The sequence below is a fragment of the Heterodontus francisci genome, chromosome 25, assembly GCF_036365525.1.
Source record: "Heterodontus francisci isolate sHetFra1 chromosome 25, sHetFra1.hap1, whole genome shotgun sequence".
Taxonomy (NCBI): Eukaryota; Metazoa; Chordata; class Chondrichthyes; order Heterodontiformes; family Heterodontidae; genus Heterodontus; species Heterodontus francisci.
In genome coordinates this window covers 22,847,382-22,919,470 of record NC_090395.1, presented here as the reverse complement: position 1 = coordinate 22,919,470, position 72,089 = coordinate 22,847,382, and the positions used below count along the sequence as shown (strand labels likewise).

At 44.5% G+C, this 72,089-nt stretch overlaps 1 protein-coding gene across 1 annotated transcript; it reads right to left on the bottom strand.

The window, feature by feature from the left end:
- Positions 1–18,292: 18,292 nt before the first annotated feature.
- LOC137384059 (patatin-like phospholipase domain-containing protein 4) lies at positions 18,293–71,141 on the bottom strand. The gene is made up of 9 exons (XM_068057623.1): positions 70,741–71,141; positions 61,548–61,780; positions 57,868–57,933; positions 33,599–33,805; positions 32,960–33,020; positions 26,776–26,892; positions 24,814–24,910; positions 23,996–24,113; positions 18,293–20,328 (listed from the first exon to the last, which is right to left on the bottom strand). The coding sequence occupies exons 1-8, from the start codon at positions 71,126–71,128 to the stop codon at positions 24,032–24,034; spliced, it is 1,251 nt and encodes a 416-aa protein (XP_067913724.1). The 5' UTR covers positions 71,129–71,141; the 3' UTR covers positions 18,293–20,328; positions 23,996–24,031.
- Positions 71,142–72,089: the final 948 nt, after the last annotated feature.

Here is a 72,089-nt window from a genome sequence, read left to right as displayed (position 1 = left end):
TTTTGAGAGGCGGTGACTAGATGTGTAGATGAGGGTAAAGCAGTTGATGTCGTCTACATGGACTTCAGTAAGGCTTTTGATAAGGTCCCGCATGGGAGATTGGTTAAGGTGGTAAGAGCCCATGGGATCCAGGGAAATTTGGCAAATTGGATCCAATATTGGCTTAGTGGCAGGAGACAGAGGGTGATGGTCTAGGGTCGTTTTTGTGAGCGGAAGCCGGTGACCAGTGGTGTACCACAGGGATCGGTGCTGGGACCCTTGCTGTTTGCAGTGTACATTAATGATTTAGACGTGAATATAGGAGGTATGATCAGTAAGTTTGCAGATGACACGAAAATTGGTGGTGTTGTAAATAGTGAGGAGGAAAGCCTTGGATTACAGGACAAGATAGATGGGTTGGTAAGATGTGCAGAGCTGTGGCAAATGGAATTTAATCCTGAGAAGTGTGAGGTGATGCATTGGTGGAAGGGTCAAAAAACACAGGATAATGATTTAAGTTGAATGGTAAAAGAAGCAACACCAACTTGAGGAAAAACGTTTTACACAGAGTGGTTAGTGTCTGGAATGCATTGCCTGAGAGTGTGGTGGAGACATTTTCAATCAAGGCTTTCAAAAGAGAATTGGTTAAATGCCTAGAGAGAAAAAACTTGCAGGGCTACAGGGAAAGGGTGGGGGAGTGGAATTAGCACAGCTGCTCTTCGAGAGCCAGCACAGACACTATGGGCCGAATAGCCTCCTTCTGGGCTGTAAATTGGAGAGTTCTTAAGAAATAGGAGCAGAAGCATATGGGATTCTTAGTTTTATAAATCAAAGCAGAACAACAGCAAGGAAGTTGTGCTTCTACTTTCATATGAAGGGAAAGATTATAATGGGATGTCTAGTTTGGCAATCTAATCGATGGCCTCTTGAGATGCTGAGTGGAGAAATGAGTTGCCTCTCACAACAGATCTTAGCGAGAAGGTTGATGTGATGTTTTCCATGGCCTGGCACTTGTGGCTACAATTGCACTTCATGTCATCCCTCATTTTATGAAGAAGGTGGCAACATCATTCATGCCCTGTGTGGATTTGGTTGAGCGCTGTCCATTATCTTCGAGGTAGGTCGAAGCCAGGGACCTCTGATATTGGGTCAGTTCTGAGGTGTTCGTTTTTTATGCTGCATGCATCCCAGCTGCACGAATATTAGCTGCTGTTTTCCAGAGTGGCCGACATGACTTTAAGTGCTTTCTTGGTTAGGTTTTTCAAGTCTTCATGAATGAATGGGAAGGTCGGTGTTGTTCATGACTTTTTCCATCTCCGTGCAATAGCGCCATGGTGAATGGTAGGCAGGGCAGTATGGGGGAGCACTGGGAGCTGTTCAGTTGAAGTGGACTCGAGTATTCCTGACACTGTCCTCATGGTGGTGATTAGCTGCACATCCATGATGTTTATGGAGTGGTTGCAGGCCCATGAGGCAAGAGTAAACTAGGGCTACTGTTGCGCTGTGAAGTGTTCTCGCTGTGCTCCCCCATGACATTCCAGCGAAGTTGACCCTAGTTTTTAAACTTATTGGCCAGTATTGCTGAGATGTGGCCGATAGGTGAGAATCCTGACCTGGGTGACACCCAGGTATTTTGGGTGGGGTCACATGTAAGTTGTCTTCTCTAGAAGGAAACGTTGAGTTCTTTCCTGGTTGTGGTAGAATTCAGATGGACCACAGACACAATTGTCTTTGGATTGGGGCGGAGGAGCCATGTCTGAAATTAACATTCCAGTAGGTCCAGCTTGCAAGTAGGTGAATATCCTACTTGCTTCCTTTAGTGTTCATGTCTCTCCACTGGTTGGAGTCCTACCTAGCACAAAGGAAGATGGTCATGGTTGTTGGAGGTCAATCATCTCAGTCCCAGGACATCACTGCAGGATGTCCTCAGGGTAGTGTCCTAGGTCCAACCATCTTCAGCTGCTTCAATAATGACCTTCCCTTCATCATAAGGTCAGAAGTGGGGATGTTCATGGATGATTGCACAATGTTCAGCACCATCCACAACTTCAGATACTGAAGCAGTCCGTTCCCTCATGCAGCAAGATCTGGCTCAGCCATATAAATGCTGTAGTTACAACAGCTGGCCAGAGGCTGGGAATTCTGCAGCAAGTAACTCATCATCTGACTCCCCAAAGCCTGTCCACCATCTACAAGGCACAAATCAGGAGTGTGATGGAATACTCTCCACTTGCCCAGATGAGTGCAGCTCCAACAACACTCAAGAAGCTTGACACTATCCAGGACAAAGCAGCCCACTTGATCAGCACCCCATCCACCACCTTAAACATTCACTCCCTCCCGAGTGATGCACGGTGGTAGCAGTATGTACCATATACCAGATACACTGCAGCAACACACCATGTCTCATTTGACAGCACCTTCCAAACCTGCAACCTCTACCATCTAGAAGGACAAGGGCAGCAGACACATGGGAACACCACCCACATGCAAGTTCCCCTCCAAGTCTCACACCATCTTGACTTCGAAATACGACCATTCCTTCATGGTCAAAATCCTGGAACTCCTTCCCTAACAGCACTGTGGGTGCACCTACAACACATGGATGACAGCAGTTCAAGTAGATGGCTCACCACCACCTTCTCAAGGGCAATTAGAGTTGGGCTATAAATGCTGACCTTGCCAATGATGCCCACATCCCAGGAACGAATATAAAAAATTTTTGCTGCTTATGTATTGATAAGCTTAAGAGTTTTGCAGCATTGCATGATTGATGAAAGCTTCAGTAGCAGGACATCGCGCCAGACTGTATTGTATGCTGATGACAAGTTTGTGAAGGTAGCTTCAGTTTTCAGTTTCTTCTAGACCCCTGCCTTAATCTTGGTAGGGAATTCAAGGACCTGGTTAGAGCAGCTTCTTCTTTCTCTGAAGCTCGCCTGCACATTTGGGAGGGCGGCATCTAAAGTCAGTTTTGTTTAGTTAGACAAGTTGTTCAACCACCTTGTAAACAGAAGAATGATGGAAGGGTAGCTTTTGGGATTGTGGGCTGTTTTCCTGGCTTTAGGATGTCATTGACTTTGGAATGACTTTTGGGATTATCAGTGTTCAGGATGTTGGAGGTGAGTTTGGAAAGCCATCTCCATCCATTTTGACCCTGGTTCTTGAGGAATTCTAGATAAATGCTCATGATCCTAGCGGCCTTCCCAGACATGGCTGTCAGTGCTGTGTCCGCCTTGTCGGTGGTGGAGGGAGCCAAAAAGATGGTGTGCATAACAGCTTTTTGCAGAGAGCTTAAACAGCTTTTTCACTCTGCATTTGTGCATTTAAGTGGTAGGAAGCAGGCTTCAGTGGCATCTGCACTGACCTTTGACACCTTGTGTTGGGGCAGTGAGGCAGTGCCAAGCCGATAAAGCAAGTTCCAGGGTTTTCTGCTGGAACATGAAGCCCAAGCTTTCCAGTAGTTTCTCACCATTGCGGTAACCTGCCTTTGATTAGGGAATGCATGGGTACTGTTGTATACCTGGGTCTTGAGTGACATTAATCTCTGGCAGCAATCCCTCACTCTCTCTCCTGAGACCAGAATAGGATGTATACTTTCCTGTAGGCACACAGGATACTTCTGGCAATCCACCTTTCAGCTGTTAAGCAAAACAGTTAGCAGGCGGTGGTAATCTCCAGATTGTGTTCTCGGTGGTGCTTGTAAAGGAAGGTCATGAAGCCTTACAAAAGTTCCATCTTGGTTTTGGGAATGAGGTGACAATCGGTTAAACATTTATAAAATGCCAGTTAGGTCCCAGCTGGAGTACTGAATCCAATTCTGGAAGGAAGGACGCCAAGCCCTTGGACAGGATGCAGAGGAGATTTATTATAACGGTACCAGTGATTAGGGACTTCAGTTATGTGGAGTGACTGGAGAAGCTGGGGTTGTTCTTACAGTGGAGAGGTTTGAAAGAAGATTTAATAGTTTTTCAAAATTATGAAGTAAATGAGGAGGAAGCGTTTCCAATGGCTGAAATGTCAATAACATGAAGCTACAGATTGAAGATAATAAGCAAAAGAACCTGAGGTTGTTTTACAAGCAAATGATGATCTGGAATACTCTGGCGGAAAGGATGGCGGAAGCAGATTCAATAATAACTTTCAAGAGTGAATTGGATAAATGCAGGACTGTTAAGGGGGGAAAGAGAATGACTGACTAATTTAAAGCTCTTTCAAAACTCAATGGGCTGAATGGCCTCCTCCTGAGCTCTGATTCTCTGAAAATTCCCTGTAACAAAGGAATGCTGTTGCATTGTAGCACAGCCAGTTAGTGGCAGCATTGCATCACTAGACAATGCTGCCCTGCTCACAGAAAGGAAAGACCTACAGAGCAGCTCAGTTCCTTTTTTAAGCAATGGTACATGGATAGCAGTTATCTAGTCCTCTGGCTCCATGCCTGTAACTAGAGACAATTGGAAAATGATAGGCAGAGCCTCTCTTAGCTGCCTGGGATACATTTCATCTGGGTCTGGCAGTTTATCCATTTTCAAAGTTGCTAAACCACTTGATACTTCCTCTTTCACACTCTATTTATCCCATCCATTATTTCATACTTCTCCTTAACTATGTCTGCATTGTCCCCCTCATTTTTGTGAAGACAGCCACAAAGTAATTAAGAACCACGCTTTCGCTTCCACACACAAGTTACCGTTTTAGACCCTAATCAACCTTATTCTTTCCATAGTTATCCTCTTGCTCATTATGTATTTCAAAAAAAACTTTGGGTTTTCCTTGATTTTACTTGCCAATATTACGTCTTTTTTTTTTGTTTTCGTAATTTCCTTTTTAACTTCACCCCTGCACTTTTTATACTCCTGTAGGCTTTCTGCAGTATTAAACTCTCAGTATCTGACATAAGCTTCCCTTTTTTCCTTATCCTACTCTGTATGCTCCTTGTTATCTGAGGGGAGGGGGGTCTAGATTTGGGAATCTACTTTTTTTTTTTCTTTGCGGTAACATATTTGTTATAACATATTTGCCTCGCTATCTCCTCCTGCCCGACACTGATTTACCTTCAAGCAACTGTTTCGAGTCCACCTTTGCTAAATCACATCTCGGCTAAAGTAAAATTGACCGATTTCCCCAATTGAGAACTTTCACTCCTGGTCTACCTTCGGCCTGTTCCATAACTATGCTAAATTTAACTGAATTATCACCACTACCACTAAAATGCATTCCCACTGACACCCCTTCCACCTGCTCAGCTTCATTTCCTTAAACTAAGTCCAAAACTGCCACTTAACTTGTTGGGCTTGCTAGTTACTGGCTAAAAAACTCTCCTGAATACATTTTAAGAATTCTGCTACCTCCACTGATTGTATCCCAGTTAACTATTAGGGTGGTTGAAATCCCCCACTATTGCTGCCATATTATCTTTTGCATTTCTCAGATTTACCCATGTATTTACTCTTCTATCTCCCTCTGACCACTCCCAGTAGTGTGGTTACCCCTTTTATTGCTCATTTTAACCCTTATGGCCTCATTTGATGATCCTTCTACCATATTATCCCTCCTCACAGCTATAATTGTTTTTTAAAATCAATATTGTGACCCCCTCCTTTTTTTTAATCCACCTCTCTAGCTCGTCTGAAAACCCTATAACCAGGAATTTTGAGCTGCCATTCCTGCCCCTTTTTTTTTTAAAAAGCCATGTCTCAGTAATGGCTATGATATACTTGCAGGTGTCTCCCAGTGCCCTCAGCTCATCGTTATTCACTAGACTCCTTGCACTGAAATATGTACCCTTACACACTGCCAAACTCCCTTTTCTAGTTTCTAGATTTTGTTTCCACTGTCTTCAACACTCTTACTAATTTTCTGCCTTCCAATTTTAGCTTTTCTTCTCTCCATTCTGAATCTACTGATTCCCATCCCCTTCCTGTTATATGTTGGTTTGGTATGCTGCCACGTTATTTAATCTAGACCGAAAGATTTAGTCTGTAGTAGTTAAACATTAATCTTTATTGCATTCTAACTATTTACACTCCACACTAGCCTGTGTGAGTCCTCCTAAAGCCATGCTGCAACTGTCCTTCAGTGTCTCTTACATATGATCTCTTACATCATCATGGTACAGGTATTCTTTACACACACTCAAGATTAACCCTTTCAGACCCTTATACTACATTCCGCCCTAAGTCTTTATCCAAATATATATTTACATTCATTCACTGTTTTATTTATATACTATCTCCATCTCCCCCAAATCTGACTTCATAGATTCAATCTGTCAGGAGGCTTCACAACTCTCCCTGATCCGGTTCTCCAATGTGGAAGATTGGAAGTCTTTCCCTGATCTCGTGTCTTGACTTGGATAGCCTTCATTGAGGTTTGTCGTATTCAGTGTTTCTGAATTTCTGGTTCAACATCTGATTTGTCTAAATATATGACCAATTGACATCTTTGAATCTGATGAAAGGTCACAGGCCTGAAACATTAACTCTGCTTCTCTCTCGCCAGACCTGCTGAGTATTTCCAGCACTTTGTTTTTTATATTTCAGATTTTTTATTCCCTTTGGTTATGTTCTTCAGTGGACTCCCTGTGAATTAGAATGTCATTCATATGGCGGACTACACCTTCAAGGCCCTGTAGAATATTCAACATAGTTCTTTGGAATATTTCTGGTGCTGACGTGATACCAAATGGAAGACAGTTAAAGCTAAATCTTCCAAATGGAGTAATGAAGGTTGTCAATAACCTTGACTTCTTATCTAATGGAACTTGCCAAAAGTCACTATTCATGTCAAGTTTCATAAAGACAGTACTTCTGGATAACTTTGGTCCACTGAGGACATTGAGTGAACTTGTTGTGGCACAGCCTTATTGAGTTAATTCTACACAAAGGCAAAGATCACCGTTTGTCTTAAGAACTGGAACCATTCCTGATCACCAATCTGTCAGCTCAGTAACAGGAGAAATGACTCCTATCCTGGTTGTCTTCTAATTGTTGTTGAATTTGCTTCATTAGTGGGTGGGAATCTTCCCCGGCATTAAGAGACAAAGTAGTTTAGCACCATTTTGCAAAAAGTATTATATTCGGTCTTCGGTTTCCTGAGACCTGTGAACAATTCTGGGGATTCCTCTTGCAAGTGACTCCTCGATTCTTGTTGTTTAACATCTTCTACTTTCTCCTGCAAGGTGAAAGTCAATACAAGCTCTTTTGCTTAGGAATGAGAACTCCTGATTTCTTAGGACATTCAGTGCTTCTAATATCTGCTTTCCCTTGTACTGAAGTGTTGCCTGGAACATCCCCTTTACTTCAAATTCAATCTCTCCTGGGCCACGTAACTGAGTTTCTGTTGGTGTGGAAAGACATGGCTCATTGTTTGATAAAACTGTTACACTTGCTCTGGTGTCGAGTTTGAAATTAGTGATATGTTGACCTAGATCTGCAGCCCAAAATGCCTGATTCGGATCATTGATCTCGCCAGGAAAATGTTTCGATTGTTCTGCTGCAGGTTGTTCAACTTTGTTAACCACTCTATTCTTAAATGCTTTTTCTTTAGAATGTGAAGTAATCGAGATTTTATTTTGCCACATCTTACTGAAATGCCATATTTTTCTACAATAAAAGCCTTCTGCTCTATTTGCAGGACATTGTTCATGCCTGTGGGTACTTTTGGTGCCCCACAGCTGGCTGGGTTTAATGGGGTCTTTCGCTTCCCCGCCCCACCCCCCCCCCCCCCCCCCGTTTCACCTGGTTTCTGGACCCTTTTTGTTGAATCCTGCTCCTTCTAAAAATCTTATTACTCTACCAGTTGAAATAAAAATCAAAAGCTTTTAAAACTTCCTTGAATTTGGTAGATGCCTCATTTAAGGCCTTGTCTGGCAATGACATCATCTGCTATAGTCACTTGCTCTGCTTCAGACTGGCTGTCTAACTTAGATGCAATTCTGTATCTTTTGTCTCCATAATACCCAGTTTTGGGTCTAATGGATCCCTCTTGACTTTGGAAACTCTCCAGCATTCCCTATTTTTTATTTATTTAGAGATACAGCACTGAAACAGGCCCTTCGGCCCACCGAGTCTGCGCCGACCATCAACCATCCATTTATACTAATCCTACATTAATCCCATATTCCTATCACATCCCCACCTTCCCTCAATTCCCCTACCTACACTAGGGGCAATTTACAATGGCCAATTTACTTATCAACCTGCAAGTCTTTGGCTGTGGGAGGAAACCGGAGCACCCGGCGAAAACCCACACGGTCACAGGGAGAATGTGCAAACTCCACACAGGCAGTACCCAGAACTGAACCCGGGTCGATGGAGCTGTGAGGCTGCGGTGCGAACCACTGCGTCACTGTGATCTACGTTGCTTTATTTTATAGACCTTTTTTTTTTAAATAATGTTCCCCTTTAAGAAACTTTTTCTTTCCCCAAGCTGTCTTGCTTTAATGGAGTGTCGCAGTGCTGTGTTCCCTGCTGTTTTTAATAGGCTTTCTAGGGTTTTCCCCTTTGCTTCAGAGCTTCAGTTTATTTGTTCTTCTTCAGGCTTGGCTTTCTTAATGGAGTGTCCCTGCTGTGTTCGGGGGGTTTCCCGCGCTTTTTGGCAGTTCACACGTTTTTTTTTGGAGATTTCCTGTCTTCTTGTTCAGCCCAAGTGAAGGATTGGGTTTTCCTTTTTTTTTACTCTTGCACGATGCCTTCTGAAAATTACTTTAAGCTCTTCAAAGGCTTTTAATGTGATTCCTCAATCATCAGCACTGTAAATCACCTGATTGATGGAACTGATTTGCAGGCAACCACACATCCGTTCTGTGGTGCTTCTCTCAGCCTCTTCTCCAGATCTGCGGTTTTTTGGTGCTTTTCTCTAGGGCAGGCCTTTTCAGCTAGTTGCTCCAAATTTTTCTTAGGATGAACTTGTGTTTTCGATTCTACTGCTGATCACCATGTTATATGTTGGTTTTATACACTGCCACCTTATTTAATCTAGCCAAAGAGATTCTTAGTCTGTAGTAGTTAGACATTAATCTTTAAGGCAATATACTATTTACACTCCACACTAGCAAATGTGACTCCTCCAAAAGCCAGGCTACATCTCTTCTTGAGTGTGTCTCGCATGTGATCTCTTACATCATCCTGGTAGGTATTCTTTACACACACAAGATTAACCCTTTCAGACCCTTACACTTCCAAGCTAGTTTAAACCCTTCCCATCAGCAGTAGCAAAGCTCCCCAACACGGCCCTGTTGAGGTGCAACCCATCTGGCTTGTACAGGTCCTATCTCCCCCAGAATTGGTCCCAACGTCCCAGGAATCTAAAGCGCTCCCTCCTGCACTCTGTCCAGTTGGACATTGATCTGCTCTGTTGTATTTCTGTACTCGCTAGCTTGTGGCACCAGAAGTAATCCAGAGATGACTGCCTTTGAGATCCTGTCTATTAATTTCTTTCCTAGCTCTTTCAAATCAGCCTACAGGACCTCATCTCTCTTTCTACCAATGTCATTGGTGCCAATATAAACCATGATGTCTGTTCGCCCTCCCACTTCAATGTTCTGCAGTCGCTCAGTGACATCCTTGACTATAGCACCAGGGGGGCGACTTCTGGAGTTGCGGCTGCAGCCACAGAAATACCTGTCTGTTCTAATTATTGAATCCCTTATCACTATTGCTTTTTTGACCTTCCTGCTTCCTTTTTCCACAGCTGAGCCACACATTGTGCTATGGACCTGGCTCTGATTGCACTCCCCAGAGGAACCATCACCCTCACCAGTACTCAGAGTTGAATACTAGTTAGAGAATGAGTTGCACTCAGGGGAGTCCTGCAATAGCTGCCTGGTACTCCTTTACTGTCTGGGTGGTCACTATGGTAACCAAGGTGGGAGAAATGCACTGTCAATTCAATCCCATCACTCCACAGGTCGCAGCATATTAACGTTTTCCCACCCAACCAGACAAACAACCAAATTAAACAATCTAGTAACCCCCAGAATAAAACCGACCAAACCAGGTATCTTTAGACAACAAATTAACTATTTCTTAAAACTAAATCTTAAACACTAAAATAAATCTATGTCTAAAGACCGTAACCTTTTATTTTAACCCAACTCCCCATTCACACACCCACATTCAAAAATCAACCGTTACAAGTTTTTAAAAAAACTTGTTTTAAAAATTAGCTGTTTCTTAAGAATAAATAAATAATTGGGTTGTAAGTCGTTGTGGGTTATGTTCCTGCTGGATCGGGTATCCTAATGTAAAAAAAAATAATCAGATGCCACTTGCAGTCTCCACGTGGATTTGACGAACAGTCTTTACTTGATAGGCATTCAAAGTACTTCAGGTGCAGCAGGCATCAAACAGTTCTTTCAGCATGGGGTATAATGACAGGTCTATGTTTGGATTTTAAAATTGGTCGATTTTTGGTCAAAGCTTAACTGCAAATTCCAGAAAACACAATCACTCAAGACAGTCAATCTTGAAGCAAAGACTCTTAGATTGGAAGTAAAGAAAGGAATTTTTGCTACCTCCAGCAATATGAATGTTCTCTTAAAGGTTTTTTTCCCTTAGGCAGTTAACACAGCCTGTGGCTCATTGTAGAATTTCTGTTCAGAGAATTCTCTTCTTTCAAGGCAAGCACACTTTGGTGTGTCTCAAAACTAGTTTTAGCATACAGATAAAAGTTACAGTACACCATGTAACTTCTCCACACTCCTGCTGTTGCCTAGGTAACAGTACAGCTATGGCACACTGTGCCTCTTGGATTTTAAAAGCGTTCTAGTTTTTAAACAGAGTCTTAAAGGCACATTCTCTTTAATCAGAGGAGAAAAAAGAAACGGTTCTGTGATAGTCACCCTTCCCCTGTCTGGCTGCTCATTCTCAAGCTACGAGGTGCCCACCTCCAGAAATATCCTATCCATGTAGCTCTCAAACTCGAGGATGCACTGCACCAGCTGCTGCCCCAGCTGCAAAACCAGGAGCTTGGGCTCCTCCAGCTGACGCCACTTCCTGTACACTTAGTTGTTGTGTCCTGAAGTTCCCACCTGGAACAGGATGTGTATTCAACAAGACTGAGGTATTCTGCCGTACCTCTATTTATTAGACTATCTAAAACTTAAGACTTTTCCCTAATCTGGAAAAAGAATATTCATCAGCTACTCACCAATTAGCTCCTTCCCTTGTGCTGATATCACGTTAGGTGTTAACTCTTCCCCCTGATACTCTTACTCCTTCACCTCCGGCCTCTGATTCTTGAATAAATTAATCAATTGCTAAAAATACTAAACACACAAAAATTGGTATATAGATGCTTCACTATATACTTGCCTTAAATCCCTTGGCTTCTGATGCTCCTCCCTCCCACTGACATCACTTCATGATTTCTCCTGTTTGATTTGGTTGCCATTCCTTTAGCATAGCCTCTGGTCTCCTGACACTTTTTATCAATGGACTCTTTCAGATGAGTTGTTAAGCTGAGGTCCTGTCTTCCCTCGTGGATGAATGTAAAAGATCCCATGACACTATTTTGAAGAAGGAAAGGGGAGTTCTCCCCAATTTTCTGGCCAATATTTATCACTCAATCAACATCACTAAAACAGCTTACCTGATTATCTCATTGCTGTTTGTGGGACCACGGTAAGTGCAAATTGTCAGCTATATTTCATTCATTACAACAGTGATGACTGTCACGGTCCTGTGTTTTTGTTTCTCTCCTTGGAAATATTGCAGTGCACCTTTAAGACTGTAAAAGATCAGTGCATCTTTAAGGCAGTAAGTTCCGGAAGCTCAGTGAGCCAAAGTGCATTCTGGTTTGCCAAGCAACAGCCAGAGAGAGAGAGAAGACAGAGATTCAATGTCGCAATTTTGACTTTAAATAAAAACACAGGACTGTGACACTACACTTTAAACATACTTCATTGGCTGCGAAGTGCTTCAGGGTGTCCTGAGGTCATAAAAGGAGCTTTGCGGAACACCTGCAGTCAGTCCACATGACCCCGAGCTTCCAATTGCCTGCCATTTTAATTCTCTGCCTTGTTCTCACATTGACACTTCTGTCCTCGGCCTACCCCAGTGTTCCAATGAAGCACAACGGAAGCTCGAGGAACAGCACCTCATCTTCCGATTAGGCACTTTATAGTCTTCGGGACTCAACATTTGAGTTCAATTACTTCAGACTATAACCTTTGCCCCCATTTTGATTCCTTTTTTTTTTATAGCATGTTTCAGTTTTAATCTCATTTTCTCTTGTTTTGCTTTTGGGCGGCATTCTACCCTTCACACCTCCTCTGGAGGCACCTTTATGGAGAGTCATAGTTATACAGCACAGAAACAGGCCCTTCGGCCCATCGTGTCTGTGCCGGCCATCAAGCACCTAACTATTCTAATCCCATTTTCCAGCACTTGGCCTGTAGCCTTGTATGCTATGGCGTTTCAAGTGCTCACCTAAATACTACTTAAATGTTGTGAGGGTTCCTGCCTCTACCACCTCTTCAGGCAGTGTGTTCCAGAGTCCAACCACCCTCTGGGTGAAAATGTTTTTCTTCAAATCCCCTCTAAACCTCCTGCACTTAACCTTAAATCTATTGACCCCTCCGCTAAGGGAAAAAGTTTCTTCTATCTACCTTACCTATGCCCCTCGTAATTTTGTATACCTCAATCATATCTCCCCTCAGCCTTCTCTGCTCTAAGGAAAACAACCCAGCCTTTTCAGTCTCTCCTCATATCTGAAATGCTCCAGCCCAGGCAACATCCTGGTGAATCTTCTCTGCACCCTCTCCAGTGCAATCCCATCCTTCCTATAGAGTGGTACCCAGAACTGTACATAGTACTCCAGTTGTGGCCTAACTAGCATTTTATACAGCTCCATCATAACCTCCTTGCTCTTCTATTCTATGCCTTGGCTAATAAAGGCAAGTATCCCATATGCCTTCCTAACCACCTTATCTACCTGTGCTGCTGCCTTCAGTGATCTATGGACAAGTACACCAAGGTCCCTCTGACCCTCTGTACTTCCTAGGGTCCTACAATCCATTGTATATTCCCTTGCCTTGGTAATCCTCCCAAAATGCACCACCTCACACTTCTCAGGATTAAATTCCATTTGTCACAGCTCCGCACATCTTACCAGCCCGTCTATATCGTCCTGTAATCTAAGGCTTTCCTCCTCACTATTTACGACACCACCAATTTTCGTGTCATCTGCGAACTTACTGATCATACCTCATATATTCACGTCTAAATCATTAATGTACACTACAAACAGCAAGGGTCTCAGGACCGATCCCTGTGGTACACCACTGGTCACAGGCTTCTGCTCGCAAAAACAACCCTTGACCATCACCCTCTGCCTCCTGCCACTAAGCCAATTTTGGATCCAAATTGCCCTGGATCCCATGGGCTCTTACCACCTTAACCAATCTCCCATGCGGGTCCTTATCAAAAGCCTTACTGAAGTCCATGTGGACTAAATCAACTGCTTTACCCTCATCTATACATTTAGTCACTGCCCCTCAAAATTCAATCAAGTTAGTTAGACACGATCTCCCCCTGACAAAGCCATGCTGACTATCCCTGATTAATCCCTGCCTCTCCAAGTGGAGATTAATCCTGTCCCTCAGAATTTTTTCCAATAGTTTCCCAACCACTGATGTTAGACTCACCGGCCTGTAATTAACTGATTTATCCCTACTACCCTTCTTGAATAATGGTACCACATTTGCTGTCCTCCAATCCTCTGGTACCTCCCCTGTGGCCAGAAAGGATTTGAAAATTTATGTCAGAGCCTCTGCTATCTCCTCCCTTGCCTCACATAACAGCCTGGGATACATCTCATCTGGGCCTGGGGATCTTCCCACTTTTAAGCCTGCTAAAACATCTAATACTTCCTCCCTTTCAATGCTAATATGTTCAAGTATATCACAATCCCCCTCCCTGATCTCTAGACCTACATCGTCCTTCTCCATAGCGAACACAGATGAAAAGTAATCACTTAAAACTTAACCTATGTCCTCTGGCTCCATACTCAGATTGCCACTTTGGTCCCTAATGGGCCCTACTCTTTCCCTGGTTATCCTCTTGTGCTTAATATACTTATAATACGCCCCTTTGATCTTGCCCACCAGTGTTTTTTCATGTCCCCTCTTCGCTCTCCTAATTACTTTTTTTAAGTACCTCCTACACTTTCAATACTCCTCTAGTGCCTCCGCTGTTTTCAGCACTCTGAATCTGCCATAAGCCTCTTTTTTTTTTTTGCTGATGCAATCCTCTATATCCCTTGACATCCAGGGTTCCCTGGACTTCTTGTTCCTACCCTTCACTTTAATGGGTACACGTTGGCTCTGAACTCTATTTCCTCTTTGAATGACGCCCACTGATCTGATGTCGACTTTCCTACAAGTAGATGCTCCCAGTCCACTTTGGCCAGATCCTGTTTTATCATCTTAAAATCGGCCTTCTGTGTGTTCCCCAACATTTCTGGTACGATGTGTGTCCTTCTTTGTGAAGACAGAACCAAATATTGCATTTAGTTGGTCAGCCATTTCTTTCTTCCCCATAATAAATTCCCCTGTTTCTGACTGTAAGGGATATACATTTGTCTTCACTAATCTTTTTCTCTTCACATACCTATAGAAACTTTTACAATCAGTTTTTATGTTCCCCAGCTTGTTCTCGTACTTTATTTTCCCCTTCTTAATCAATCCCTTGGTCCTCCTTTGCTGAATTCGTAACTGCTCCCAATCCTCAGGTCTGTTGCTTTTTCCGGCGAATTTATAAGCCTCTACCTTGGATCTAATGCTATCTCTAATTTCCCTTGTAAGCCATGGTTTGGCTACCTTTCCCGTTTTACTTTTGCGCCAGACAGGGATAAACAATTGTTGCAGTTCATCCATGCGCTCTTTGAATGGAAAGACAATGGCAAACAATGTCACCACTTTAAGTAACGTTTCCCAATCCATCATAGCCAACTCTAGCCTCATACCATTGTAGTTTCCTTTACTAAGATTCAGGACCCCAGTCTCAGAATCAACTATGTCACTCTCCATCTTGATGAAGAATTCTATCATATTATGGTTGCTCATCCACCAGGGGTCTCACACAACTTGATTGTCAATTATTCCTCTCTCATTACACAATACTCAGTCTAGGATGGCCTGTTGTCTACTAGAGGGGAATTGAGGGGTAATTTTATTTCACCTAGAGGATGGTAGTGAACTCATTGCCTGAAAGGGCGAGAGGTAGAAAACATTTAAAAAAGCACTTGGATATGCACTTGAAGTGCCATAACCTACAAGGTGACAGACCAAGAGCTAGAAAATGAGATTCAGCTTGATAGTTACTTTTGGCTGGCAGACATTAGAAGCCAAAAGGCCTCCTTCTGTGACATAAATGTCTATGATTATATGACAGTACAGCACTCCTTCCACAATGCATTGGAGCGTCAGCCTTGACTATGCTCAAATCTCTTGCGTGGGGCTTGAACCCACGACCTTCAGCTATACAGGGCAATGGTGAGACCACATCTAGAGTACTGTGTACAGTAATGGTTTCCTTATTTAAGGAAGGATGTAAATGCATTGGAAGCAGTTCAGAGAAGGTTTATGAGACAGACACCTGGAATGGGTGGGCTGTCTTATGAGGTAAGGTTGGACAAGCTGGGCTTGTATTCACTGGAGTTTAGAAGAGTAAGAGGTGACTTGATTGAAACATACAAGATCCTGAGGGATCTTGACAGGGTGAATGTGGAAAAGATGTTTTGTCTTGTGGGAGAATCTAGAACTAGGGGATCACTGTTTAAAAATAAGGGGTCACCCATTTAGACAGAGATGAGGAGATTTCTTTTCTCTCCAGAGGGTAGTGAGTCTTTGGAATTCTCTTCCTCAAAATTTGGTGGAAGCAGAGTCTTTTAATATTTTTTAAGGCAGAGGTAGATAGATTCTTGATAAGCAAGGGGGTGAAAGGTTATTATGGGTCGGCAGGAATGTGGAGTTGAGGTGACAATCAGATCAGCCATGATCTTATTGAATGGCTTGAGGGGCCGAATGGCCTACTCCTGCTCCTAATTCATATGTTTACATGTTCTGACTGAGAAGCGAGCATGCCATCATTGTGCAACAGCTGACACTTGATGTATTCGGATGATGGGACACAAAAATCTAGTGCAAGTTACAAAATCCACTAGCTTCAGGATGCAGTCGCTCAAGATACAAATAGTCCCAAATCAGAGCCAAAGCCAGTGAGGATTTGGATTGGGCTTATGTGCAACAGCCTCTCCTCCTGGGACTGGGTACAGTGACTGGGACTGACAATCTCGGCCTAAGCTGACCCAATCAAGTTGAGACACAGAACAGCAGCAGAATCACAAGGCAACGGTTTAAAATTTCATTGGTGCTCAGATTCTACGTGTGACGAGAGAAAGGTGTGACAAAACCACACCTGCCAAAATGAGACATATTAATTTCATCATATGGAACATTTTTGAACTGTTACTGGACTTGAAATAACTTGTTTAAAAAGACAACAGTGGCTGAAAACATGGCTGCATATTTGCATTTTAAAAGACAGTTGCCTGAAGACGACAATGGAAGTGCCTCCCTGATTCAATTAGCCAGATAGGTTTGTCAATAGAGATAATCAAGAGACATTGAATGTGTAACCGCCAGCATTCCACCCCACCCCCTCCACAACCTCGAGTGTCTGCTAAGCTTGGGGGAAATCCACAGACCTCACGAGAGGTTGTCCCAAATAAAGAGCCAGTCACATGACTAACCTGCTGGCCAACTTAGAGTTAATTGAATTGTGCTCACAGAACACTTTGGAAAGAGACTGCAATTTGAAGACCAGAGAGAGGCAGGAACCCTCAACATTTAAGAAGTCTTTAGATGAGCACTTGAAACACCATAGCATACAAGGCTACAGGCCAAGTGCTGGAAAATGGAATTAGAATAGTTAGGCGCTTGATGGCCGGCACAGACACGATGGGCTGAAAGGCCTGTTTCTGTGCTGGATAACTCTGAGTCTAACTCTATGAGAAGGATGGTCTCCCCCTGTCTCTCTTCCTCTCTCACATGCAGAGTTCCAGGGGCCCACAGAAGTAACTCAAGCCTCAAAACAGAAGACCATCGAAACAAGTTTGAAAGTGTGCACTGGGCCCCAACGAGAACTGCAAGACTTCCCTGCAATCAAAGACTTTACATCAAACCCAAAGCCAGTAACTGAACTCCAGCTATTGCTTCAAACCTTTTCTCCTTTGATTCTTTCTGCTTTTCAGTCTCTATTTGCGTGTGTGTTTTTATTACATGGTCACGTTGCGTATTTCTAGTAGTTTTAACTGAATTAGAGGTTTAAGGTTAATAAACTTACATCTTTCTTTTTTAAATCTGAGAAAACCTGTCTGGTTGATTTTTTTGCCATTATAATTAGAGAGCAGTGAGCAAAGACTCAGAGAAGCTAAAACATGGTCTTTTAAAAATTAAACCCTGTTACGACCTCACCTGGTCCTAACAGAGGTAATAGTGGGGAGTGAGGGATTACACATAGCAGGAAGACAGCATCTGCTATAAGCAACAGTCTCGGGTATACCTGACAACAATGCTGCTGTTATTAAGGACGAAGGAAAATGTGGGGCAAATACTGGGAAGGAAAGGTGAATAACATCACAAAAAAGAAAACTACAGTTTGACAATGAGACTTGTCACAGAATCAGTGAACCAACCAGAGAGAGAGAACGAACGCTAAGGAACCGCTGAGGGAATTTGGGAAGATGGCCAAAGGAGACTAGGGTGAATTTCAGCATATCCCCCACACAGAACATTGAAATACAACCAGCCTTCACTAGGTTCAAGCTCCACACCAGGATTTCAGCACACAAAATTATTAAGCTAGCGCTCTAGTGCAGTACTGAGCGGGTGCTGCACTGTTGGAGGTGCCATCGTTCAGATGAGATGTTACACTGAGGCCCAGTTTGTCCCCCCAGGTGGATGCAAAAGATCCCATTGCACTGTTTCAAAGAGCAGCAGGTGAGTGCTCCCTGGTGTCCTGACCAATACTTATCCCTCAATAAACATCATGTTGCTGTTTGAGGGAGCTTGCTGTGCTTCCAACATTACAACAGTGACTACACTTCAAAAGCCCTTAACTGGCTGTAAAGTGCTTTGAGAGGTCCAGTGGTCATGAAAAGTGCTATACAAATGCAAGCCTTTCTTTCACTTCAACTTAGTGATGGCTCATTGGCAGGAAACAGGCTTAAACTGGAAAAATGATGATTTGAACTCTTACCAAACTGCAATCCACTGAACAGACCAAACACAATGCGGTGAACTTGCAGTGTTAGTAATTTTAATATACAGTCAGAATAAAAAAGTTAGAGTACAAAAGGATCAATTCGTTAAACTGTGATTGAAAAAGTTAACACTTCTAGCCCAGTCACCATGGTGACCAGATTGATCAAAAGGCTATAGGACTGGAAAATACCAATATATAGCAGCAATCCAATCATAGTTCAGACAAACTGCAAGACCAATAGTTTACATGGGTTCATCAGTTATTGGAACCAAGGTTGGACTAGTGCCTTTAATATATTAATCAACACTTACAATATTTCTACTTTATTTTGAAGGTTTTAATCACTGTTAATAATGAACACAGTGTGATGGAGTGAACAGCCATTAACCAATGGCACAGCACGCTCAAATGCCCTTGCATTGAGTCATGGTTCATTAGGACACAGCTTCACAAAACTCAGTTGGGGCATCAAGGGCCACTAACTACACCAGAGAATCTGCAGGTGACGTGCCAATCAAGCTTTTATTTCATATACCTAAATAATGTTTGCACCCAGAGTTATGAAAATACTGGACTGTAGATTCCATCCTCCCCTTTAAAAAAGGGTAATTTTTTTCCTGCCAAAGCAAATACAATTTCTGCTCCAGTTTTTCTGGCAATGACAGACATCTTTCTTCTGTCTTTATTAAACCCAGTAAGAAATTGTTATTCCTTACTACTTTTTTTTTAAAAAATCAACTACCACAACCTCAAACAAGAGCCAAGGGCCAGTGCAGGGAGGGTATCTGTAAAGTGTCTTTAGTTACTGAATGGTTCCTCCAGTCTGCAGACACAGAGTTAATCTCACTATGTTACAATTCATGGGTCCAAATTACAACATTCACTGCTGTATAAAATTTGTAGTTTGTGTTTAAAATAGAGGAATTGGAATTTGGTGCAAAACTATTATTGAGGTGGTTAAGGAGGTAACAGAAATGGGCTGGTGGGGAAATCAAACAGGTTGAAGTTTCTACAGTCAGCCTGAAAACCTACACAGACAATGCTAGAACAGTTCAGTTGCTAGTTGATTTTTAGCTAGACAGTACTAGCTAATAATGGAATTATCAGGAGCTTTTCCAACCATTCCGGGTGCTTGAAAACATCCTGAGTGGGAAGAGCCAAAGTTCATCACCAGGTAATTTGAGTTCATTGTGTTACTGCCACCTATCGTTTACTTCAGGGCAAATCACACCCAAAGGAACCAGAGCTATAAAGGTAGCATAAGTAAGTGCCACTGAACCGGTGCTATGAAAGTTAAGTTAGCTTCCTCTCAGCATTTTGGCTCAATTCAAACCTGCTAAATTCACACACACGGCCACTGGAATGCAGCGGTCAAATGCTGTTTGATCACATGCAAGAGAAAAGATGCTGCTCAGTTATTAGCAAGGATGCAGTCAAGTGTGGGCAGGAAGCAGTGGAACAAAAAAAGTAGAACAATGTAAAAAGTTCAATTCTTAGCAGCTATGAATAGTTTCTCCGCTTTTATCTTGCTTTAGAATCTGTTCTTGTGTAGTTTCTCCAGGGGCATTTTTTTCCTCCCAAAGTTATCAGTACAGATCAATAAATAATTGGTCGTCAAAAGTACATGGTCGAGTTCCAGAGGCTGCAGCAGGTGGTCAAAAGGAACAGTGACTGGGCCTGGATCACTGGAAAGTCTGAAGAGGCATCGATAACTCTAGAAAGGTGGACAACTGTCCAGGAAACAGCTGAGTGCGAAAGGCAGAAAACAGGATTGATCAAATTGACCAGACTCTTAAGCTGTGTGTGCCTACAGAAGTAATATCAGCAGAAACATGCAGACAAAGGCAAAGCCAGAAGCAGAACAAGAAAGCAGCCTTCCTTCCTGAGTCAGCCATCATGGTTCATGTACTCCCAGAGCAGTTTTATTCTTATGATGAGAAATCCTAGGCATATTCTTCAGTATCACACAAAAACCACGCATCAGAGACAGGATGGTAGGTCCGAACTTTCCAGAACCAAATCAGTGAACCCAGACACCCAGTGAAACTATAATCTTCCCAGATGACCAACATCAGAAGACCACCTAAGGAAAGATGATACAAACAAGAGTTACAGAATGTCAACTAGGAATGGACTAGTCTCATGGAGAAAGACTCAGACATCATGCCATCTTGGGATAGAATACCCAATACTGGCGAGTGACTAACTGTACTCCAGCACTGGTTTAACAGTCCATCCTGGGATAGAATACCAGAGACTGGCGAGTGACTAACTGTACTCCAGCACTGGTTTAGCAGTCCATCCTGGGATAGAATACCAGGGACTGGCGAGTGACTAACTGTACTCCAGCACTGGTTTAGCAGTCCATCTTGGGATAGAATACCAGGGACTGGCGAGTGACTAACTGTACTCCAGCACTGGTTTAGCAGTCCATCTTGGGATAGAATACCAGGGACTGGCGAGTGACTAACTGTACTCCAGCACTGGTTTAGCAGTCCATCTTGGGATAGAATACCAGGGACTGGCGAGTGACTAACTGTAATCCAGCACTGGTTTAGCAGTCCATCCTGGGATAGAATACCAGAGACTGGCGAGTGACTAACTGTAATCCAGCACTGGTTTAGCAGTCCATAGCATTTGAAAGTTTCTTTATAAAGCCATACTGATCAAGCACCCCACAACGTATGGAGTTCAGGGCCAGCTATTGGAAGGCTGTGTACTTTGAAACATTTATACTATTTATGACATACTGCATCACCACAGACCTGTTTCTAAATTGGGTGCATCAAACTGAAGGGGCAGGAACTCTGACAATTTAGTTTTCAGTTCTACCAGTAAAGACCCTCACTTCACACCAGCATAAATGCAGGACTGAGCACAAACACTGGCTCAAATTCAAAACCGATCTGTTACCCTACATTGTTAAATGGCTTTTTTGCTGTTTTTTGGGGGGCAGTGGGGATGGTGAAGAGAAAGGGAAGAGTGAGAGAAGAAATAATGGTTAATATGGAGGAAGAAATACACCAACTACCTTACAGGAAGTCGAGCTTGCACTTAAAACCAGAGGAGTGGACTTTAATTTCAGCTGTGAAAATTTACAGATGCTCGAACAACAGAGTTCTGAATTCTGCTGATGGGCAGAGTTCAAATCCCACCTTTGCCAAATAGAAACAAACAAACAGTCAATGGAAGTGTTTATTTGCTCATACCCAACCCAGTCAAGAATAAAGTTAGCAACAGGCCAAGCTGGGAAGCATATAAACTCATCAGCAAATTAAATATAATCTGTGACTTTTCTAATATTTGTCAGTTCCGAAGAAGGGTCACTGACCCGAAACGTTAACTCTGCTTCTCTTTCCACAGATGCTGCCAGACCTGCTGAGTGAATCCAGCATTTCTTGTTTTTGTTTCAGATTTCCAGCATCCACAGTATTTTGCTTTTATTATATAAATATAACTTGGGCCTGGTAAAACAAGAAACAAGTTTCTTTCCTTCTCCTCTGCCTCTCATCGTCCAAGAAAGCTCTTTGCCAATATACTGGAATCCTAATGGTCAATAGCTGGGACAGTCTGTAATGAACTTACTATAAAAGGACCAGCAGTTGCACCAACAGAAGTTGGCTGTTGATGCGTTGGTACCATTCCTCCGAGTTCCACCAAGAGGACAAGTCACGGCCCCAGCCGCTACCATTGGAGTCCTTTGCCACTACCAACTTTAAATCAGCTTCTAACAGTATTAACCACCATACTACCATTGCCTGTTATGTTGCTGGGCTGGTAATGCAGAGGCCTAGACTAATGATCCAGAGACATGAGTTCAAATCTCACTACAGCAGCTGAATTCAAATTCAGTAAACTAAACACATCTGGATTAAAAAGCTGGTGTCAGTAATAGTGACCGTGAAACTATCAATTGTTATTAAAAACCCATCTGGTTCACTACTGTCCTTCAGGGAGGGAAATCCCACCTCCTTACTCAGTCTGATCGACATGTGATCCAGACTCTCAGCATTGTGGCTGACTCTTGACCACCCTCTGAAGTGGCCTAGCTAGTTGTCAATAAGGCAGCTCACCACCACCTTCGAGAGCAATTAGGGATGGGCAATAAATACTGGCCTTACCAGTAACACATACACCCCATGAATAATAATAAAAAATTGCAAATGACAGTACCAAATGCAGCTTTTCTGACTGTATGTTAACGCTTGGGGACTTAAGTCACTTGGGTTTTTGTTTATTAAAAGGAACTACAGAACTTTGAAGCTGGGAACTATGATCGGAGGTGAAGCCAGGTTTGGCTCCCAATTAGCTTTTCCAGTGAAAACAAGGGAGATCTTTCTGCTCGATAGCAAGCTAGACCCCGGAGAAGGAATGGCATTACTCAAACCTACTGCGTCAAGAATCACAGGAAGATTCAGGCATCCTGACATTGATAAATAACATGCAGCTTGCCTTCAAAGCCCTGCCCTTTAAGGTGCCACACATTAAAAAAAAAAATCAGACAAGACCCAGTGAATAGATTGATCTTCAGCATAAACCCATACCATTGTCTCAGACAACATCACATCTCCACCTAATATACCTTGACCTCTCCTCCTCCATATCCACTCTGACCCCACCCCGAACCCAACTGGCATGGCAAGGCTTTTAATAAAACAAAATACGGTGCCCGAGTATTTTCTTAAGCTTAAAGCCCCACTCAGTGCAAAAAGAAAGAAGAGCAATGGGTCCCACCCACAGCAGTTATCCCTGAATATGAATACAATATGAAGCACATACTTGGAAATAATTATAGTTTACAGCACTGGGGTGGTTTACCTGTTTAACATTTTATTCTAGTCTCAACTTTGCAAAAACGTGTTTCGACTGGTGCAAAGCTCCTTCTTTCTCACCAAGTTCAAACTCTTTGCTTTCTGTTGTAACATGTTTTGTGCTTGCCCCAGGGTACCTCAGTTTGTTATTCAATAGCTTGGAATCTAGAACAGTTGTAAGGAAAAGACAGATGTGCATTTCTTTGGCATCTGAAAGTGCTTTACAGCCAATTAGGACCTTTTGAACTGTTGTAATGTCAGAGTCCGAGAGTCATTTACAGCACAGAGGGCAGCCATTCAGCCCATCGATTCCATGCCAGCTCTCCAGAGCTATGCAGTCAGTCCCACTCCCCAGCTCGATCCCCGTAGCCCGACAGAGTCACTGTAGGAAACAGCAGACAATTTGCACACAGCACAGTCTCACAAACTGCAAACATAAATGAATAGCGAATCTGTGAGGGATAAATATTGGCCGGAACATGGAGGAGAACGCCTCTGCCCTGCTTTGATATAGGGTCATGGGATTTTTACATCCACTTGAGAACACAAAACAGGCCTCTGTTTAATATCTCATCTGAATGATGGCACCTCTGACAGTGCAGCACTCTCTTAGTGCTATACTGAAGTGTCAGCTATATTTCTGTACTCACATCTCTGGAGTGGGACTTGAACCCACAATATTCTGATTCAGAGACAAGAGTGCTACCAACTGATCCACAGCTGAAATACATTCAGAAATTCTTCTCTCCTGCTCTCATTTGATCTGGTTCATTAACTCATTGTTGCTTGTGGGAGCTTGCTGTGCCCAAATTGGTTGCCATGTTTCTTACAATAGCAGCTACACTTCAAAAGTAAAGTGCTTTGGGACGTCCCGAAGTCATGAAAGACACTAAATAGATGCAAGTCTTTCCTTTATTTGGAAACGTGGGGAAACCTTACCTCGAGGTCAGGCCATTACAAACTGCCCATTTGAAGTTACCCAGAAATCCGACGAGACTCGGCATTCTTAGACATTAAACCAAAAGCCTTTGGGATATTAAGGAACCAGCTCTTTACTCTGGGGAAGAGGGAAAGACAGAAGTGAGAAAAAAGAACTTACAGATCACTGTAGCAGGAGCATGGTATTTTACAGCAATGATAATTTCTGAAGGTGTTCTGGAATGTAACAATCCAGCACAGCATATTCTCCATTTTTAAATATTCTGCAGGGAGACCATTTACTCTTTGTAGTGCATGGACCATCCTTAAATGGCAGCTGATTGCAGTATCTACCTAGAAGGGGCTGGTGGCAAAAAAGTCCCCCTTTTCCCATTGGGAACGGTTGGATGGAATGGAATCCTCGTCCCCTCCAGGGCACCAGCTGCAATCTCACTTGGCCGGGTATGTACAGTGCCACGGAGCTGGAAGGGCTGAGCAGCAATGGCACATGTCCAGCAGCAGGTCTGGAAGAGTTTGGCTCTGCACAAAGACAAGGCCTGCTCCTCCAGGAATCGCTCATGGGGCTAGGCCCAGGATGGGGCTACTTTAGAGATAAAAGATCAAATCAAAAGGCTACAACTCGAGCCAGATGGGATAGAAAAATAGATTAGTAAAACATCTTCAGCATTCCCACACCCCTCCCAGAACACGCTCGACATACCACCCAGTACACCCTCTGCATCACTGCAGAGCACGAGAAATAAGACATCAATAATGGAGAGAAATATCAAGCTCAAATGAAATGAAAGCGAACTGGTTGCAAAGAGGTCAACCCTTACCTCTGAGCCACAGACACCACAGAGTGAGCTGGGTATGTGGCCATTCTGGTGAAGGTGCCAGGAATGCCCATCTTCTGCCCTCTCACAGTTGGCAACACTAATAAAACAGGGGAAAAATAACAGTTGAACAAGAATTGAAAGGCCCTCTATCCCTCCACAGGTTCGGCTTGCTCGGGCAGGGAAGAAAAAGCAGTGCGGGTTGTTGGGGGGCCGGGGGGGAAGGGGGGAAGGGGGGGGGAGGAGGTGCATGGAAGGGAAAGAGAGAGGGGACAAAGGAAGAGTGGCAGGATGGCAGTCTCCCTCCAGTGGTCTCCCTAGTTTATCAGCTGAAAGCACAGGGACGCGACCGGCTTCCAGGCCTCTGCCAATGCAGTGCAACTCAACTCGGGCACCCCAAAGGATGTTTCACATTGAGCATCACTTTAGTACCAGTGTTTCAAACAGGTCATCACCATTCAATGGAAATATTCCCTCTAATCACCATTCAAATCCTATCCAATGTAACAGAAGATGGAGACCAGCATAAGGGCGATTCCAGTGTAAACTCACTCAACTGTGAGTCAGCTGTGGCTCAGTTGGTAGTGCTCCCAACTCTCAGTCAGAGAGTGTGGGTTCAAGACCCACTCCAGGACTTGAGCACAAAAGTCAAGGCTGACACTCCAGTGCAGTACCAAGGGAGTGCTGCACTGTCGGATGTGCCATGTTTCAGTTGAGACATTAAACCGAGAGCCTGCCTGCCTTCTCAGGTGGACATAAAAGATCCCATGGCACGATTTTGAACAGCAGCAGGGGAGTTCCCCCTGGTGTTCCGGCCAATATTTATCCTCAATCAAAATTACAAGAGAGAGATTATCTGGTCATTGTCACTTTGCTGTGTGTGGGAGCTTGCTATGTGAAAATTGGCTGCCACATTTCCGACAACAGTGACTTCACTTCAAAAGTACTTCATTGGCTGTAAAGCACTTTGAGATTTCCGGTGGTTGTGACAAGCTGTACATAAATGTAAGCCTTGCTTTTATTTTCAATTCATGTCTAGGCGCTCAGATAACAAGATATAAAAACCACTGCAATCTAATTCATGGGGAATAAATCAATAAAAAAAGTTGAAATTTTCCTGAACGGAACTGAAATACAAAGGGAGATGAAGCGTTGCTTCATTTGTACAACCGATTTATATTACAACTTTAATGCAGTCAAACATCCTCTTGCACTTCATAGGAGTGTCATGAAATGAAACTAGACACTGAGCCAAAGCAGCAGAGAGGTGGAAGCTCCAGTGCCTAGATCTGGTGGGGAAATCCAGATCAAGATGACATAACATTAAAATTAGAACTAGACGTGTTCGAGAGAAATCAGGAAGCACCTGTTTACACAAAGCAGAGTTAAAATCTGGAATCTCCTTCCCCCATAAGGGTATGGATGCAAGGAGGCAACATGACATGAATAGATTTTTGTAGGTAAGTGTATCAAGGGATATGGAGTAAAGATAGGTAAATGCAGTTGTGTACAGAGCAGGTATGATCCAATTGAGCGGCAGAACAGTTTCAAGAGGCTAAATGGCATTCTCCTGCTCCTATGCTTCCATTTAACTCTCAAACTAATTATTACTGGAGGTCCAATGTGGCATTTGAAACAAAAGGACTATTTTTCCAACCATCCCCTCAAAAGGGAGGCTGAGGCATTCTTTTCACAGCCCAAGGAATCTGTCCTGTTCAGAGTCAGGTACTTTGCTTTTCCTGGGATGTCCGCCTTTGAGCTTGGCCAGTTACTGGAGTTCAAAGTGGCCTAACTTGGCCTTCCTGTTATCCTTACACTACAGATGTTGTCTGTCAGCTGGGCCAGAAGATTCAGCAGCCCCTGTGGGCATGGAACTACAACAGTTCTGCTAACCAATGGTACTGCAATAAAAGAAACTGGTGATAGGGCCTTTAAATGATAGAAAAGAAAATAGAAGATTGGTACATTCAAAAATCCAGGCCTTATGTTGAGATACTCTCTGTGCAGAACCATCCTTGGAGCACTCCTCAGGTTCCAGATGCTGGGGGACGTGTTTACCCCTTGGAGAATGTGTACCACAGTCTAGAAACAAAAACAGGACTTATATCAAATGAATCGAAAGATTGGATGGCATTGACCCAAATAATAGAGAGCGAGCGAGCGAGCGGGGAGGAGAGAGAGAGCGAGCGGGGAGGAGAGGGAGAGAGAGAGAGCGAGCGGGGAGGAGAGGGAGAGAGAGAGAGCGAGCGGGGAGGAGAGGGAGAGAGAGAGAGCGAGCGGGGAGGAGAGGGAGAGAGAGAGAGCGAGCGGGGAGGAGAGGGAGAGAGAGAGCGCGAGCGGGGAGGAGAGGGAGAGAGAGAGAGCGAGCGGGGAGGAGAGGGAGAGAGAGAGAGCGAGCGGGGAGGAGAGGGAGAGAGAGAGCGAGCGGGGAGGAGAGGGAGAGGGAGAGAGCGAGCGGGGAGGAGAGGGAGGGAGAGAGAGCGAGCGGGGAGGAGAGGGAGGGAGAGAGAGCGAGCGGGGAGGAGAGGGAGAGAGAGAGAGCGAGCGGGGAGGAGAGGGAGAGAGAGAGAGCGAGCGGGGAGGAGAGGGAGAGAGAGAGAGCGCGGGGAGGAGAGGGAGAGAGGGAGAGAGGGAGAGAGTGCGGGGAGGAGAGGGAGAGAGAGAGAGAGTGCGGGGAGGAGAGGGAGAGAGAGAGAGAGAGTGGGGAGGAGAGGGAGAGAGAGAGAGAGAGTGGGGAGGAGAGGGAGAGAGAGAGAGAGTGGGGAGGAGAGGGAGAGAGAGAGAGTGGGGAGGAGAGGGAGAGGGGGGAGGAGAGGCGTTGACGTGGGGGAGGCCGGGGGTGGGAAGAGAGAGAGAATTTCCAGCCAACACAGTTGAACGGTGCTGAGACAAGTTGGAAGCTGCAACAGAGACAGGAGACTGCATTTGCAAAAGCGACTTTTCTACCAGGGAGAATTGACCCAAGACATCAGCAACGTCTTCAACCCAAAGCGAATGGCCCGGGGACTGCAACATCCCAACCATCAAACAGACCTGCAACTTTTAAAATTCACCTTCTGAAGGAAGTCGCCACAGGTTATTTCTGAAACAGACTTTTACAACTCAAACTCTAAAAACCTCTTCTCCCTTTCCCTCTTTACTTGTCACTTGTGTGTGCGCAGGAGTGAGTGGATGCCATTGAGACAATCTTTTGATAAGCCATATTGTTCAATAAATAATCTTGTTTTAAACCTAAAGAAAACCTGTCGCTGTTTATTTGACAAATAAAACACAAAGGGGTTAAACCCCGATTTAAAAAAAAACACTTGCCGAGGTCAGTGGGAATCAAACAGTGGGAACCACCCTCACCCCTCAGCACGTGGCAGTAACACTGCGCTCTCTTCGACTCCCACTGACTCTCCACTTTTACCTGTGGCTCTTTGGCACTGTTTTCCCTCAGGCTTGCTCTGAATGCTACTTGCCTCAACTACACCGTACGGTAACAACACTAACTACTCTCTGGTCTCGACCCAACTATTCTGGCTGGCTTCCCACATTCTACCCTCCATAAACTTGGGGTTATCGAAAACTCTGCTGCCCGTTTTCTCACTCAAGTCCAGTTCACTCACTGAGCTACATTGACTCCTGGTTAAGCAATGTCTCCATTTTAAAATTCTCATCCTCGTTTCCAAATCCCTCAATGGCCTCACCCCTCCCTATCTCTGGAACCGCACCCCTCCCTATCTCTGGAACCTGCTCCAGCCCCACAACCCTCCGAGATTTCTGCGCTCATCTAATTTTGGCCTCGAGCATCACAGATTTTAAATCGCTCCACCATTGGTCGCCATCCCTTCAGCTGCTGAGATCCTAAACTCAGCAATTCCCTCCCTACACCTCTCTGCCTCACTTTCCTCCATTAAAACTTGCCTCCGACCAAGCTTCTGATCATCTGCCCTAATATTACATTAAAGGCGTTATACTCCAAACAATGTTTCTCCTGAATTCCTTTTTGGATTTTTTTTTTTTTTTAATGACCATCTTCTATTCAAAGCCCCTCGTTTTAGACTCCCCAAGTGGAATATTCTAGTCGTCAAGTCAGCAAATAACATCAAGCCCTGGAAACAGAGCAGAGGGATCCAAGGCTGACCCCTAGTGTTAGAGGGCAGATTTACAAGCGGATCATTAATTAACTGATAACCTTATTATGAAATATAACAAATTATTGCTGAGAGAGTTCAGATGAAAGATCACAGATCCCAAAATGTTATTCGTCTCTTCACAGATGTCAGACCTGCTGTGTATTTCCAGCATTTTCTGTTTTTATTTTAGAAAAAAAAGCAGGTACAAATGCTGCAGCCCGTGAATGAGCGACAGCTTAGGAATTTGGTAAGCGTGGGAATTCTGTGCAGTGATGGAGGAGATGCTGCTCTAACCTTTTACAAAATAGGTGTGGTCTAAGAAAGGGAGCCAGAGACCAGCAGCGAGATGGGAGAGCCGAAGCCCAGCAGCATTAGTTAGGTGAGCAGGCAGGTGAGTAGTTGGTGAGTTTTAAGTTGTTTTTTTCTCTCTCTAAATGGGGCAATAGTTTACGTGGAACTGGGGAGACATGGGTATGGCATTAAATTTATAGCTTTACTAGTTAAAACAATTGATATAATTACAAATAATTGTTGAGCGATATTTCTAAACCTAATTTGTTAAATAAAACACAATAAGAATGGCAAAACAGGTGATGTACTGGAGCTGTAGCCCATGGGAGCTGGAAGACATCCGTGTGATCCACAGCAACCACATTCAGCAGTAAGTGTCTGCAGCTCAGGAACTTTGGCTCAGTTTGATGAGCCGCAGTCTGAGCTTCAGACACTATGATGCATCAGGGAGGGGGAAAAGTTACCTGGACACTTAGGTCCTGGAGGCACTTACACCTCTGAGGATAGGTTCTTCTTATTTGGACTGTGGTCAGGGATAGGAGGGTGTGACTGCAAGTGAGGCAGGTAGGGGATCCAGAAGGTAGGTGTGGAGGAGCCTCAGCCCTTGCATTTGTCCAACAGGTTTGATGTTGTTTTAGCTTGTGTGGATGACAGCAGGAGCTGCAGGGAGGATGAGCGATCTAACCTCACCACTGTGGTACAGAGGGCCATTCAAGTGAGCAGTGGTGGGAGTTAAAAGGAATGCAGTAGTAGTAAGGGACAGTATATAGTTCGGGGAATAGATACTGTTCTCCGCAGACCAGAGTGCGAGTCCCGAAGCCTGCCTGATGCTAGGGTTAAGGCATCTCCTCGGGGCTGGAGAGAAACTTGCAGTGGGAGGGGAAGGATCCAGTTGTCGTGGTCCTTGTGGGCACCAACAACATAGGTAGGACTAAGAAAGAGGTTCTGCTGAGGGATTATGAGCACCGAGCAGCTAAATTAAAAAGCAAAACAACAAAGGTAATAATCTGCGGATTACTACCTGAACCACGAGCAAACTGGCATTAGGTAAATAGGACTAGAGAGTTGAATGTGTGGCTCAAAGTAGTTGTGGGAGAAGTGGGTTTCGATTCATGCGGCATAGGCACCAGTACTGGGGAAAGAGGTAGCTGTACCACTGGGACCAATGTCCTGGCTAATCGTAAAACAAGTGCAGTAGAGGAGGCTTTAAACTAAATACTGGAGGGGTGGGGGGAAAGGGAGGGTTCACATGAGGGGAGAATTGGAAAGTTGAAGAGAAAGGACAAGGAAATAGTGCAGGGTAATGGTACTGGTAATGAGAACCAGAGTGCAACAGGAAGGAACAGAGCATACAAACAAAACAGCGCACCAACAAATAGTGTCCGAGTAGGCAAAAATGGTAAAAAGACAATTTAAGGCTCTTTATCTGAATGCTCACAACATTCATAACAAGATGGATTAATTGACAGCAGAAATATAAATCAATGCGTATGATAATGATAGCCATTACAGAGACATGGTTGCAAGGTGACCAAGGCTGGGTCCTGAATATTCAAGGGCATTTGACATTTCGGAAGGACAGGAAAAAAGGAAAAGGAGGTGGGGTAGCTCTGTTAATAAAGGCTGAGATCAGTGCAATAGTGAGAAATGATCTTGGTTCAGAAGATCAAGATGTAGAATCAGTTTGGGTGGAGGTAAAAAAATAGCAAAGGAAAGTCACCGGTGGGAGTAGTTGATAGGCCCACAAACGGCAGCTCCAAAGTAGGACAGAGTATACATCAAGAAATAATGGGAGCTTATAAGAATGGTATGGCAATAATTGTGGGTGATTTTAAGCTTCATATCAATTGGACAAATCAAATTAGCAAAGGTAGCCTGGAGGATGAGTTCATAAAGTGTATTAGGGACAGTTTCTTAGAACAATATGCTCAAGAACCTACCAGTGACCAGGCTATTTTGGACCTGTTAATGTGTAATGAGACCTGATTAATTCAAGGCCTCATTGTAAAGGATCCTCTAGGCAAGAGTGATCATAACATGTTGAATTTCACATTCAATTTGAGGGTGAGAAATGTGGGTCCAGAACTCGTGTCTTAAACTTGAATAAAGGTAATTACAAGGGTATGAAGACATAGGTGGCTAAAGTGGACTGGGAAAATAGTTAAAAGGTAAGATGGTAGAGAAGCAGTAGCAGACATTTAAGGAGCTATTTCATAATTCTCAACAAAGATATATTCCACTGAGGAAGAAAGACTACCAAAAGAATGCACTATCCATGGCAACTCAGGAAGTTAAGGGTGGTATCAAATTGAAAGAAAAAGGGGTTCAATGCTGCAAAGATTAGTGGTAGGTCAGGAGATTGTGAAAATCTTTAGAAACCAGCAAAGATGACAAAAAAAAAATTAGAGTACGAGAGAAAACTAGCAAGAAATATAAAAACAGACAGTAAAGGTTTCTCCAAGTAAATAAAGAGTAGCTAAAGTGAGCTAGGAGTGTTGATTCAGTGTAACCCCTCATTTCTAATTGCTATCGGTATTTTTATGGCCTGCTTTTCGGGTTCTACAATCACATAGTCTGTGAAGCACAACGGCATTCTTTGTTTAAAAGTTTGAACTTGTATAGGATATCAGTGGCCTTCTAGTTCATGCTGGGAACTTTGGTATCCATCTTTCTGCTGTTCTTTTGCTTAAAACTCACTTTACGATTTGTTCTATGACTCTGTGCTGTTTCCCCTTTAAGAAATTTTCAGTTATTTGGCTGCTTGAGACCACAGCACTGATCCCTGTGGCACTTCACTAGTTACAGTTTGCCAACCTGAAAAAGATCCATTTATCCCGATTCTCTGTTTCCTGGTAGCTAACCAATCCTCTATCCATGCTAATATATCACCCCCAACACCATGAGCTACAATCTTGTTCAGTAACTTTTTTGTGGCACCTTATCAAATGCCTTTTGGAAATCCAAATCTATTAGTTCTCCTTTATCTACCCTGTTTGTTACATCCTCAAAAAATTCTAATACATTTGTTAAACATGATTTCTCTTTCACAAAACCATGTTGACTCTGCCGGATTGTATTGGGATTTTCTAGATGTCCTGCTTTTACCGCTTCAATAATGGATTCTAGCATTTACCCAACAACAAACTTTAGGCTGACTGGCCTACAGTTTCCTGCTTCCTGTCTCCCTCCTTTCTTGAACAGAGGTGTTAAATTTTCAGTTTTCTAATCCACTGGGACCTTTCCGGATTCTAGGGAACTTTGGAATATTTCAACCAATGCATCCACTACCTCTGCAGCCACTTCCTTTAAGACCCTCGGATGCAGGCCATCAGGTCCAGGGGACTTGTCAGCCTTTAGTCCCATTAGTTTTCCTAGTACTTTTTTCTCTAGTGAGAGATTGTTTTAAGTTCTTCCCTCCCTTTTACCACCTGATTTTCTACTATTCTTTTCTGACGCTTTTTCTGTCTTCTATGGTGAAAACAGATAGAAAATACTCGTTAAAAGTCTCTGACATTTCCTTGTTTCCCCATTATTAATTCCCCAGTCTCATCCGCTAAGGGCCCAATGCTCATTTTAGCTATTTTTTTCCTTTTTATATACTTGTAAAGTATTTACTGTCTGTTTTTATATTTCTTGTTCCAGCTGAGAAAGAGACACAGGAAAACCAAATCTGCAGGATCACAAGTACGCAGACATTATATACACGTGCCGCTCAGGCTGTGCTATGAATCCAAACTCACTGTTTTGCAGCAGGTAGTGCAAAGCGTCACTATAACCATTCCAAACAAACCTCTGCAGAATCTGAAACACAATCATAAAGGTTCAGCTCAGTGTCACAGTTGCAGGCTTCTCTCTCAGTCTCCGGCACAATCAGGATACGGTCCCAGACACTGGCAGGTGGGGTACGGATTTGCCAACTAATTATCTGAATGGGAAAGAGCAAGAGAGAAAAACACTCAGGTTTTCCAGCTCTCAACAACCATTAGTCTAAAGGAAGGGAAGAAGCTGAAGCTAATTGGTACAGATACACTGTGTACGAATGTTGAGCTTGGCTGTGATGCCTTCAGTGGGCAAACAGCCTGACAACACAATGATCAGCCTCATGCATGAGCAATAACTACTTTGCAGCTACTGCTGACCCCCCTGCAAACCAAATCCTAGAACATGAGCATTCCAGGAAAGGAGAGCAAAGGGAAAAACAAATTAAACTCACTGTCATGGAGGAGCGATTAGGTCCTTTAACATGGGGTTAGACGTAGGAGAAAGAGATGGAAAGATGACACCCTCTGTGTACAGAGTGGGTCCACCGACTGTTTTCTGACAGACATGGGAAGGAAAGGAGCTTAGTGTGAAAGAGGGCTTTGTACAAGCCGGTTTACCTTGGAATGAGGTGGGAAGAGAGCTAAAACAACACGGTGCAGGTTTTCAGGGGATAACACGAAGCTGCAGTTGCTGAACCAGAGGAGGAAGTAGTCAGCGCTGTCCCTGGGACAAATATCAGTCTCTCCTGAGAACGGGGAAATGGTGATGGTGTTCGTCACGTCATACAAAGGCTGCATGTTGGTAAACCCTCCATCAATGTAATGCTGGCAAAGGAACCACAGGCATTAAACATTCACTTCCACCCACATGGTCAACCCAGGCCCACCATCTCCTCGTTTTGAGCACATTATGAGGATCAATGGCTTGTGGGAACTCCCTCAGTGAATCAGTACTGCACATAGAGCATTACTGAGGCAGCAGACCAAATTCCTGAGTTACTGATTCCCTGCTGGGTAGGTGGAAACAAAACCTGGTCTCTGTGTCCCTGGGCCTTTGGTTGAGGGCAAAGAAAGATGACAGGGTTCCCACTCCTTACTTGATTTAACACATTTTTATTCAGAGAACCATATCCGTCCATCAACGCTGTGAGGTCACGGAGTAACTAGCTTACAGTGCTTGTCAGAGGAAATAGTGTGTTTGGAGTTGCACACTAACAGGAATCAAGGTAACTCAGTAGCATTGCTTGGGCTTGGCTAGAGATGGAGTACTAAGGGACTTGCATCATAGGATTGCAGAATCATGCTTAGCAGGTTTGTTGCCCTATGTGGGGCTTTACAGGCTCAAACAAGATGAATGAAACTTGCTGCATTTTTCTGGATACAACTAAATATTGGGAAGACTGAAGACAATTGTCTTCAGCCCCTGCCACAAGCTGCTTCAGCCCGAAGCTCTGGAATTTAAAACCTACTTTGACCAGGCTTTTGGCCACCTATCCTTTCTCTTCATGTAGCTTGATTTTGTCTGATAATACTCCTGTGAAGTGCCTTCAGACGTTTAAACTATGTTAAAGGCACTATATAAATGCAAACTGTTGTCCACAGAATGATACGGCACAGGAGTTGTGCCAACTCTTCGAAAGAGCAATCCAATTAGTTCCAGTCTCTTGCTTTACCCCGTAGTCCTGCAAACCTTTCCCCTCAAAATACTTACCCAATTCTCTTTTGAATGTTATTATTGAATCTGCTTCCACCACCCGTTCAGGCAACACATTCCATATCACAACAACTGTGTGAAAAAAATTCTCATGCTGCCTCTGGTTCTTTGTACTCTACTCCTCGGTTTATAAAGCCAAGAATCTTGCACTTTAAAAAAAAATAAAACAGCCGCGTCAACTTGTCCTCAAAGATTTGCATTTGAACACCCACAGGTCTCTATTACTGCAGCCCATTAAAATTAGTTTATATTGCCTGTCCTCATTCTTCCTACCAAAATGAATCACTTCACACTTCTCAAAGTCAAATCTCACCTGCCACGTGTCTGTCTATTTCACAGTCTATGTCCTCTTGAAGTCGCTACCATTGTCCTCACTGTTTACTACCTTTCTGAGTTTTAGTGTCCTCTGTAAACTTTGAAACTATGCCCTGTATATCCAGGTCATTAATATATATTAAGAGCAGTGGTTCTAATACCAACCCCTGGGAAACACCACTGTAAACCCCCTCATCTAAAAAACAACCAATCACTACTACAGTGTTTTCGCTCTTAGTCAATTTCCTACCCACACTGCCACTACCCCTTTTAATCCTATGAACTTCAATTTGCGAACAAGTCTATTATGTGGTACTTTCTCAAAAGCTTTTGACAAGTCCATATGTGTAACATCAACCCTTTGTTACTTCAAAACAGGACTCTAATCAAATTAGTCAAACTTGAGTTGCTTTTAACAAATTCCTGCTGGATTTCAGTTATTAACCCATATTTTTCCAAGTAATAATTACATTTCTTCCGGATTATTGTCTCGAAAAGCTCTCCTACCACAGACGTTCCTCTGGCCAGCCTGTAATTGCTGGCTTTATCCCTCTGAACAGGGCAATCCTCCAGTCTTCCGGCACCACTCCCATATTTCAGCAGGACTGGAAGATGACTGCCAGAGTATCCTCTATCGCTATCCGCACTTCACTCAGCAACCGAGGAAACATCCCGTCCAGACCGGCAGACTTATTGTTTAAAACCTTGACAGCTACAAAGCTTTTCGTAAATCCTCTTTATTTAGGAACATAGGAGCAGGAGTAGGCCATTCAGCCCATCGAGCCGGCTTCAATATTCAATACGATCATGGCTGATCATCCACTTCAATGCCTTTTCCCTCCCACACTATCCCCATATCTCCTTATGCCATTGGTATTTAGAAAGCAGCCAATCTCTGCTTTGAACAAACTCAATGACTGAGCTTCCACAGCCCTCTGGGGTAGAGAATTCCAAAGATTCACAACCCTCTGAGTAAAGAAATTTCTCTTCATCATGGTCCTACGTGGCTTCCCCATTATTTTGAAATTGTGCTCCCTGGTTCTAGACTACCCAACCAGGGGAACATCTTATCTGCATCTACCCTGAGATCACTTCTACTTCTTCGAAACTTTAGAGAATACAGGCCCAGTTTCCCCAATCTCTCTTCACAGGACAGTCCTACCATCCCGGGAACAAGTCTGGTGAACCTTCATTACACTCCCTCTATGGCTATAATATTCTTCCTAAGGTAAGAGGACCAAAACTGCACACAGTACTCCAGGTGCTATCTAACCAAGGTTCCATACAACAGAACCAAGTCTTCACTACTCCTGTACTCAAATCCTCTTGCAATTAAGGCCACCATACCATTAGCCTTCTTAATTGCTTGCTGCACCTGCGTGTTAGCTTCCAGTGAGATATTGATGAGGACACCCAGATCCCTTTGTACATCTACACTTTCTAATCTCTTACCATTTAAGAAATACTCTGCACATATATTCCTGCAACCAAAGGGGATAACCTCACATTTTTCCACATTATGTTCCATCTGCCATATTCTTGCCCACTCACTAAGTCTGTCCAAATCCCCTTGAAGCCGCTTTGCATCTTCCTCATAACACCCATGTCCACCTAGTTTTGTGTCATCCATGATCTTATAAATACTACATTTGGTCCCCACATCCAAATCATTGATATATATTGTGGACAGCTGGGGCTTGAGTACTGATCTTTGTGGTATCTCACTAGTCACAGCCTGCCAACGCGAGAATGACCTGATTATTCCTACTCTGTTTTTTGCCTGTTAACCAATCCTTAATCCATGCCAGTATATTACCTCCCATCCCATGTGCTTTAATTTTTCTAACCAACCTCCTGTTGCGGACTTTATCAAAAGCCTTCTGAAAATCCAAGTATACAACATCCACCAACTCCCCTTCATCAATTCGGTCAGTAACATTCTCAAAAAACTCCAACCGGTTCGTCAAACATGATTTCCCATTCAGAAATCCATGTTGACTATGCCCAATCATTATTATCCAAGTGTTCTTTTTTTCCACAATCTAAAGAATAGATTCTAGCATTTTCCCAATGACTGATATAAGGCTAACAGGTCTGTAATTCCTTGTTTTCTCTCTCCCTCCCTTCTTAAATAGTGGGGTGACATTTGCGACCTTCCAATCTGCAGGAATAGTTCCAGAAACTATAGAATTTTGTAAGATGATCACCAATGCATCCATTATTTCCATAGCTACCTCTTTCAACACTCTGGGATGTAGAATATCAGGTCCTGGGGACTTATCAACCTTCAGCCCCATTAATTTCTCCAATACAGCCTTTTTACTAATACTAATTTCCTTCAATTTCTCATTCTCCCTAGTCCTAATTCTGGGAGATTTCTTGTATCTTCCTCAATGAAGACAGACACAAAGTAATCATTTAGCTTCTCTGCCATTTCTCTATTCTCCATTATAAATTCTCCTGACTCTACCTGTAATGGACCCACATTTGTCTTAGCCAAACGTTTCCTAACTACATACCTATAGAAGCTTTTACAGTCCATTTTTATGTTTTTTGCTAGTTTACATTCATATTCTATTTTCCCTTTCTTTATCAGTTTCTTGGTCCTCCTTTGCTGTGTTCTAAAATCCTCCCAATCCTCAGGTTTACTAACATTTCTGGCAACTTTATGGGCCTTTTCTTTTAATCTTATACAATCCTTAACTTCTTTGGTAATCACAGTTGACTAACTTTTATTTTTGGGGTATTTGTGCCTTAAAGGAATGTACAGTTGCTGTAAACTATGTAATATTTCTTTAAAGACTATCCATTGTCTATGCAGGGTCATACTTTCTAATGTATTTTCCCAACCCACCTCAGCCCTTCATAATTTCCTTTGTTCAAATTTAACACCCTGGCTACCTCACTTTCAAACATAATGCAAAATTCTATCATATTATGCTCATTTTTATCCTGTTCAATTTTTCTCCAATCACCTCCTTTACTGTCTTAATCAAAAAAATTACCACAAAAGGTTCCTTGACCAGAACATTCTTCACTGGTGATAAAGAGGTAGCATTCAGGACTGATCTCTGCAATAACTGATTGGTGGGACATAAATAGGCTGTATCCATCAGGTCCTGTGTAGAACTTGTTAGATGAAAGATGGAAAATTGCGGGGAGTAAAAGTGGGACTTGGTATGCCTAAGGCTCCATGGCCCTGATATGTAAAGGGAGCACAAGAACAAAAGTAGGCCATTTAGCCTTGCGACTGTTCTACCATTCAATGAGATCATCGATGATCTGTAACCTAATTCCATATACCCACCTTTGCCTCATAGCCCATAGATCTTTGTTAACCAAAAGTTATCAAACTCAGATTTAAAACAATTGACCTAGGATCAGATAATGGGCAGGTACTGAAATTGTCAAGATGTGACTAGTGGTGCCCCACAGGAATCTGCACTGGGGTCTCAACTATTCATTTATTAGTGATTTAGATGACTGGATTGTGATCTACATATCCAAGTTTGCTGATGACACAAAGATAGGTGGCATTGTCGATGGGAGCTTAAAATACAAAAATACATTCACGGAGAAGACTTGGAGGGCGGAGTTCCAGACCGGTAAGTATAAAAAAAACACTTACCTTGGGGATTCGCGGCCTACATTCACGGAGAAGACTCGGAGGGCGGACTTCCGGACCGGTAAGTATAAAAAAAAACTGGTAAAAAAAAACTGAAAAGTGACGTCACAGGAAAGCTGTGACCTGATTGGCTGGTAGGGAATTTGTACTGAATTTGAAAATAAAACATTGGTAAAAATTGATTAAAACCCTTAATTAACTAATTAATAAGTAGAGTAACTAAACCAGAGGGAGGAGATTACTGTATTTAGTTAGCATTTAATATTTATAGTAGAAATCTAGCACTAGGGACCATATAGTTAATTATAACAATTTAGTAAGGATTTAATAAGTATTTATTTATTTTATATTAATTAACTAATTAGTGCTAGAAATGACAGTTAGAGGGGTGAAGTGCTTCACCTGTGAGATGTGGGAAGTCCGTGACGCTTCCAGCGTTCCGGACGACTACATCTGCAGGAAGTGTACCCGGTTGCAGCTCCTCACAGACCGCATGGATCAGTTGGAGCGGCAACTGGATGCACTTAGGAGCATGCAGGTGGCAGAGAGCATCATAGACAGGAGTTTTAGAGAAGTAGTTACACCCAAGGTGCAGGCAGATAGATGGGTGACCACTAGAAGGGGCAGGCAGGCAGTGCAGGAATCCCCTGTGGCTATCCCCCTCTCTAACAAGTATACCGTTTTGGATACTGTTGCGGGGGATGGCCTATCAGGGGAAAACAGCAGCAGCCAGAGCAGTGGCACCACGGCTGGCATTGTTGTTCAGCAGGGAGGGACAAAGCGCAGAAGAGCAATAGTTATAGGGGACTCTATAGTCAGGGGCACAGATAGGCACTTCTGTGGACAGGAAAGAGACTCCAGGATGGTATGTTGCCTTCCTGGTGCCAGGGTCAAGGATGTCTCTGAACGGACAGGGGGCATTCTGAAGGGGGAGGGAGAACAGCCAGAGGCTGTGGTACACATCGGTACCAATGACATAGGCAGGAAGAGTGATGAGGTCCTGCAGGGGGAGTTTAGGGAGTTAGGTAGAAAGTTAAAAAACAGGACCTCTAGGGTTGTAATCTCGGGATTACTCCCTGTGCCACGTGCCAGTGAGGCTAGAAATAGGAAGATAGTGCAGCTAAACATGTGGCTGAACAGCTGGTGTATAAGGGAGGGTTTCAGATATCTGGACCATTGGGATCTCTTCAGGGACAGATGGGACCTGTACAAGAAGGACGGGTTGCATCTAAACTGGAGGGGCACAAATATCCTGGCTGTGAGGTTTGCTAGCGTCACTCGGGAGGGTTTAAACTAGTGTGGCAGGGGGGTGGGAACCAGAGCAGTAGGACAGCAAGTGAAATAAATGAAGGGGAACTAGTAAATAAACCCAGTAAGACTAAGAAGAAGAGCAGGCAGGGAGATGTTGCGGAGCACAGCGGGACTGGTGGTCTGAAGTGCATGTGTTTCAATGCGAGAGGTATAACAGGTAAGGCAGATGAACTTAGAGCTTGGATTAGTACTTGGAACTATGATGTTGTTGCTATTACAGAGACTTGGTTGAGGGAAGGACAGGATTGGCAGATAATTGTTCCAAGATTTAGAAGCTTCAGGCGGGATAGAGGGGGATGTAAAAGGGGTGGGGGAGTTGCAATACTGGTTAAGGAGAATATCACAGCTGTACTGTGGGAGGACACCTCAGGGAGGTCATGCAGCGAGGCAATATGGGTGGAGCTCAGGAATAGGAAGGGTGCAGTCACGATGTTGGGGGTTTACTACAGGCCTCCCAACAGCCAGCGGGAGGTAGAGGAGCAGATATGTAGACAGATTTTGGAAAGATGTAAAGGTAACAGGGTTGTAGTGGTGGGTGATTTTAACTTCCCCGATATTGACTGGGACTCACTTAGTGCTAGGGGCTTAGATGGGGCAGAATATGCAAGGAGCATCCAGGAGGGCTTCTTGAAACAATATGTAGATAGTCCAACTAGGGATGGGGCCGTACTGGACCTGGTCTTGGGGAATGAGCCCGGCCAGGTGGTCGAAGTTTCAGTAGGGGAGCATTTCGGGAACAGTGACCATAATTCCATAGGTTTTAAGGTACTTGTGGATAAGGATAAGAGTAGTCCTCGGGTGACGGTGCTAAATTGGGGGAAGGCCAATTATAACAATATTAGGCAAGAACTGAAGAATTTAGATTGGGGGGCGGCTGTAAATCAACATCTGACATGTGGAAGTCTTTCAAACGTCAGTTGATTAGAATCCAGGACCAGCATGTTCCTGTGAGGAAGAAGGATAAGTTTGGCAAGTTTCGGGAACCTTGGATAACGCGGGATATTGTGAGCCTCGTCAAAAAGAAAAGGGAAGCATTCGTAAGGGCTGGAAGACTAGGAACAGACGAATCCCTTGAGGAATATAAAGACAGTAGGAAGGGCTAAAAGGGGTTATGAGAAGTCATTGGCAAACAGGATTAAGGAAAATCCCAAGGCTTTTTATACATATATAAAGAGCAAGAGGATAACCAGGGAAAGGGTTGGCCCACTCAAGGACAGAGAAGGGAATCTATGTGTGGAGCCAGAGGAAATGGGTGAGGTACTAAATGAGTACTTTGCATCAGTATTCACCAAGGAGAAGGACTTGGTGGATGAGGAGCCTAGAGAAGGGAGTGCAGATAGTCTCAGTCATCTCATTATCAAAAAGGAGGTGGTGTTGGGTGTCTTGCAAAGCATTAAGGTAGATAAGTCCCCAGGGCCTGATGGGATCTACCCCAGAATACTGAGGGAGGCAAGGGAAGAAATTGCTGGGGCCTTGACAGAAATCTTTGCATCCTCATTGGCTACAGGTGAGGTCCCAGAGGACTGGAGACTAGCCAATGTTGTTCCTTCGTTTAAGAAGGGTAGCAAGGATAATCCAGGAAATTATAGGCCGGTGAGCGTTACGTCAGTGGTAGGGAAATTATTAGAGAGGATTCTTCGAGACAGGATTTACTCCCATTTGGAAACAAATGAACTTATTAGCGAGAAGCAGCATGGTTTTGTGAAGGGGAGGTCGTGTCTTACTAATTTGATTGAGTTTTTTGAGGAAATGACAAAGATGATTGATGAAGGAAGGGCAGTGGATGTTATCTATATGGACTTCAGTAAAGCCTTTGACAAGGTCCCTCATGGCAGACTGATACAAAAGGTGAAGTCACATGGGATCAGAGGTGAGCTGGCAAGATGGATACAGAAATGGCTCGGTCATAGAAGACAGAGGGTAGCAGTGGAAGGGTGCTTTTCTGAATGGAGGGATGTGACTAGTGGTGTTCCACAGGGATCAGTGCTGGGACCTTTGCTGTTTGTAGTATATAAATGATTTGGAGGAAAACGTAGCTGGTCTGATTAGTAAGTTTGCGGACGACACAAAGGTTGGTGGAGTTGCGGAGAGTGATGAGGATTGTCAGAGGATACAGCAGGATATAGATCGGTTGGAGACTTGGGCGGAGAAATGGCAGATGGAGTTTAATCCGGACAAATGTGAGGTAATGCATTTTGGAAGGTCTAATGCAGGTGGGAAGTACACAGTAAATGGCAGAACCCTTAGAAGTATTGACAGGCAGAGAGATCTGGGCGTACAGGTCCACAAGTCACTGAAAGTGGCAACGCAGGTGGATAAGGTAGTCAAGAAGGCATACGGCATGCTTGCCTTCATCGGTCGGGGCATAGAGTATAAAAATAGGCAAGTCGTGCTGCAGCTGTACAGAACCTTAGTTAGGCCACACTTAGAATATTGCGTGCAATTCTGGTCGCCACACTACCAGAAGGACGTGGAGGCTTTGGAGAGGGTACAGAGGAGGTTTACCAGGATGTTGCCTGGTCTGGAGGGCATTAGCTATGAGGAGGGGTTGGATAAACCCGGATTGTTTTCACTGGAATGACGGAGGTGGAGGGGCAACATGATAGAGGTTTACAAAGTTATAAGCGACATGGACAGAGTGGATAGTCAGAAGCTTTTTCCCAGGGTGGGAGAGTCAGTTACTAGGGGACATAGGTTTAAGGTAAGAGGGGCAAAGTTTAGAGGGGATGTGCGAGGCAAGTTCTTTACACAGAGGGTGGTGAGTGCCTGGAACTTGTTGCCGGGGGAGGTGGTGGAAGCAAGTACCATAGAGACGCTCAAGAGGCATCTTGACAAATACATGAATAGGATGGGAATAGAGGGATATGGGCCCCGGAAGTGCAGAAGGTTTTAGTTTAGGCAGGCATCAAGATCGGCACAAACTTGGAGGGCCAAATGGCCTGTTCCTGTGCTGTACTGCTCTTTGTTCTTATTAAGTGAATGGGCAACAATGGCAAATGGATCTTAATATAGGCAAATGTGAGACCATCCACTTTCGATCTAAAAAGGGTAGATCGGAGTACTTTCTCAATGGTGAAAAGCTAGAAGCTATGAAAGTCCAAAGAGACTCAGGAGTTCATGTACATAGATTTTTGAGACCCCAACACAGATCCCTGTCGGACACCACTAGTCACATCCTGCCAATTTGAGTAGCTGCTCATTATCTAATGTTAGGTCAATTGTTCATTTTAAACTTGAGATTGAAAGATTTTTGTTAACCAAAAGGGAATATGGGATATGATTGCCATTTGAAGAGAGTTCTGAATGTCTACCACCCTTAATATGTAGAAATGTTTCCTAACTTAACCTAAAAACTAAAGCCAGCTCTTTCAGGAGATATGTCCTCTAGTCCTGGATTCCCCAATCAGCACAAATAGTTTCTCCCAACCTACCCCCCATCTGTTCCCCTTAATATCTTGAAAACTTTGATCAAATCACCCTTTAATCTTCTAAATTTGAGGGAACACAACCTTAGTTTGCATAATCTCTCATAATTCAATCCATGAAGACCAGGTATCATTCTGGCAAATTTACAGTGCATGCTTTCCAAGGACATGATATCCTTCAGAAGGTGTGGTGCCCAGAACTGCTCACAGTACTCCATGTGTGGTCTAACCAGGACTTTTTATAGCTGAAGCACCACTTTTTATTCTTGTCCTCTAGATATAAAAAATCTCCCCCCACCCCCAAGACATTTTGGACCTCCACTGTTTCTAGTTTTTCTCCATTTAGAGTGTACCCGGTTCTATACTTTTTAAGTTCAATGTAGAGAACCTCAATTTGCCTGCATTGAAATACAATTCTCACAGGTTTTCCCATTCCCTTAATCTATCAATATCTCTGCAATTTTACACTTCCATCTACACTGCTTGTAAAGTCAGATATTTTTTATATTATGAGCAAATTTGGATATGCAGATCTCCATCTAGTCATCCAAGTCATTAATAAATGGATAGTTGAGATCCCAACACAAATCCTTGTGGCACACCACTATTCACATCCACCATCTAGAGCACCGGCCCATTATCCTTACTCTGCATCTCCAGCTGCTCAGGCAATCCTCTAACCAGCTCAATAATTTTCCTTCAATTCTGTGAACTTTAACTAACACAATCAAATTCCTTCTAGATGTCCATATAAATAATATCCACAGACTCCTCTCTTCACTACTTTAGTCACCTCTTCAAAAAATTCAACCCGGATCATCAGGTATGACCTGCCCTTTACAAGTCCATGCTGGCTCTCTCTGATCAGCTGAAAATTTTCAAGGTGTTCAGTCACCCATCCTTAATTCATGGACTCCAGTAATTTCCCAACAGGAGATGTTAGGCTAACTGGTCTATAAATCTCTGGTTTCTCTCACCTCATCTTGCTTAATGGAGGAGGGGAGGGAGCGTTCTTGCAGGAGGTGTTAAATTCAAACACAGCCTAGATATCAGGAATGGAGCCTTACTTACATATTAAAATTACAGATCCACTCCTCCAGAGCAAGTTACTCGGATGCCCTGAAACCCGTAGCAGTTAAAACGGAAACATGCCGTTTGCAACAGAGTGGAGGTCGGGTTTCGCCAACTTACCCATTTAACCCGACCCTCTCTGGTCCAATGTGAGAGTAACTGACATTTTTCAGGACACTTGTCTGACTGTTTGAAATGATTGACACAAAAAGCAGTGAACCCTTCAGATATGTGTCACCCAGACTGGTCGATTGAATGGAGAAAGGTTCCGAGATGAATTTTGATATCTGGGATTGTGTTCAGTACACCTCTCAGCAGAGTCTCTGTCTTTGTTGGAAATAGATGCTGTTGGACAGCTAGAAGACTCTTTAATCTTGCATTAGGTAAAGATCACCACAGAAGATGTAGACAGGGGCCCATATCAGGACAGAGAGTAATGTTTAAATCAGATTGTGCAGCTATACCAGCCAATTAGAGGCAGAGTTAAATGCATAGCTTGGCTGTACAAATTCCCTAAAAGCAAGGCTACAGTTTAGATAGCAAGCTCAGCTGATCATGCATACATATGAGGATGCAAGTGCAACAGATGATCCCGCCGCCACGGGGCTCATCAACTTGACCTCCCAGAAGCTATTGCCACCATCTAGGAGAGGAAGATGATCAAATCGACCACACTGCTCATAAGGACATGGTCGCAGAAGCTCTGAAAGCATTGCTAACCACTAGCACATAGATTTTAATCTACCCAACTGATTGGCTATGCAATACTGTTAACTGGTCAGCTATCCAAGGAGTATAATATACAATTCTTATTAATCCGGCGATTAACCTCACCATTTACTTCATTCTCTGACACAGATCTCAATAGTAATTTGATCAGCAGCAATCTAAATGTAGCATTACAGTGACACTGCTGAACTGTCTTTAAAACCTATCAATTTTATTCACTATTAACTGCGATCCAAATTTCTATATCACCCAATTATTATACAACTATTCATATCCCCATATTCAGGACCACTCCCTGACCTTGCCATTGATATGGCCTAGCTCCTCCAATCATGTCAATCACAGAGAAGACCATCTATGATCACTTCTTTGCATTGCTCTCCACCTACAATTCCCTCCGCCCTCTCAACTCTATTCTTTGTGTCCATCCTGGAAAAAACTCAGGCCTAATTCCTTTACAGTGGCACTTACAAAATCCCAACTGTTTAGACTTTGGCCCTCCATTCTTCTGTGCAGCAACTGATCTGCTCAATCACACCTCCATCTTTGATGACTCAGTTCCCATTAAAACCATTTCTCTCTCTCTCACACAGTCTGGTCTTTCCCCTTGGTATGGTCCACACCTCCACTCTCTCTAGTGCAAAAAAGAGACGGCCTTGAACAGATTATGGCAAACAACCGGTTTAGCCATTTACCACCAGATCCGGCTGGACCACATAGCTCTCATCTGCGGAAACTGCCCAGTATTCCAAGATCGTCCTGGATTGCAAAGATAACCCCGGCTTCTTTTCTCGGCAGCTTTCTCCACTTCTCAATTGCCTCTCTCCCGTCTCCTCCACCTTCACCTCCAACAAGTGCAAGGAGCTCACGGACTTCATCAGAAGATTGAGACCATCCGATTGGTTGCCTCTGCTTCTTTCCTCCCTTCCCCTCGCTCACAAGGACAAATTTTCCCACTGCCCTAGCCCTGAACTTGCACCTTTCTCTGGTTTCTCTCCTATGTACCCTCATTCTCTCTTCAAACTCACCTTTTCAATGAAACGTACTTCCTGCTCCCTCGGCCCTATTTCCACTAAATTACTGACCGCCAAACTTCCCTTCCTGGTTCCCATGTTATCCGATATTGTTAAGATACTTCCTCTCTCCTATAAATCTGCCATCAACAGCCCTCAAAAAAAAAAAACTCCCTGACCCCCTCCATCCTTGCAAACGCCTTTCCTCTCCAAAGTCCTCGAATATGGCGTCACCTCCCAAATCCGTGCCCAGCTTTCACGGAACTCCATGTCTGAATCCCTCCAATCAGGTTTCCGCACCATCACAGAACCAAAACGGCTCTCATCAAAAGCACAAATTACATTCTATGTGACTGCGACAAAGGTAAACTATCCCTCCTCATCCTTCTTGACCTGTCTGCAGCCTTTGACATAGCTGACCACACCATCCTCCTCCAAAGCCTCTCGTTCATTTTTCAGCTAGATGCAACTGCACTCACCTGGTTCCGTTCTTACCTATCCAGTCATTGTAACAGAATCACCTACACTGGCTTCTCTCCCAACTTCTACACAGTTACCTTAAAAATCTATCCTATGCACCCCCTTTCCCCACATTTCTCATCTACATGCTGCCCCTTGGTGACAAAATCCAAAAACACAGCATTGGTTTTCATACATCTGCTGACAACACGCTGCTCTCCCTCACCACCGCCTTTCTCGACTCTCCACCATCTCTACATTATCATACTGCTTATCTGACATCCAGCACTGGATGAGCAGAAATTTCTTCTAATCAAATATTGGGAAGAACGAAGCAATTATCTTTAGCTCCCACTGTAAACTCCATTCCCTAGCTACTGACTCAATCCTTCTCCCTGGCACCTGTCTGAGGCTGCACCAGACTGTTCGAAACACTGATGTCATATCTGATGAGCTTCTGACAACATATCTGTGCCATCACTAGGACCATTTACCTCCAGTTCCACAACATTGCCCTGTCTCAGCTCATCTGCTGCTGAAACCCTTATCCATGATTTTGGTACCTCTAGACTTGACTATTCCAACACACTCCTGGCTGGTCTTCCACATTCTACCCTCCATAAACTTGAGGTAATCCAAAGCTCTGCTGCCTGTGTCCTAACTCCCACTAAATCCCATTCACCCATCACTCCTGTGCTTGCTGATCTACACTGGCCTCCGGTTAAGTAACATCTTCATTTTAAAATTCTCATCCTGGTTTTCAAATCCCTCCATGTACTTGCCCCTCCCTAACTCTAATCTCCTCAACCCTCCAAGATCAATACGCTCTTCCAATTCTGGCTTCGTGAGCAACCCTGATTCTAAAAAAACAACTTGTATTTATATAGCATCCTTGACTTAATAAAATGGCCCAAGGCACTTCATAGGAGCAGTAAAAAAAAAAACAGGATTTGACACCCCACCACGTATGATGATATTAAGTCAAATGGCCAAAAGCTTGGTCAAATAGGTAGGTTTTAAGGATCATCTTAAAAGGTGAAAAGAGAGGTAGAGAGGCAGAGAGGCAGAGAGGCAGAGAGGCAGAGACATTTAGGGAAAGATTTCCAGAGCTCGGGGCCCAGGCAACTGAAGGCACAGCCACCAATGGTGCAGTGATTAAAATCGGGGTTGCTCAAGAGGCCAGAATTAGATGCAGATATTTGAGGCTTGTAAAGCTGGAGGAGATAACATGAGATAGGGAGAGGTGAGTCCAAGAGGGACTTGAAAACAAGGATGAGGATTTTTTTTTTTTTTTTTAAATGGAGGCGTTGCTTAACCAGGAGTCAATATAGGTCGCAAGCACAACGGTGATAGGTGAACAGAACTTAGTGCAAGTAAGAACACAGGCAGCAGAGTTTGATAGTCTCGAGATTACAGATGACAATCCTGTCTGGTCCTTATGTGGCTCAGTGTCAAATTCTGTGACAACATTCCTATGAAACACTTTTGGAGGTTTTATTACTTTAAAATTACTATATAAATATAGGTTGCTATTTATTTTTTGCATACTTAATGATTCGATTTGATTAGTGATAAGTGTGGTTTGCAGTCAATATTATGTGTGTATGACATGTTGTTCAACTTCTTTGTGGTTTAGGTGGAAAGGGTTACATCATTCTCTCAGTAGTTTGTGGGTATCCTATTTGAGGGCTGGTGAGAAAAATGCAAGACAGTTTGGCAGGTCAAAGCCAGACATCATTAACTCAAACACAAGCAGGATTGTAAACCTCAAATAGTTCCTGAGTGAAGAGTTAAAGTGAGGGGGTTAAGAATTCATCTGGTTCCTGATAAGGAAAAGGTCCAGATTACCCCCTCGGTCCCTGTGCTCCAGGCAGAACCTCTACAATACCCATTTGTGACTCGACGTCACCCCACGGGTATTGCACAAATATGCAGCAAAGGAAAGGTGTGTGTGGGGAGGGAAAGAACTATTGGGGAGGGGGTACAGTTCAAAGGGGGGGGGGGAAACCCATGGAATTTCTTCCGCAATGTGGCCAGGAATCAGCTGAAGCATTTTGTAATTTTAATGGAACCCAAAGTAGGTGTGTCTGAGACCAGTAGGCTCTGTTCTACCTTCAGCAACACATAAGCCTTTTCTGCAAAGGACAAGCTGTGTAAAGGCTGGGAGGCACTAGACACTCTCATTGTGTTTGCGAGTCGGCTAGTTTCCAAGTTGTAATTCCTGCTCGTTATCTCTATCCAACCATAGAAGCATTTAGCAGCTCCTGCTAGAAGGATATGTCTTTGTTGGTAACCCGCACCTCCTCACACACCCCACCAATAGGAACCTTGTTTCCCCTCTCCAGACTCACAGTCACTCTGGCTGAGATAGACCAGAAGCTTGTGGTCTGCTTAGCTGAGTATCACACCAGACATAGCAATTAGCCATTGAAAGGCCTCACAGTCAGAGGAATCTGGCCACCGCAGTACAGATGGGGAAACCTAGTCAAACTGCATAATTCAAAGCGATTTGGTTATTTATCAGTGAAGGGAATTCATGTAACAGCATATACTGGGAGCGGAGAACAGGAAGGGGTTTTACACACAGGAATAGCATGTACACTTAGTTTACATTCTGACTCTTAAAAAGGAGATAGGATAGGATAGAGAGCAGTTGATCAATCCAACAGCACATCACTCGAGTTTCTCATATGGTCATTTTAACGGACATCTGGTATGTGTAGATTGGGAATGTTTACCTCATTGAGATTTTCTATTCTTCTCCATTCACTGAAAAGGTCAGAGAGATCAACCTGTGTGAAAAATTCAAGGATATCCAAAACACCACAAATCCCCAAAAAACACATTTAAGAGTGGCATGGGCCAATTTAATATGGTCTACTGTCCCAATTTCATGCACCAGTTAATAAAAGGGTATATTGTGATCACAAGGAGCCCATATGACCATGACACCATAAGCAAGAAGTATGAAAAAATAAGATTAACATTTAGAAACTAAACCCTCTTTTTTGTAAAGCATGGCGATCAGATATTTCTCATCACACGATCTTCAAAAGGAAACCACACAGACTAGAAATAGACTCTAAGCCGCAGCATACAGCAGGGCAGAGTATCGACTGGGAACGAATGAGCCGTGCAAGTTTGCCACTTGTAACAGAATCAAAAGGATCAAAAGGAACACCCAGGAAGAGTCAGCACTTTCGTGAGAACAGTGGAGAAAATTACAAGGGAGGAAAAATAAAAATCCCAAGCTCACAAAGAACAATCCTGGGTGGAAAGTACTCCTGGATATTCAGTCACCTCAATGTCCTTCGACTTTGAAAAACGCCAGTGTTTAAAATAGATATATTGTATTACATTTGGTTATATGATCTAACTATTAGCTGCACCTCCTTTCCCCCACCCGCTCCCCCCTCCCAGCTCACCCCCTTCCCAGCTCCCCCCTCGCACCCCCTTCCCAGCTCCCCCTCGCACCCCCTTCCCCTGCACCCCTGAAGCCGCCTTCCCAGCTCCCCCTCGCACCCCCTTCCCCCCCACCTCCCCCCACCGGCATCCACCTACCCGAGCAGGGACCCTAAAAACCCCACTGCCTTGTGGGTGTCTCGGGAGAGACCAAGGCTAAGGGAGTAAACCTGAACAGAAAATCCGGAGCGGAACCCCGAAGGCGGTCATATGTCACCTTCGGCATGTTTCCGGCAGTTCCTGCAGCCATACCGGTGCCAAACGTCGTGCTCTGCACTCCTTTGGACCCCACCAGGAAAGCCGAGAGGGGGGTTTTGATGCTTGGGCAACTCACAACCTCCATACATCCACCCAGGCATGCGCCATGGAGAGGTCACTCCATAGTCGCCTCACAGCAACCAAAACAACACGGAAGGCAGCAGTTACGGGTTATAAGCCCAGCTCAACTGGCGTAGAGATTGGGCGCCACGGGTTGCCTTTGTCGGTGGGAGAGGTCATCGCATCTCACTGGACAGCTACCGCCCTCCTCAAACCGGGCAGCCCCCGGTCAGTAAGGTTCTGTCGCACCACAGTCCACCTGCTGCAATGGGTGCTTGGAACTCAGGGTCATTGCCTGACAAGTGGACTGTAACACCGCACCAAACAGCACGACAAAAAAAGGAAAGAAGGTACCAGCCCTTCATTTTGCAAGCTGGAACGTCAGAACTATGTGTCCTGGCCTGTCGGAAGACCTTACACAAATCAACGATTCTTGGAAGACCGCCATCATTAACAATGAGCTCAGTAGACTCAATGTAGACATTGCAGCACTTCAGGAGACACGCCTCCCCGCGAGCAGATCTCGAAGAGAGCAAGACTACACCTTCTTCTGGCAGGGTAGGGATCCTGAAGAACCAAGACAGCATGGAGTGGGCTTCGCCATCAGAAATTCTTTGCTCAGCATGATAGAGCCACCCTCAAATGGCTCGGAACGCATACTGTCCATCCGACTGCTCACCACCTCTGGTCCAGTACACCTACTCAGCATCTATGCTCCAACACTCTGCTCCCAACCTGAAGCTAAAGACCAGTTCTACAAGGAACTCCATAACATCATTAGTAGCATCCCCAATACCGAACACTTGTTCCTGCTGTGGGACTTTAATGCCAGGGTTGGAGCCGACCATGACTCATGGCCCTCCTGCCTTGGGCGCTATGGCATTGGAAGGATGAATGAGAACGGGCAGAGACTGCTTGAGTTGTGTACCTATCACAACCTCTGCATCACCAACTCGTTCTTTCATACTAAACCCTGTCACCAGGTTTCTTGGAGGCACCCAAGATCACGCCGTTGGCACCAGCTGGACCTCATTGTCACAAGGCGAGCCTCTTAAAACAGTTTCCACAGTGCGGACTGCGACACCGACCACTCCCTGGTGTGCAGCAAGGTTTGACTCAAACCAAAGAAGCTGCATCATTCCAAGCAGAAGGGCCACCCGCGCATCAACACGAGCAGAATTTCTCATCCACAGCTGTTACATAAGTTTCTAAATTCACTTGAAAAAGCCCTTCAAAACACTCCTACAGGGGATGCAGAGACCAAGTGGGCCCACATCAGAGATGCCATGTATGACTCAGCAATGACCACCTATGGCAAATGTGTGAAGCGGAATGCAGACTGGTTTCAATCTCAGTTGAACAGCAATGCACTGCGCTTAGCAGCTATGGCAGGTTCCAGATCTTCAAAGTGAGATTGAAACCAGTCATAGCCGCTAAGCGCATTGCACTGTTGAACTACAAGAAAGCCCCCAGCGAGTCAACATCCATAGCACTTAAAGCAGCCAGAAGCATTGCACAAAGAACAGCCAGGCACTGCGCAAATGACTACTGACAACACCTATGCAGTCATTTTTAGCTGGCCTCTGACACCGGAAACATCAGAGGAATGTATGATGGCATTAAGAGAGCTTTTGGGCCAACCATCAAGAAGATCGCCCCCCTCAAATCTAAATCAGGGAACACAATCACGGACCAACACAAGCAAATGGACCGCTGGGTGGAACACTACCTAGAACTGTACTCCAGGGAAAATGTAGTCACTGATACCGCCCTCAATGCAGCCCAGTCTCTGCCAGTCATGGATGAGCTGGACGAATAGCCAACAAAATCGGAACTCAGTGATGCCATTGATTCTCTAGCCAGCGGAAAAGCCCCTTGGAAGGACGACATTACCCCTGAAATAATAAAGAGTGCTAAGCCTGCTATACTCTCAGCACTACATGAACTGCTTTGCCTGTGCTGGGACGAGGGAGCAGTACCCCAGGACATGCGCGATGCCAATATCATCACCCTCTACAAGAACAAGGGTGACCGTGGTGACTACAACAACTACTGTGGAATCTCCCTGCTCAGCATAGTGGGGAAAGTCTTCGCTCGAATTGCTTTAAACAGGCTCCAGAAGCTGGCTGAGACTGTCTACCCTGAGGCACAGTGTGGCTTTCGAGCAGAGAGATCCACTATTGACATGCTGTTCTCCCTTCGCCAGCTACAGGAGAAATGTCGCGAACAACAGATGCCCCTCTACGTTGCTTTCATTGATCTCACCAAAGCCTTTGACCTCGTCAGCAGACGTGGTCTCTTCAGACTACTAGAAAAGATCGGATGTCCACCAAAGCTACTAAGTATCATCACCTCATTCCATGACAATATGAAAGGCACAATTCAGCATAGTGGCGCCTCATCAGACCCCTGTCCTAACCTGAGTGGAGTGAAACAGGGCTGTGTTCTCGCACCTACACTGTTGGGATCATCTTCTCCCTGCTGCTCTCACATGCATTCAAGTCTTCAGAAGAAGGAATTTTCCTCCACACAAGATCAGGTGGCAGGTTGTTCAAACTTACCCGTCTCAGAGCGAAGACCAAAGTACGGAAAGTCCTCATCAGGGAACTTCTCTTTGCTGACGATGCTGCATTAACATCCCACACTGAAGAGTGTCTGCAGAGACTCATCGACAGGATTGCGTCTGCCTGCAACGAATTTGGTCTAACCATCAGCCTCAAGAAAACGAACATCATGGGACAGGACGTCAGAAATGCTCCATCCATCAATATCGGCGACCACGCTCTGGAAGTGGTTCAAGAGTTGACCTACCTAGGCTCAACTATCACCAGTAACCTGTCTCTCGATGCAGAAATCAACAAGCGCATGGGAAAGGCTTCCACTGCTACGTCCAAACTGGCCAAGAAAGTGTGGGAAAATGGCGCACTGACATGGAACACAAAAGTCTAAGTGTATCAAGCCTGTGTCCTCAGTAACTTGCTCTGCGGCATTGAGGCCTGGACAACATATGTCACCAAGAGCGACGTCTCAATTGATTCCATCTTCGTTACCTCCGGAGAATCTTTGGCATCAGGTGGCAGGACCATATCTCCAACACAGAAGTCCTCGAGGCGGTCAACATCCCCAGCATATACACCCTACTGAGCCAGCAGCGCTTGAGATGGCTTGACCATGTGAGCCACATGGAAGATGGCAGGATCCCCAAGGACGCATTGTACAGCGAGCTCGTCACTGGTATCAGACCCACCGGCCGTCCATGTCTCTGCTTTAAAGACGTCTGCAAACATGACATGAAGTCCTGTGACATTGATCACAAGTCGTGGGAGTCAGTTGCCAGCGACCGCCAGAGCTGGCGCGCAGCCACAAAGGCGGGGCTAAAGTGTGGCGAGTCGAAGAGACTTAGCATTTGGCAGGAAAAAAGACAGAAGTGCAAGGGGAAAGCCAACTGTGTAACAGCCCCAACCACCAATCTTATCTGTAGCACCTGTGGAAGAGTCTGTCACTCTAGAATTGTCCTTTATAGCCACTCCAGGCGCTGCTTCACAAACCACTGACCACCTCTAGGTGCTTACCCATTGTCTCCCGAGGCAAGGAGGCCAAAGAAAAAAAGAAAGATATGATCTAACTGTACAAGTTAGTTGAAAGCCTGGGAAGAATTCATTTCTGATCCAAAAAGAAGGCCCCTGTACCTTTTTTAAAATCTATATTTAAAATATTTTATGGGTGCATGCATTGCCTGTCTACAATACCTTATTTCCTCTTCTCAAGTACTGTCATATATTTGTCACCTTTTTTTCTATTCTAAATGTCTACATCCACATTTAAAATGGAAACTCTCCATGTAAAGTTGTCACATAGTAATTAGACCTGCTCCTCACAGTCAGTGGTGGTGCTGCAGCCCCTCTGTTTTCTATTTCCCTCAACTCCTCTACTTGTACTACAATGAAACCCCAACTAATTCTACTTTTGTGCTTCCCAAATATGTGCAAGTTTTACTGTCTATATATAAACATTACTATGAAATCGAAGTATTATATAAAAATAGCAGAATACATGAATTTATGGGGCCTGTCCGCATGCCCTGGTCCCACTGTCACCTTAAGACTACTCTATCTTGACACTATGTAATGGGAGAACATCTAGTCTCAATTATAAGCACCAAGAACTGTGGTACTAATGAGTTTGTGGACAAGATTAGACACAGAAAAGAATCAATCTTTTAATTTGCTATCTGAAAACCCATGTAGCCCAAAGGAATTTATTCTTTGATGTGTTGAGAAGAGCTGGCATTGCACTCAGATTAACCAGCAAATCTTCTATAGGGCAAGTTAGCAAGACATTGTGGATATTAGGGTGCCCATTTCCAGTGTGTATAACACATTAGAACAGTTTGCATTTGCACTCCAAATTTCACAGTAACAATGCACTGCTAGTAATCTGCTGGATAATTGCTTCATTTTTGCACTGGTATATAGGAACAGGAGGAGATCATTTAATTTTTCGAGCCCATTAGCCATTCACTGAGATCATGGCTGATATGCGACCCAACTCCAGGAGCCCACCTTTGCCCCACATCCCTTAGATTTTTGATAGTTTTAAAATTAAGCTTGTTATAGTTTAGCTAACAGCTGATCTAGCATCAACTGCCATTTGTGGAACAGAGTACCAACCTTCTACCACCCTTTGGGTGTTGATGTGTTTCCAAATTTTACTCCTGAAAGGTTTGGTTCTAACTTTTAGACATGGCCCCTAGTCCTGGACTCCCCAATCAGCAGAAAGAGTTTTGCTCTACCTTATCGGTTTCCCTTAATATCTTGAAAATTTAATCAAATTACCCCTTAACTCTCTCGAGTCCAGGGAATACAACCCTAGTTTGTGTAACCTCTCCTTGTAATTTAACCCTTGGAGTCCATGCGACATACTGATAAACCTACGCTGCACTCCTTCCAAGGCCAATATGTCCCTCATAAGGATGGTGCCCAGAGCTGCTCACAGTACTCCAGGCATGGTCAAAAGGATGTAGATGGGCTGGTGGGATGGGTGGACACATGACAGATGAAATTTAACGCAGAAAAACTAGGTGATACAAGTAGGAAAAATGAGGAGAGACAATAATCACAAATGGCTCAGTTCTAAAGGGGTGCATGAAGAGACATACCTGGGAGTGCGTGGTGAACAAAGCAGTTAATAAAGCATATGGGATTTATAAATTGAGGCCTAGCATACAAAAGCCAGAAAGTCACCACGGAGGAAGATACAGAAAATCTCGCAGAAATATTAGGAAACCAAGAGACTTCTGAAAATGAGGAACTGAAAGAAATTAGTATTAATAAAGAAGTAGTAATCGAAAAATTAACTGGATTGAAAGTTGATAAATCCCCTGGACCAAATGAGCTGCATCCCAGAGTTTTGACTGGAGGTGGCTATAGAGATCGTGGGCGCATTGGTGGTTATCTTTCAAAATTCTACAGATTCTAGAAGGGTTCCTGCAGACTGAAAAACAAATGTAACCCCACTATTTAAAAAAGGGGGGAAGAGAGAAAACGGGGAACCACAGTTTGACGTCATTAGTAGGGAAAATGTTGGAATCTATTGGAAAGGATGAGATAACTGGACACTCAGAAAATAATCTGATTGGGCAGAGTCAACATGGATTTATGAAAAGGAAATCATGTTCGATAATCCTGTTGAAGTATTTTTGAGGATGTTACTTGTCGTATAGATAAAGGAGAACCAGCGGATGTGGTGTATTTGGATTTTCAGAAAGCTTTTGATAAAGTCCGACACAGGTGATTAGTAAACAAAATTAGAGCGCATGGGATTGGGGATAATGTACTGGTATGGACTGAGAATTGGTTTCCAGACAGAAAACAGAGTAGGAACAAAGGGGTCATTCTCAGGATGGCAGGCTGTTACTAGTGGGGTACTACAAGGATCAGTGCTGGGGCCACAGCTGTTCACAATACATATAAATGACTTAGATGTGGGGACCAAATGTAATATTTCCAAATTTGCTGATGACACAAAATTGGATGGGAATGTGAGTTGTGAGGAGGAAGCAAAGAGGCTTCAAGGGGACTTGGATAGGTTAAGTAAATGGGCAAGAATATAACACACGGAACATAATGTGGATTAGTGTGACATTATCCACTTTGGGAGAAAAAAACTGAAAAATAGAGTCTTTCTTAAATGGTGAGAAGTTGGGAAGCATTGATGACCAAAAAGACCTGGGTGTCCTTGTTCATGAGTCACTCAAGTGCAGCAAGCAATTAGGAAGACAAATGGTATGTTGGCCTTCATTGCAAGGGGATTTGAGTACAGGAGTAAAGATGTCTTCCTGCAATTGTATAGAGCCTTGGTGAAACCACACCTGCAGTATTGTGTACAGTTTTGGTCTCCTCATCTAAGGAAGGATATACATGCCATAGAGGGAGTACAATGGAGGTTCACAAGACTGATCCCTGCGATGGCGGGATTGTTTTATGAGGAAAGATTGAAGAGACTGGCCTTATATTTTCTACAGTTTAGAAGAATGAAGGTGATCGCATTGTCGCATACAAAATTCTTACAGGGCGTGACAGGTAGGACGTAGATAGGATGTTTCCCCTGGCTGGTGATTCTAGAACCAGGGGACATAGGCTCAGAATAAGGGGTAGACCATTTAAGATTGAGATGAGGAGGAATTCCTTTACTCAGAGGGTGGTGAATCTTTGGAATTCTCTACCCAGAGGCTGTGGAAGCTCGATCATTGAGCATGTTCAAGACAGAAGTCGATAGATATCTGGATACAAATGACATCAAGGGATACGGAGATATGGTGATAGCGCGGGAATTTGCTGCTGAGGTAGATAATCAGTCATCATCTAACTGAATGGCGGAGCAGCCTCGATGGGCTGAATGGCCTACTCTTGTTCTTAAGTTATTCTATACCTATATAAAACAGAATGGAGAAATTGGATTGTTCCCCTCAGAGCAGATAAGGTTAAGAGGTTTAATAGATACGTTTAAAATGGGTTTAGGGAGAGTAAATATTGAAAAATTGTTCCCAATAGCTAAACGGACAATAACCAGACGGAACAGATTTAAGTTAATTGGCAAAAGAAGTAGAGGTGACATGAGTAAAAACTTGATTTTTTTTTTAAAACACAAGTGTTTAGAATCTGGAATGCACCGCCTGGTGGGATGGTGGGTACAGATTCAATCGTAGCTTTCAAAAGTGAATTGGATAAACACTAGGAGAAAAAAATTGCAGGGGTATAAAGAAAGATTGGAGGAGTGGGACTAACAGGATTGCTCCTTGAAAGCAGACAGAGACCTGATGGACTGAATGGCCTCCCTGTGTGCTGCACTATTCTATGATTCTATAAGACAAAAAGGGCATGAAAATTATTTCTATATACAGAAACTTGCAGCACAATCGAGAAAGTGGGTCAGTGACTACGTACCACACCACGGAAAGTTGGAGGGACCAGCCCACAGTAAACAGGAACAAAACAGCTGCAAACCAAGGCCTGTAGGGAAGGACAGAAAAGAACAGTTCAAACTCAAGTGGTACTGCAAACATTTTTGCTTCAAGTCTTCAGCACCATCTTAAACAATTTAACTGAGAAGACAGCTGGAGAAGTGGAGACGAAAATATTCCATTTAAGGAACAGAAATAAGTCAGGTAAAGATGACCCTAACAATGCTAATAACTTCATTAAACTTTTCTCAATATTAAAGCCACTTACACATATTAAAACTAAGAAACTGCAGCATAAGGAAGTTCTGAGAAGTCACATACAGGACAAGATTAGAACCTGAGGAACAAACATTACTGAACAATAATCTGTAAGAACAGGGATGGTATGTTCTAGGCACCAAGCCAGTGAATCAGGAGACTGCATAAAGAAGCCTTTCACGTTAAACACTGCCTCAGCAACTCCAGGCAGCCTGGGGGGTGAAGAAGAAAATGGGGGGTGGGGTAAGAGAGCACTCGAGAGGAGGGCGAGGGAAGAGTAAAACAGGCAGTGAGAGTGGGGGCGGGGAAGAGCAAAAGATGGAGCAAGAGCAGGAAGGTGAGAGCAAATTTTACATTTTAGATTTGTTGAATTTTACATCCAGTTTGAGGGAGAAAGAAATTGGTCCAAGACTAGTATTTTAAACTTAAATAATGGCAATTATGAGGGTATGAAAGCAGAGCTAGCTAAAGTGAACTGGCAAAATAGGTTAAGGGATAGTTCAATAGAGATGCAGTGGCAGACATTTCAGGGGATATTGCTGAATACACAGAATTGATACATTCCAACGAGGAAGAAAAATTCCAAGGGAAGGACCCACCATCCGCAGTTAACTAAAAAAGTTAAAGATAGTATCAAACTTAAAGAAAAAGCATACAATTGCACAAAGATGCGTAGCTGGTCAGAAGATTGGACAAAATATAACAGTAAAGAATGACTAAAAGATTGATAAGGAGGGAAAAATTAGAGTACGAGAGAAAGCCAACTAGAAATAAAAAGACAGATAGTCAGAGTTTCTATAGGTATTTTTTAAAAATGCCAAAGTGAGTACTGGTCCTAAAGAAAATGAGTCTGGGGAATTAATAAGGGAAAAAAGGAGATGGCAGATGAATTGAACGTGTATTTTGCATCAGTTTTCACTATAGAGGATACAAGTAACATCCCTGAAATAGCTGTAAATCAGGAAATGGAAGGAAGGGAAGAGGAGAAGAAAATTACAAATCATCAGGGAAGTGGTACTGAACAAATTGTTGGAGCTGCGGGCTGACAAGTCCTCGGGTCCTGATGGACTTCATCTTAGGGTCCTAGAACAACTAGCTAGTGAGATAATTGATGCGTTGGTTTTGATTTTCCAAACTTTCCTAGATTCGGGAAAGGTTCCATTAGATTGGAAAACAGTGAATGTAGCTCCTTTATTAAAAAAGGGAGGGAGACAGAAAGCAGGAAACTACAGGCCAGTTAGCTTGGCATCTGTCTTAGGGAAAATGTTACAAGCTTTGATTAAAGACATTATAGCAGGGCATTTAGAAAAATTCAAGGTAATCAGGCAGAGTCAACATGGCTTCGTGAAAGAGAAATCATGTTGAACCAATTTATTGGAGTTCTTTGAGGGAGTAACGTGCTGTGGATAAAGGGGAACCAGTGGATGTGCTGTACTTAGATTTCCAGAAGGCATTTGATAAGGTGCCACATCAAAGGTTATTGCAGAAAATAAAAGCTCATGGTGTAGGGGGTAACATATCGGCATGGACAGAAGATTGGCTAGCTAACAGGAAACAGAAAGTAGATATAACTGGGTCATTTTCTGGTTGGCAAGATGTAACGAGTGGTGTGCCACAGAGATCAGTGCTGGGGCCTCAACTTTTTACAATTTATAAAAATGATTTAGATGAGGGGGCCAAGGGTATGGTTGCTAAATGTGCTTATGACACGAAGATAGATAGGAAAGGAAGTTGTGAAGAGGACAGAAGGAGGCTACAAAGGGATATAGATAGGTTAAGTGAGTGGGCAAAGACCTGGCAAATGGAGCATAATGTGGGAAAATGTGAAATTGTCCAGTTTGTCAGGAAGAATAAAAAGCACATTATCTAAATGGTGAGAGATTGCAGAGCTGAGCTGCAAAGTGGTCCAGGTGTCCTAGTGTATGAAACATAAAAGGTTTGTATGCAGGTACAGCACGTAATTAGGAAAGCTAATAGAATGCTATCATTTATTGCGAGGGGAATTGAATACAAAATTAGGGAGGTTATGCTTCAGCTATACAGGGCATTGGTGAGACCACATCTGGAGTACAGTGTACAGTATTGGTCTCCTTATTTAAGGAAGGATGTAAATGTGTTGGAGGCAGTACAGAGAAGGTTTACTAAACTAATACCTGAAATGGGCGGGTTGTCTTATGAGGAAAGGTTGGACAGGCTAGGCTTGCATCCGCTGAAGTTTAGAAGAGTAAGAGGCAACTTGACTGAAACATATAAGATCCTGAGAGGTCTTGACAGGGTGGATGCGGAAAGGATGTTTCCCCTTGTGGGAGAATCTAGAAACGGAGTGGATGTTTAAAAATAAGGGGTCACCCATTTCAGACAGAGATGAGGAGAAATGTTTTCTCTCAGAGGGTTGAGAGTCTTTGGAATTCTCTTCCTCAAAAGGCAGTGGAAGCAGAGTCTTTGAATATTTTTAAGGCAGAGGTAGATCGATTCTTGATGAGCAAAGGGGCGAAAGGTCATCAGGGGCAGGCAGGAATGTGGAGTTAAGGTTACAATCAGATCAGCCATGATCTTATTGAATGGAGGAACTGGCTTGAGGGGCCGAGTGGCCTACTGCTCCTAATTCATATGTTCGTAAAAGAGGGATTGAGAGGGAGACAGAGTGGGGTGGTGGGGAGAGGGAGTGAGAGTGGGGGAAGAATAAAAGATAGGCAGGTGCAAAGCGAGAGCGTGAGGGAGGGCAAGACAGAATAAGATAATGATTGACTACGATGTTCTACAAAGGATTAGGTGAATTGGTTGGGCTGAACTAGCCATTTCAATGTTGTAATTTTTTTATTTTTTATTTATTTTTTATTTTAGAGGTACAAGCACTGAAACAGGCCCTTCGGCCCACCGAGTCTGCGCCAACCAACAACCACCCATTTATACTAACCCTGCATTAATCCCATATTCCCTATAACCTACTTACACTGGGGGCAATTTACAATGGCCAATTTATCTATCAACCTGCAAGTCTTTGGCTGTGGGAGGAAACTGGAGCACCCGGCGAAAACCCACGCAGTCACAGGGAGAACTTGCAAACTCCGCACAGGCAGTACCCAGAATCGAACCCAGGTCCCTGGAGCTGTGAGGCTGCGGTGCTAACCACTGCGCCACTGTGCCGCCCTGTGGTGATTAGCCAGGAAACAAAAGTGTTCTCTCACATAGGAATTAGAAGGGTCCCAAAACCCATAGATTCAAACCCTCAGCTACAGTCAGTACCTGGAAGGGGTGGGAGGAGGGTGAAAAGTGGGGCATAGGCAAGATGAGCAAGGTATAAGTTGCTAATGCTCTACAACAGCATAAATCGGGAAGTATTCCATAGTCGTAAGTCCTGAAGATTTCACATTGGATGTTGGAAGAGAAAAAGCAGATTGTCACCTGGACAAGTTCCTCGTTGGAAGTGAAGTCAGAGACCAGGACATTCTGTCCATCGGACACCCGAGTCAGGGAGATGAAGAGCCTTCCGGAAGCAAGCTCGTGTGCATTCTCAGGAAGATTCTCCACCAAGCCCTTCCTGACAATTCGGAGCAGGTTAAATAAAGGGTGCATCGGTCCAAAAAACCACCTCCTCGACAGTTTAGCAGCTCGCTTAAGGCTCCGATAGAAATTATCTATAATAGAGACAAAAATGGATGCAAGACTCAAAAGACCAGAGAAAGAAACTGTCAACCAAAGGTGTTGGTAGCAGAATTCAGTAAAATATAACCCTGGATTTGGAAATCTAGCAACATACAGCATATCAAAACCACCCAGCAGAACAATTCAATATTTGTACAAAAGCAAAACATTGTTGATGCTGTAAATCTGAAATAAATAGAAAATGCTGGAAATAGTCAGCAAGTCTGGTAGAATCTGAAAGCTCACAGTCCTGAAACGTTAACTCAGTTTCTCTGTCCACAGATGTTACCAGATGGGCAGCACAGTGGTTAGCACCGCAGCCTCACAGCTCCAGCAACCCGGGTTCGATTCTGGGTACTGTCTGTGTGGAGTTTGCAAGTTCTCCCTGCGACCGCGTGGGTTTCCGTCAGGTGCTCCGGTTCCCTCCCACATGCCAAAGACTTTCAGGTTGATAGGTAAATTGGCCATTGTAAACTGCCCCTAGTGTAGGAGAATTGAGGGAAGGTGGGGATGTGAAGGAAAATGGGATTAATGTAGGATTAGTATTTAAAAAATGGGTGGTTGATGGTTGGCACGGACTCGTTGGGCCGAAGGGCCTGTTTCGGTGCTGTATCTCTCCATGACATGAGTATTTCCAGCATTTTCTATTTTAATTTTATATTTGTGCTTTCAAATTAGCTGGTGTGAAATGAACATTTTGAACTGTGGTATAATAAAAGCAAAATATCGCAGATGCTGGAAATCTGAAATAAAAACAAAGTGCTGGAAATACTGAGCAGGTCAGGCAGCATCTGTGGAGAAAAAAGCAGAGTTAACGTTTCGGGTCAATGACCCTTCATCAGAACTGGGAAAGTTAGAAAAGAATTAGGCTTTGAGCAAGTGAAGGGGGGGTCGGGGGGTGGGGGGAAGGAAAGGGGTTGGTGGTGAGGAAGAGAACAAAAGAGGAGGTGTGTGATAGGGCAGAGGGCAGGAGAGATTAAATAACAAAGCTGTCCTGGGACAAAGGCAAAGAGTGTGTGAATGCTTGTGGTGAAAGACAACGCATTAGGCCAGGCAGTGTTAATGGCAGAATAATGAACAGCTCTGTCTACATGAAAAACAGGCACATACTTAAAAATAAAATAAAAAATAGAAAAATATTTTTAAAGAAGGCCTGTCATGCTCTGAAATTATTGAACTTAATGTTCAGTCCACAAGACTGTAGAGTGCCTAATCGAAAGATTAGGCGCTGCTCCTCGAGCTTGCGTTGATGTTCACTGGAACACTGGAGCTGGCCAGAGACAGAAATATGGGCATGAGAGCAGGGGGAGGGGTGTTGAAATGGCAAGTAATCGGAAGCTCGGGATCATGCTTTCAGACTGAACGGAGACGTTCCGCAAAGCGGTCACCTTGCCAGTTGTGATGAAAGGTCACAGGCCTGAAATGTGAACTCTGCTTTTCTCTCCACAGATGCTGCCTGACCTGCTGAGTATTTCCAGCATTTTCTTATTTTGAACTGTGGTATGCTTCTGTCATTTGCAAGAAATCGGGATACAAGTAGATTAAATTTGAAGCATGACAAGTGTGATGAAACTGTGCACTAGGGTTATGGAACCAAATGCGAGTAGATGACATTAAGACAGAGATGAGCTCTGATCTGATTGAATGTTGCGGCATGCTCACAGATCTGAATGGCCTACTCTAGTTCCTAAATGTAGTCTTTTCTTTTGAACATTCTTGCCACGGAGCTTCGGTCTCAAAAAGAATCGCAGCCAAATACATGGTTCCTGTTGTTGGGATGAATGTTTGCTGAATGAAAACTGACAAGTGCTTGGAAATTTCCAGTCCAACTTCCTTCACAAACAGCAGCTGATATTCTGGTTGACCTCAGGCTTGTGCTTATTTCAAGCGATCCAGTTTTATGGCCTTGAAGCGCAGCTTAGCTTCAACATCCCAGCATCGAGGCAGCAGATTAATTCACCTTGTGTTACATTGTACAACACTCCAACTTGTTACAAACTACATAGCATCTGCAACCACTTCATCACGTACATTCTGCAAACACTAACATCTGCCACAAGGGTCTCAATGACTATGATCTGAATTGTGAAGTCTCACCATCTTACATCTATTATTGTTCACACACCAGCCTTACACACTACAAACCAACAGAGCTTCCCTTCTCCTCTTTGATCAGATTTCTACCAAAACTTGCTTTCATAGCACCCTCAGCTACTACCTCCGGTTCCAACTTATTTCACATGGATTACAACTGAAATTCCACCCTTCACGTTTCGGATCCCCCCCCATGATTAGATATCTCCTAGACATTCGGCATTCCTCAAATCACTGTTCTCGCCATATCCCGAGATCCACACTCAATGCCATGTGCTGCCACATGCACACTTCCGACCTCTCTCTGCAGCAGCACCAACTCACTATCTCAAAGCTGTCCACATCCGCAGTTTCATCTCATCCTTCACCTCAACCGACGCTTTAACAAAAACTTTTTCTCTTTCTTTCAGGTGTGAACAATCGCAAGCTACAGCAACCAATGGGTACCAACATCCCTCAGGATCCTTTTTCCCCTTCACTTCCCTCTGACACCATCCCTTTGTCCAATCTCACAATACCCTCTGATCTTCCCCTTTGACTCTGAATGATCGATCCTTAGCAAAGACTTCAGCTTCATCCCAGTTATGCCCCCACCTCAATGAATTTCGAACTCAGCACAACGCGGAGTTCTTCTTCCATTGCCTCTGCCTCCGCACCCACTTCTTTGGCCAGGAGTCCTCCCCCACTCAGCAGACCCCATTACTGGTCTCCAATATTCTCCCTCCACCTGGACGCCTCCCTCTGGCCACTTGCATCCTCTTGATCTTTTTGTCGGGAACTGCTGGTGTGACATTGGGCATCTCAATTTCTCTACTCTCTTCACTCACTCTAATTTGTCTCCCTCTCAACTTTCAGCACTCTGTTCTCAGGTCGAATCCGAACCTGGTCATCAAACCTGCTGATAAGGCTGGTGCTGTTGTTGTCTAGCGTACTGTCCCCTACTTAGCAGAGGTCAAATGCTAACTTCACTTTCACCTACCTCGCCCTGAACTATGACTCCACCACCAAACTTCAAGCCATCATCTCCAGGTCTGTCACTGACCTCATCTCCTCTGAAGATCTTCCCTCCACAGCCTCCAACCTCATAGTCCCCCAACTCCACACAGCCTGCTTCTACCTCTTTCCCAAGATCCACAAGCAGGACTGCCCTGGTAGACTCATTGTGTCAGGTTCAGGCTGAAACAATGAACTGATTTCTTTTGATCTATATCCCACCTATATCCATGACTCTTCTAATGCCCTCTGTCACTAATAATTTCCAATTTCCTGGCCCTAACCATCTCCTCTTTACCATGGACATCCAATCCCTCTACACCTCCATCCTCCACCAGGACAGTCGCGAGCTCTCCATTTCTTCCTTGAAAGGAGACCCAACTAGTCCCCATCCACCTCCGCCTGGCTGAACTTGTTCTCACATGGAACCCACATGGGTCCTAGCTATGCCTGCCTCTTTGTGGAATATGTGGAACATTTCCTTGTTCCAGTCCTACTCAAGCCCCCTCTCTCATCTCTTTTTCCAGTACATTGATGACTGTATCAGTGTTGTTTCCTGCTCTCGCCTTGAACTGGAAAATTTCATCAACTTTGCTTCCAATTTCCACCCTTCTCTCACCTTCACACTGCCCATCTGACACTTCCCTTCCTCGACTTCTCTGTCTCCATCTCTGGGGATACACTGTCCACTAATATTCATGATAAGCCCACTGACTCCCACAGCTACCTCAACTACATTTCCTCATACCGTGCCTCCTGTAAGGATTCCATTCCATTCTCCTAGTTTTTCTGTCTCTGTTGCATCTGTTCTGCTAATGCAACCTTCCACACCAGCATTTCTGATATGTCTTTCACTTTCGTCAACCAAGGATTCCAACAGCAAACCACCCCTCCCTCACCCTCCAATGTGGTTGACAGGGCCCTTGACCATATCCGTCCCACACTTCTGCTCTCACCTTTTTCCCTCCCTCCTAGAGCAATGACAGGGATCCCCTTGACCTCACTGTCCACCCCACCAGCCTCCGTATTCCACAGATCATCCTCCACCATTTCCGCGACCTCCAGCATAATACCATCACCAAACATATCTTCCTCTCCCCTTCCCTTTCAGCATGCCAAAGGGACTGTTCCCTCTGTGACCCCCTGGTCCACTCCTCAATCACCCCACACCCTCCCCTTCCCACGGCACCATCCATATTAGCACCGGAGCTGCAACATCTGCCCTTTTATCTCCTCTCTCTCCTCTCTAAGGCCCCAAACAATCCTTCCAAGTGAACCACTGATTTACTTGTACTTGCAATTTATACTGCATTCGCTGCACACAATGCAGCCTGCGAAACACTGGGGAGACCAAACGCAGACTGGGTGATCACCTTGCAGAACATCTCTCTTCAGTCTGCAAGCCTGACCCTGAGCTCCCGGTGGCCTGTCCTGTTTATTCTCCACCATCAACTCCCTGTCCTCAGCTTCTTGCAGTGTTCCAATGGAGCTCAATGTCAGCTTGAGGAACATGACCTCATCTTTCCATTAGGCACTTCACAGCCCTTCAAACTCAAGACCGAGTTCAACAATTTCAGTCTGTAATCTCTGCCCCATTTTGTTTCCTTTTTCTTTGTAGGTTTCACTTTTACTCTTGTTTTTCTCTTTTTGCTTTTGAACGGCAGTTGTTCATTATTCTGCCATTCACACCTCCTCCAGACACAATCTTTTGTTTCTTTACAGGTCCCATTACCACTCCCTTTGGATCTGCACCACCAACTCTTTTGTCATTGAATCTCTCCTGTCTTCCACCCTATCACAGACCTTCCTTTATTTTCCACCCCCGCCCCCCGCCTTTCACTTGCTTAAAACCTATTACATTTATAACTTTTCCCATTTTTGATGAAGGGTCATCAACCTGAAACATTAACTGTTACTCCACAGATGCATTTTCTATGTTCATTTCAGATTTCTAGCATTGGCAATATTTGGCTTTTGTATAGAGTGTACAACAACTTACATTTATACAGCACATTTGATGTGATTAAAATGTCTCCAGCCCCATCACAGGAATGTTATCAAACAAAATTTGACACAGCTACACAAGGCAGATGACCAAAAGCTTGGTCAAAGAGGTAGGTTTTATAGAGCATCTTAAAAGGAGGGAAGAGAGGCGGGGAGGAAATTCCAGAAATTAGGGTTTAAACTGAAGGTACAGCCGCCAATGGTGGAATGATTAAAATTGAAGATGGGCAAGAAGTGTTCAAATATCTCGGAGGCTTATAGTGCTAAAGAAGGTTACGGAGATAGGGTGGGAACAGGCCGTAGAAGGATGAAAATTGAAAATCAAGGCGTTGCCAGACCGGAAATCAATAATGCCAGTGAGCACACAGCTGATGGGTGAATGGGACTTGGTGCAAGTTAAGATATGGGCAGCAGCATTTTGGATAGGCTCAAATTTGTGTAAGGTAGAAGATAGGAGGCCAGCCAGGAGAGCATTAAAACAGCCAAGCCCAGAAGCAACAAATGCATAGATAAGTGGCAGAGGGAACTGAGGCAGGGGCGGAGGCAAGCAACGTTACAGGTGAAAGTAGGCAGCTTTGGTGAAGCAGATACATAGTCCAAAAGTCATCTCTGTGTCAAATACAACAGCAAGATAGTGATTGGTCTGTTTCAGGGAGAGGAATGGAGTTGAAGTCCAGGAAATGGAGATTGTGCTGGAGGCAGAAAACAATGGTTTCAGTCAATATCTTACTGGAAGAAATTGACGTTCTTCCAGGACTAAACATCAGACCAGCAATCTCACAAACCAGAAGCAGTGGAGGAGTCGAGAGAGGTGGTGGTGAGCTAGAGCTGGGTGTCATCAGCGTACACGTGGATCCTGACATTCCATTTTCAGATGATGTTACCGAGGGTGAGCATGTAGATAGAAACATACAAATTAGGAGCAGGAGTAGCCTGCTCTGCCATTTAATGAGATCATGGCTGATCTCATTGTGACCTCAACGCCACGTTCCTGCCTGAGAAACAGGATGGGGCAAGGATGTATCCTTGGGAGATACCAGAAGCAATGGTGTAGGAGCAGGAAGAGAAGTCATTGTCAGTGATTTTCTGACTACGATGGGATGGATAAGAATGGAAGGTGACAGCCTTCCCAACCGGATGGGCGAAAATAAATACCTGAGGGGAAAAAATTTATAGGACTATGAGGAAAGAGCAGGGGAGTGGGATTAATTGGATAAATCTCAAGAATCAGCAGAGACACAATGGGCCGAATGGCCTTCTGTGTTACCTCATTCTATAATTCATTTTACATTTCTATGATGAAAGAGGCATTAGAAGAGGATGATGTGGTCAACTATGACAAAGACTGCAGACAGGGTGAGAATGATGAAGAGGGATAACTATGATTACAGTCACATTTGTGACTGTTTCAGTACTGTGGCGGGGGTAGAATTTGGAATTGGAGGAATTCAAACATGAAGTTGTGGAAAAGATGGGCACGGATTTTGAAGGCGACATATTCGAGGACTTTGGAGAGGAAAGGGAGGTTGGAGATGGGGCAGTAGTTTGCAAGGGCAGAGGGGTCAAGGGTGGGTTATGATGTGAGGGATGACGACTGCAGAATTATGTCCAGTGCGGAGGGTGGGGGGTGGGGGGGGGAGGAGGGGTGCGTAGTGGTGGAAATAGTTCCCAAGAAAGAGAACGATTAACAATGTCAGCTAACATGGGAGCCAGTTAGGGAAGATCGGTGGTCAGCAGTTTGGTGTGAATAGGGTCAAGATAGCAAGAGGTGGGTCTCATTGACAAGATGAGCTCAGAGAGGGCATGAGGGGAGATCAGAGAGAAAGTAGAGAAAGATGCAAGCTAGGCCAGGGCAGGGCTGGGGAAGCCTTAGGTCAAGTTTGGCCTCATGGGCAAGGAGAAAGGACGGAAGTGGCAGAGACAACTGATTGGGTGGTTTCAATCTTCGTGGTAGACAAAGCAATCCAGGAGCTCTTCGCACTTGTTGGAGGTGAGGGTAGAGGATGCATGGTAAAAGGGTTTAAGAAGATGGTTTGTAGTGAAGAGAAGTCTGGAGTTATCTTTGTATTCCAGAATGATCCTGGAATAGTGAGCAGTTTTGGCAAAGGAGAGGGGGACCCGATGATGCTTTGTGGTCCAGCCAGATTAAACCAATTGTCCACCAGATGTTTAAGTCTGCATCCACTGGATTTAAGGCAGCCGAGATGAAGACCATACCAGGGAATGGCTGTCGTAAGAGAGAGTAATGGTTGTAATGGGGAGTAGGGCATTAAAGGTGGAGATGAGGATGCAATGAGCAGGTCGGAGCTGCAGAAATATTGTGAATGGAGAGTCACAGGCCAAACAGTTAGGATTTTGAAAGTTCAGTTGTAAACGGCTCAGGGCTGTTTTTTTTTCCCCAGAGGCGGATTCAGAAGGAAGTAGGGTTTGGAGGGGGGAATGGAATATGGGCGGACAGCGATACAAGCAATTTCACAGATAAGGCCATTTCTGTGATTGAAATAATAGGAGTGGCAAGGCTACGTGAGGTGGCAAGTTCGAGGGGGTGACTATGAATGCTTGTAGGGGAATTTATTAGGAGGGAGAGATGTAGGGAGGATAGGAGGGTGGTGAACTCAAGAGGGGAGAGAGAGAGCATGACGTGTTGAGAGGGAAGGTGTGTGCAGGTTGTCCAGGGCGGGGTTATGGAGTGTGTGTGCAGGCTGTCCAGGGCAAAGGCCTGCTTGGGTCTGCAAATGAAACCCGACCAGAGCCCAAGAGAACCATATTCGACCAGAGTCCTTTCATTTTTTACCGCGCCCGACCCAACCACCAGAATATATTCAACTTTATTGAAGAGGTTGTGCTCCATCTTGGATGGAATCGCTCACTGCAGAGTGTTTCCCGCCTTGACGTCCTGGCTGTCACTGTGTCCAATCCAGCCCGGCCTGACCTGAGCCCAAATGCCGGGCCCGGAAGAACGACCGGACCAGAACCAGACATGTCGTCGGGTTCAGGTCAGGTAGCCATGCTCTAGTCCAGGGATGGGATTTGGGGTTGGTTTACAGGGACATGTAAACTCACACCAAGTCAGCCCAAAGACAAGTGAGAGGTCTTGACTTGGAAAGGTATCACCAAAAAACCCCACCCCTAACAACCCAGAGACACACCCCGAAACCCGACCCCGGAGACACCACCCCAGAGAACCCAGAAACACACCCCGAAACCCCACCCCGGACAAGCCAGAGACACACCCCGAAACCCGACCCCGGACAAGCCAGAGACACACCCCGAAACCCGACCCCGGAGACACCACCCCGGACAAGCCAGAGACACACCCCGAAACCCGACCCCGGAGACACCACCCCAGAGAACCCAGAAACACACCCCGAAACACCACCCCAGAGAACCCAGAAACACACCCCGAAACCCCACCCCGGACAAGCCAGAGACACACCCCGGAGACACACACCCCGGAGACACACCCCAGACAGACAACCCGGAGACACACCCCAGACAGACAACCCGGAGACACACCCCAGACAGACAACCCGCACACACATTTTAGTGATCGCGAGCAGGAATCCTGTTCTATTTGTTTCCATCCCTAACCAAAGCAGTGAATTTCAACTGTAACCCACCCCATCAACACTGAGTTCAGCGAACTGAACACAGGCCAGGCATTGAATCTCAGACTTGCCTGGACTCCAGGCACAGTAGACACGGCTATAAACACTTCAGGAGGACAACCCAATATCAAGCCTCACCAAGACCTATTTTTTTTTAACTGGTCAGTAACAAGCCAAACATAGATATCACAGAAAAATATCAATCTGTACAAGAAGAAATCAGCTCCACTATGATGAGTTTATTTGTCTCTTACCGAGATTAACAGCACAGACAACAGCGGCAGCGATGAGGGACCCAGCAGATGCTCCGAACACTCTCGGAGCTCCATGCACAACCTCTGGCATGTTTTCCAACAAACACTCGGCCACACCAAGGTGATAGGTCACCAGGAACCCACTGCCAGAGAAAGACAATGCCCGGGATGGGCGACCACCATCTTCCACAGCCCAGCCCTCCTTCCTGCACTCATTATCGCTTTCCAACACCCCGACAGAAGCCCCCTGCACATCTCTTCTCCGTAGGCTGGCGTGCCAAACATCCTGCTCTTCCAGAAGCTCCTCTCCCCGTATCTCGGGAGCAGGATGCTCCCTGGCATACACTACTGCCTGTGGGACAAGACCCGCTAGGCCCCCTTCCCACATGTTTACCTCTGGAAACCCCTCTCCCCACTGTTCTGACCCTCGAACCCCCTCTTCCTGAAACCCTACTCCTGGAAACCCCTCTCCCCACTGCTCTGACCCTCGAACTCCCTCTTCCTGAAACCCTACTCCTGGAAACCCCTCTCCCCACTGCTCTGACCCTCGAACTCCCTCTTCCTGAAACCCTACTCCTGGAAACCCCTCTCCCCACTGCTCTGACCCTCGAACTCCCTCTTCCTGAAACCCTACTCCTGGAAATCCCTCTCCCCACTGCTCTGACCCTCGAACTCCCTCTTCCTGAAACCCTACTCCTGGAAACCCCTCTCCCCACTGCTCTGACCCTCGAACTCCCTCTTCCTGAACTCCTACCCCTGGAAACACCTCCCCCCACTGCTCCAACCCTTGAACCCACTGTTCCTGAAACCCTACTCCTGGAAACCCCTCTCCCCACTGCTCTGACCCTCGAACCCCCTCTTCCTGAAACCCTACTCCTGGAAACCCCTCTCCCCACTGCTCTGACCCTCGAACCCCCTCTTCCTGAACTCCTACCCCTGGAAACACCTCCCCCCACTGCTCCAACCCTCGAACCCCCTCTTCCTGAACTCCTACTCCTGGAAGTCCCACACCCCAAAACCTGAGACCTGCTGCTCCCTCTGGATGAGGCCATGCTTGCAGGAGTCCCTCCTGCTTCAGCTCAGCTCCCTGCACCCCCTCTTTTTGCTCAGTGCAGGTAAATAACATTCTGCTCATTCCTTACATTTCCCTGACACAACTCACTGATGGTTTATTTGGTCTGTTACTTTGATTTTGTCAAACCCTCCTCCCTTTTCTCTTTACTTTCTGCTCTTTCCCTATCTATCTATCTTTCTTTCTCTCTCTCTCTCTCAGTCAGTACGTTCCTCTCTCTCCAGCTCTCCTCTCCGCTCCACTCTCCCACTCAGCTCCGTTCAGCTGGAGTTTGATA

Excerpts from the sequence above, each read along its gene's own strand:
- LOC137384059 (XM_068057623.1), bottom strand. The coding sequence starts at position 71,128 with ATGTGGGAAGGGGGCCTAGCGGGTCTTGTCCCACAGGCAGTAGTGTAT. Across the intron at positions 57,934-61,547 it reads CCAACGAGGAACTTGTCCAG|GCCTTGGTTTGCAGCTGTTT; the intron begins GTGACAATCTGC and ends CCTTCCCTACAG. Across the intron at positions 24,114-24,813 it reads GTGGTGTCTGTGGCTCAGAG|AGTAAAGAGCTGGTTCCTTA; the intron begins GTAAGGGTTGAC and ends CCTCTTCCCCAG.